This window comes from Arachis hypogaea, chromosome 4, assembly GCF_003086295.3.
Source record: "Arachis hypogaea cultivar Tifrunner chromosome 4, arahy.Tifrunner.gnm2.J5K5, whole genome shotgun sequence".
NCBI lineage: Eukaryota > Viridiplantae > Streptophyta > Magnoliopsida > Fabales > Fabaceae > Arachis > Arachis hypogaea.
Window position 1 is genome coordinate 118,512,937 of NC_092039.1, and position 56,592 is coordinate 118,569,528.

Below are 56,592 nucleotides of genomic sequence, written 5' to 3' on the forward strand. Positions count from 1 at the left end.
TTGCAGTTTCCAAATCATGGTTTGGAGGACGGAAAACCAAACATGCAGTTAGACTTATGGAATCACACCTGATTATAAGTTTCCAGCTTTTTATGATAGACAGTCTTGAAGTCTTTATTGTTACTAAGTCTTTGAACTCTGACTCCATAGAATCTTCATTTATTAAAGTATAATCTTGTAAGATTGTACTTCTTACCAGTTGAAATACATAGTACTTCATGCACTTTTCAGGCTTGGCTTTGGTTGCAAGCTTCTTGCTCTTTCCAATGACAATTATTATGGGAAGGAATTAAAAAAAAATATGGGATTTGTTTATATATATTTATATTTTAAAGAAAGTGAATATTTCTGTTATTGAATTCTTATCTTTTTGTTATTATTACTTTTAACATGGCCTAATTAAATGTTGAAGTAGTATAACTATATAATCAGGTTATGTGTAACTAGGAAACCTGCATCATTAAGACAGTAAAAGTAAATGACAGAAAGCTCAAATAAATTATTTATAATCATTCATTTTACTTGATAATATTTGGCAATAAGTTTTGTCAATTCTACACACGCATGCGCACGCACGCACTCATATATAAAACACTACTTTTTAAAGAAAATTCATGTAGAAGTATCATAGGAAAAAGATAATCATATTTTTAATACATTTATGCATTAATTTCATCATAAAACTTTTGTTGTTTTGAAAAGGGAACATTGTACTTTGTCCATTCCCTTTGTCAAGTACGGTGATCAATCTTAACATGTATAATATATAAGATAGTTAAACAGTTCCTTGCTTCTTCCGTCATCTATCTTATACATTTCTTTCCAAATATCAAATTCAGCATAACAAACCAGAAAGTTTGTGTGCTATTATAGTAGCGTAGATATCAACAGTATCAGAAGATGATGATGATGGAGGCATTTGGAAGAGGAATGCACGTGGCTGCTGCTAGCACCATGGTTTTCAGATCAGAGCTACAACCAATGATGACACCAGAACCAGTTGGTTCTTCATCCTTTTCTTCTTCTTCTCGTCAAAGGGACCTTGTTTTCATCGTCAATCCTCGAGGTAATGATTTTCTCTTCTTAGAAAACTCTGAAGAAGAAGGAAAAATCTTGTTGAGTTCCTGCACTTAATGATAGGGTGCTGGAATTAGATTAGAGCTACCCATTATTTGTTTTGAGGTAAAGTTTACATTTTTGGGGAAAAGATTGCAATGTTTATCATATTCTTAGGTTCACAAATCATATGTTCTTGTGTAATAAATATAGAGCTATATGATTTGATTTGACAAGTTTTGAAACCTAAATCTTGGGTTTTAGGTTGTAATGGGAAGACTGGTAGACAATGGAGGAAGATACTGCCATATCTACAGTCTCGCCTCGGTAAAGAATGCAATGTGAGTTAGTAATTGTAAGATGAGCTTTTTGAAGATCAAATCTGCAAATTCAGTTGCTTTTTGTTAATTTGTAAATCCATGATATGTTGTTTCTATTTTTCGTTATTTTTATATGCTGTGTTGATTCTGTAAGGTTAAATTATTCTGTTAGTCCCTATGGTTTCATTGAATTTGTAATTAAGTTCTTATAGTTTAAAAGCAATTGGGTCCTTTCACTATTTTGAATTTTGTAATTAGGTTCTTTTTGCACAAAAAACATTAGTGCTAACAGAATATTCCTCCCAAAATTAAAAATACCTACAGTTAAAAGGCTAAATTCCTAAACCTGAACATCTTATTTTTTCAGAATATTCTATTAACTATTAACGTTTTTGGCTTAGAAAGAACCTAATTACAAAATTCAAAACAGTGTAAGAACCTAATTGAAAGCTTTTAAACAATAGGAACTTAATTACAAATTTGGTGAAATTATAGGGACTAACAGATAAATTTAACCATTCTATAAATGAATAGATATTGGAGTCCATAACTTCAGGTCCTTGTCATGCTATTGACATAACAAGAGAGGTTAGCACAAAGAACTTCAAATCGCACGATTGGTATTTACTACTCCCCCTGTTTCAAAATAAGCTTGGCGAAGTTTATTTCGAAATGGAGGTAGTAGTAACTCTATTGCTTCCAATGATTCTGAGTTGTTATATGCAATCATGCTATGCAGGCCATAAGAGAAGGTGCTGATGCTGTTGTTGCCGTTGGTGGTGATGGAACTCTTCATGAGGTGCAAATAGCTTTGATTTTTTTTTTTAGAATTCCACCTTATTTAACATTATTAGTTGTTAGTTGATATTAATTGTTGAAGAATTTCAACATTATAACTTAATTGCTCTCCTGATCCAGCTCAGTTTATTACTAGCAGGTTGTCAATGGATTTTTTTGGGCTGGAAAACCTGTTACTAGTCAAATGAAAGACTCAACACATTCAACTGCTCTTGGTGTGAGTCATATAATTGGAATTAGAATGCAATATTATTAGTTTTTACTCAATTCAAGTTTATCTAAATACCTCTAGCGAAAAGTCCTGAATCGAATCCTCAGTATGTTTTGGCTTTATGCAGCTTATACCCTTGGGAACTGGTTCTGACTTTGCAAGAACACTTCATTGGTTAGTTTCTGTTTGTGTGTTCATTCTTCTTGCGCTTCTTATTTATATGCAGTAAATGGAAACATCTGTTGGATCTTTTCCAGGAAAGATGATCCTCGAGAGGCCATTGAACGTGTTGCTAGAGGTTTCTTCTTCTTCTTGTTCTTGTTTTTGCAATTGCAATATTGTTTGCTGTGTTACTTATTATTGTAGGCATTCTTACAGGGTTGAGATCAAGGATAGACATTGGTGTAATCGGCGGAGAAAGTTGCGAAAACCATTACTTCATAAATGTTGCTGACATCCATTTGTAAGGCAAACTTAGAAAATTTCAATTAGTATAATTCATAGACTGTATCCAATCGCATATCGCAAAATTTTGCAGGAGTGCAAAGGCTGGTTTTTATGCTTCTAGATACAAGAGCTTTGGTAAACTGTGCTATGTACTTGGTGCATTGCATGCTTTCATGGGGCATCAAAACCAGGATTTGAGAATCAAGGTCAGTGTTAGTTAGTTCCTTTTTTTCATGTAAAGCTTCATATCTCACCAAATGTTTCTAGGTCCTGCATATTTTTCATATAAGGTCCTATAATACTTAAAGAAATGCAGTTCAATGAAGGTGAGTGGGAGACATGGCCTCAAGTAACAACCGTTTGCATTGGAAATGCAAAGTATTTTGGTGGCGGCATGAAGATTACACCGAATGCTACTCCTTACAGTGGAAATTTAGAGGTGAAATATGTTTCTCTAAAATCTCTTGGATGAATATCATCATATATTTTGAATCAAGTAAAAGTTGTGTTATATTCTTCAGGTTGTGATTGTTCAAAACTTTAAGTGGCATGATTTCATACTGAAATTACAAAAGCTGTATAATGGAACACATCTCTCACTTGAAAATATATCAGCAAGAAGGTATGATCTTGGCTCGAAACACTATTGTTAAGCTTTAATTCAAAAATGTGACTCAGCATTCGCCTTCTAATCCATGTAGCTGACCTACCTAGCAGAACAAGACTTAGTTCATGCTGTTAATTAGGCTTGCTTAGGTTTTTGTTGGTGCTAATTCAGATTGTTCTTTGTATCATAGCGCACTTTCAATCGAGTTGGAGGACATCTCAGGCAACGGCGGCATTCATATTCAATCGGACGGGGAACATTTGGGGTTCCTTCCGAAAAAGATTAGTGTTCTACCTGGTGCTATTGAGATGATATGCTGATTCATCTGGAGAATAACTGTGTCAATGAAATAGTGAAGATGATGATGCTATTTGCCAGATGAATGTGTCTTCAGATTCTGATTCTGAATTGTTACTTAGATCAAGAAATGAGTAATTTCCTTAACATCACTGCTATAACCTATAACATGCAATTCCTGCACCTAAATTCTACAATGTTTATGAAAATTATAACACTGAACCTGTGATTGTTACTTTAGCACTCTTCTGTTAATTTCAGCATAGTAACAGATAATTGTGTTCCAACATATGAAAAGTGTTCCCTACTGCATGAAACCATACTCATTCAGAGAGAGAATGCTAAGGAGTTTGACTCTGCAACTGACTTCTTAATTAGATATTGATAATTGAAGGAATTAGCATCTATATATCATAATTGCAATTTACAAGCTCTAGTGCTTAATTATACTAGATAATGTTAAGACACCCAAAAAAAAAAAAATACTAGATAGTGTTAATCTCCATATTGATCAAAATTCTCACTTTGCTTGATCTACTTCTATAGAAGAGTATTATAAAAGTCCGATTTTTTTATTTGTAGCCCAGAGTATCCTCCAACCCAATAAGTCAAGAATTAATTTGTCGCGAATTTGAGTTCCATTTAAGGGTTTGTTGCTGACTAATGAGTTGATGCATATACAAGGCGAGATTCGGACCCCACACTTACTTAAACAGACGAGTGTACTGACCACTCGACCAACTCAAGTTGATTTAAAAAGTCCGAAATTATTTAAGGATATGAACATAATAATAACTCTATAAATGCAATTCTAATAGTACATCACTAACAGGTCCATTGATTATTAAATTTATTATTAAAACCATTTCAATCAATTAATTTAGTACATAGAACGACAATGCATATAGGCTATAGCAATAGCATATAGGATCTTGAAGATCAGGCTAACACATTTTTTATGAGTTCAAAAGAAAATGTTGATTTCTTTTTTATAACCGAGGCAAGCAAATTGCCGAGGGTTTAATAACTCAACTTTTTCTTATTTAATTCTCTGTATTTACTTGGTGGTTGTGAAGCTTAGAGTATAAGTTGCCCTATTTCATGTTACATATAGTCAGTGTTTGGGTATCTATCCTTTAGTGAAGTTCAACAACTAGTCTTGTTTTGGGGTCTCAAATAGCCACTTTTTTCCCCACCTCTTTTCTTGCTAGTTTTCTCTTGTCACAACCAATCAAATTTGTTCAATCCACAAATCTATTGTTTGGATTCCTTACTTTTGTTTTGTAACAATAACATAATAACATTACTCTATCACATTCTGCTAATTAATTATCCATAACACGTTAATAGCATATATAGGGTATCAGCATCAGCGGTTTAATGTAAGCTATATGTTAAGCAAATGCCCTTATTTGAAACAAATAAATACTAAAAGAAAAAAACAAGGTTTCTTTTGAGGCCTTGAGAATTTTAGGTGTTTAACTGTTACACTTTCTGTTTCTACAAGCTATCCCTTTTGTTATTTCTGCAAGTTTTCTCAAAATCTGGTTTCTCTTGTGTTTATCTTCATTTTCAATAATAATAATAATAATAATAATAATAATAATAAATAACTTAAAAATAAAGGATTATTTTTATCTTTACATTATGCAACATGGTACACAATAAATTTCTTTGTTTAATTGGCAGAAAGAATACATTAACTTAATTATCTTGACTTGAGAGTATATATTTTGTAAGGAAAAGTATAGGTAAACAATGAAAATATTAAATAATGTAAACAGTAGATATATTGGATGTTTATTTCACTAGTGTACAGATGGTTATTTTAATATTAAAATTTAGATGGTTAATTTGGAGGTGTAGTGTGTTTTTATTTAATTGGTGGTTATTCAGGTTGTTCAAAATAGTCATTGTTTACCTAGCATTTCCCATTTTGTAAACATAGATAGCGGCTCAACCGGAAATGGATCCTCTCCATTTTTTTTGTCATTGGAGAGAATAAAGTGTAATCTCCTACCTTTAATTCTACAAGTGGGACCAAAAATAAATGAGAGAGAGAATGCAATGAAGGGTGAGATCTTCTACTGGATACCATCCAGTTTTTTTCCACTAAAGAGGATCCACTCCCCGACTCAACCTTATCTATAAAGTATTACCTTAACAATTAATGCGAAATTAGAGTACCTATCATTATAAACCAAGAATTATGAGTAAATCATCACCTAACCTCATAATATGTTAATAGAATGATTTGTGCAAACAAAAAATCGACAATCACCTCATTTACAACTCTGTTTAATTAAAAAAAATGAAAAAAGTAATCTTTTGAGTTGGGCCATCACCAATAATTTTGGTTCCGGATAAATTAATCTTTAATAAAATATTAACAAATTAGTCTCTAATATTTAAGAAAATTAAACATATTACTCCTTATTTGTAAAATAACAAAATAAATTAGTGCTTTATTTTTAAAAGAAATTCAAACAAAATAATATTCTCCAAACCATAATATTTTTCAGAAAAGTTAAGAATAAATTTATTATGTTTTTAAAAATGTTAGGACTAATTAATATTTTATTAGAGACTAATTTATTTAATATTTTAAAATATTATAGACCAATTTATTAATTTTTTTATTAGAGTCTAATTTCCTTGAAATAAAAATTCTTAGGAATTACTTAAAAAAATAGTTTAATATTTGCAATGATAGATGCATTAATAAGTATATAGGCCTTTCCTAAGAAGCTATGAATATAATTAAGGGGAGTGCTAGGTAAATAATAACCATGTTAAATAAAAATGTTATTAGTTATTTATACTTTTTTAATAATTAATAATTAATATATTTAATTTGATGGTAAACTAATGGGAACTTGGCACAACTTCTATTGGTTGGTGAACAGTACTTTTTATTTGAACATGTGTGGTATATAGATAAGCGGGTGAAGAGAATGTTATCCTAATGGATTATGTTTGTTCTGATCACATAATAAAAACCGTACATGAGATGAAATAATTATTATTAGAGATAAAAAAAAAAAGAAAGTAGGGAATTAATAGGCATATGTACATTGTTCTAATTCTCTAGGAATATATATATATATATATATATATGAGAGCTTGATGACTTGCACCCAAATGTTAACTCAACTATATTCTAACTACTTTTACAGTTCAACTGCCATTCAAGATCATATTATTGTGACACAAATAGAGGAGACGTGCCCCATAATAATACTTCAATTCTCTCGTTATCTTCAATGCGTGTGTGTATTTACTATTTAACTATTTATATGTAATGTAATAATAATGTACATGAAGCATATATTTATCGTCATCACATACCTACAATTATTTATCATTAAAATGATCATTTTGTTGTGATACCAATTCATAAAAGAATTATACTTACATTATATATAAGTCGTAAGTGTTTAAAGAGCCTACTAATTAATTAGCTTGTAATACTAATTTGTGGTGGGTTTTATTGTTTTTAATTTTTTCCTTTCTCCCTTAACTTTCAAAATATATAATAATTTTAAAAATTTAAAACTGTCAGTATAAAATTATTTTAAATATATATCTAATTATATAACATCGTATTAATAAAAATAATTATAATTATATAATTGTATATGATTATATTAAAATTAAACTCTATTTAAGTAGTCTTCATATTCTAGTATATATACATCTATATTATACGTAATTTTTTTTACCAAAGATAGGAGATTCGAATCCGTAACCTTTTAATTGAGTATGGAAAGATTATGCCATTTGAGTTATAACTCATTGGTATATTATACGTAATTAGTTTAGAAGACAATATATAATAATATATATATATAATCCCCTTAATAATTAATTAGCTTCAATAATAATATATTTTCCTTGTTGTAATTAAGTGTGAGGGCTGCCAAATGTTTTCTACCATCTACTACCATATCTTCTTCAGTAGCCTCTATAAAATTCAACCCTAATACATATTCTCAATCTCTCTTTCAATCTTCATTACTATTCCATTATTCTCAATCACAAACACAACAATAATGGAAAACCATGACCCGCCAAATCCTCCACCACCACCATTATTACTATTGCCAACACCCCAAGATAACCACCACAACAACAACAACAACAACAATATTCCATTTGTACCCTTCACATTACCTTCCATGCTTCATCAAAACCCTTTGCAAATGGAACCTCAATCTCATCCTAATGATAATAACAATAATAATAATAGCCTTGGTTGTGACATCAATGATGACTATTATTGGAGCAACATTAGTTATGTTTTCTCCGGCAACGGCGGCGCTGACCACAACAACGTTAGTGATGCCAAGGAAACAATAACGACCGCAATGGAATGCGGTTCTTCTTCTCTTCATCCTTCTTTCAATATGGCCGAAAATGTCATAGAAGAAAAGGAGAAGAAAGAGAAAAAGAATATAGTTGGAAGAGTGAAGAAGGCAAAAAGAGTGGCAAGGTTTGCATTCCAAACAAGAAGTGTTGATGATATATTGGATGATGGTTACCGCTGGAGGAAGTATGGCCAGAAAGCAGTGAAGAATACCACATATCCTAGGTATGTATAATATTTTGGCAACTACTTTAAAGAAGATACTAAAAATATTTTTTCATCATGATTTTTGTTTAGAAAATGTCACTTATTTGTTTAGTAATATTTTAAATAAAAATAGTATTTTTATTTTAAATAAAAATCAAATCCTACAACTTATCATCTAATAATTAAAATGAAGTATTTTTACATGATGACAATTATAAAATCTTTTTTAGAATAGTTATTTATTATTTTTATTTAATCTTGTTAGGTGAAAACTTGATTATTTTAGTATGAATTTAATAGTTAAAAAATTATTATTATTTAATAATTTTTAATTATTAATTTTATATGGATATATATAATTACACATGAGTCTCTATACATAGAAAAACACTTGACTATAAAGTATTTATTTGAATTATGAGGTAAAGTTACTAGGATTGAGATTCTTTAGGAATTTGACAGAAACAATTTAAACAGAACGTTTTAAAGAATATATCGTTAAAAGAAAGTTTACGAAGTAAGCATTTTTATTAAAATTTGGTTAATATTTAATCAATAAAAAAATAAAAATGAATAATTTTATATTATTAAATATAATTTTATATTATTAAAAATACTAATAATAATTCATTAATAATTATAAATCACAAAATTTGTTAGTTTCTAGCACTCTTCTATTATTAATTATTAAAGATGATGTTTTTGAATGAAAAAATTGACTGAACTCAAATATAAGTTATATTATCTAGTGAAGTGTCTTTTTTTAATAAAAAACAATTAAAATTCAATAACAAACAAATCTAAAAATACAATAAATTCACAAAATGCATTTATATTTAAATTTTAATGAATGATATTTTCTCTCACAATTATATTTAAAACTAGGAAGCAATATTAACTTTGTCATGAAATCATCATTTTTTACAAAATTTTAAACTAATAAAAAAAGACATATACATAATTATTTTAACACATACAGTCAGGAGTTTTTTTGTTTTTTGTGAAATTTGTATGTATAGTTTCTTTTTCTTTTCAAATCTAATTTGGGATTAATTACTAATTTGGTATCCGAAAAATTTAATCACTGACAAAAAGATTTTTGAAAGATGTTATCGACAAAAACAGCTTTTTAATGATTTGAAAATGTGACAAAAATAACCAATAAATATTATATTTTTTGCAAGTGACAAAAAATTTATATTTAACAAACGACGTATTCATTTGATTCAAATTTTTATACCAACATTTGAATAAATATTTAGAAGGTGCACAACAAAATTCGAAGCAAAATTTAATCTTGATTTTTTTATTTTTCAAAAAAATGTGGTCATTCATACTAAAACTTTTTTTAAAAAAATTCACTTCACAAAAAAATTTCAAATTTTATTAAGAATAAAAAAATATTTTTTTAATAATAATTACAAAAATTTACATTAAAATTTGATCTTTAAAATTTATTTTTAGAATATATATTTAATATCTAATTCTTTTTGTCTCATTTTTAACTTTTTGTGAGTTTATTTATTATTAATTAACATCTTTTGAGAATTTTTTTATTAACGATGTAAATTTTTGAATTCCATTTTATTAACAGTTTACTTTTTTTTTAATTTGTGGGTAGCTTATTGGTTCTATATATGATGTTTAAATCGAATGAAGGGTTTATTTAGTTTGTGTTTGAATGAATTGATTGTGATGGATACAAAATGAAGAAGCTACTACCGTTGCACGCATCACACATGCAATGTGAAGAAACAAGTGCAGAGGCTGTCGAAAGACACAAGCATTGTGGTGACAACGTACGAGGGAATTCATAACCATCCTTGCGAGAAGCTTATGGAAACTTTGACCCCTCTTCTCAAACAGATTCAGTTTCTCGCTACCATCTAATTAATTCTACTATCTGTAACATATATATTTGCTATGCTTGCATTGTGAGTTGTGATGATTTCTGAACTTAATAATATTTTGTGTGTATATATGAATCCAGATCGGTGATCCTGATTGCTTGCTTCTGTAATAAAATTAACGTAAATTATATTTTATATATACCTTAAATCTAGGCTTAAACTTATGTTAAAATTAAATTATTTATTTGTGTTAAAGGTATAATAATTTATATGTCATCTTTTATCAACTTATATTAAGTTTTGAAAAGAGTGGTATAATTAATGAGAATTTGTTACATTTTTTTCCGGTGGAAACTCACCTGCAGTCGACTGCAGGTGAAGTTGCTTCTGGATCGTTGACACGTGTTACGTTTAAAAAAATCAATTTATTTTATATAAATGGTTTATTTAAAAAAATCGGTTTGAATAGATCAAATAACTACTTTTAGAATAATTTAAATTCTTACTGTATGTTATTCCTAAATTCCTAACAGATGAATTTGATATGTTCTTTTTCTTCATTCATATTGACCAATTTTTTCTTTAAATTTATCTGAAATTTTTTTTATTTAATTTTTGTCAAATATATGTATACAAATTGTTTGAAAAAGTAAAATTTAGTATTCTGAAAAAGAAACAAATTTCACGGTTTTTTTATAGGAATGACATAAATGATATCATCTGGCTTTTTTTGTGTCTCTATTTCTATTTTCTTGATGAGTTTTGTTTTGTTTCTCATAACTTACATTTTCAGCTGCTTTTAAATTAAGCTGTAAATAGATTTTAAATTAAGCTGTAAAAATATGTTCAATTGCAAATTTATCGTTAAATTAAATTTTATGGTAATCAATCAATTAACTTTTATTTTACTAATAAACTATTTTCATGCAAATTATTGTTGATTTTTCAATATTATTCTATAAATAAATTATTTTTTTAAGATAATAAAACTATAATTTACTTGTCTAGAAATTATGATTTCACTGTCATGCACGTTTTTGTGTTTTTATTTATCAACTAGAATTTATTTTTTAATGAAATTAGAATTTATTTTCAATAAAACAAAAGTATCTAATCAAAATATTAATTTGGTCTCCTTAAATAATTGAACATAATATTATTAATTTTGTCTACAACAAAAAATTTTAATAAATTTTTTCAAAATAAAATTGATTCAAAAATAGAGAAAAAAAAAGAGCAACTAATGAAAATATTTATTTTGACATTGCCATCAAGAATAGGATAGCCATAGAAAAAATTCAACCAAATAAAAAGGACCTAACTCATACAATTAAATTACCATCGTATCATCACAATAAACTATAACATCACCAACTAAAGAGACATATAACAAATATGAAAGAGATCATGCCAAAATTTCAACAATGCTCATGCTATCAACTAGTCTACGTTATACCATAATTACATTTTTATCTTCCATCACATGAAATTGCCATGAATTATCTTGGCATTTATGATCCTAAACATCAAAATGGTATGATGACATAAATATGTACGTATTTATTAAATAATTTTCATCATTCATGGAGGAATGAATAAAAACATAAATTAAGAAATACATTTAAAACAATAATTTTGATTAAAAAATATAAATAAAAGGAACATATCTAATTGAAAGTTTCATATTAGTTCTGAAAAGGGATTGAAAGAGAACGAATTTTACATGCGAAACGAAGAAGAAGAGAATAAAAGTAACTGCTTGGTCCAATTCAAATCGGTTTTTTTAAATAAACCATTTATATAAAATAAATCGATTTTTTTTAAACCATATAATAACAAGCCATCCAGAAGCAACGACTATAGGTGAATTTCTGCCTTTTTTTTTTTTCCCTCCTGTACATTTTTCATCATCTAATATTCTCTTCTTCATATGACATTTTAATTTCCTTTTGTGCACATGCTGTATTTTGGAGTATATAAAAGAAGAGTGATTAATCTTAGCTTCTCGTGCTAATTAGTAGTAGTTCATATATACTAATATACATTATTCCCACTATTACAAACCATCAGAGGAGACTAGTATAGACCGAAGTCCCCCCAAAAATTTTCAACAACTTAATATACATACCCAATAATATATATCCAAAAAATTTTGTCTGTGGCAATAAAATATATATAACAACGCAATAATTTTTATAATTATATTTTATTATTATAAAACATAATTAATCTTAAAATTATCCAATAATAAATTAAAATATTAAAATAATAATTTAAATAATAACATATAACTTTAAATTTTATTTTTTTAAAGTTTTATATTTTAGAAAGATTGAATACTTTTTTTATCAATTCAAAAAAATGTTTCTCTTTTTATATATGTTCTTGTAACTCTATGTCCATAATTTATTATAAGACTCTTTATTTTAAATTTAAAAATTTTTTTTATTAAAAGATGTCGCATGAATTGTTTTGAGATTTAAGCTCCAATAATAATGTTCTTTTAAAATATTTTTTTATTACTAAAAATATAAATTTATAAACCTAAATTAGTTTATTAATAAATATAATATTGTTATAGAAATATAATTCACAATTCCACAAAAATCTAAAAATACAATATGAATAAAAACTACTTAGCAAACCAAACATAAAAACACATTAATAAAATTTTACTATACAATAACCATTAGCTAAATAATAACAAAATACTAATAAAATTTTAAAGCAATGCTAGGAAACCAAAAGGGTATTAGCCAAAAATCAGCCAAATACTTTTGGGTGAATCCAAAATCTCTACGAGTTAATATATATGGATGTTTCTTATGCTAAGTATCAGAATGTTTCTTTTTCATACTAAATGGATGTTCTTTTATATATTTTTCGATTTTTTTTTTGTATTGCAAATGTGAATATCTCTGTTTCTTTAAGAATTTCATATTTTTTTAAATTTTATACATATTTAATTATTTTTGCTAAAATATAATTAAATGTTTCTTTTATTAAGTATTAAGATATTTTTTTATATTAAATAAATGTATTTTTATAATTCCTCTCATGGCTATTCTGATGAGAAGCACGGGAATATGAATGCGCCACCGTGGAAGAATACCAGTAACGGAAGTTTGGAGTTCTGATCCAGTGTGCGGGGTAGGTAGATCCTCGCCCACGTGCCCTTTGATTTGTTGATGGAGAGGTCTTTGGAGAGAACCTTGGTGGGGAGGTTGGGATCTGGTGCGGGAGGGCTCTCTGGGGGCACGGATCCGCGCCTGACGCTGTCGTTTCTATTCAATACGAGGTTGAGTTGTCTGTATGGATTTTTATTGTGCTTGTTGAGGACGTCCCGGAGAGCATGGAAGTCGCTGGCGCTTCCAGCAGCATTGGTGAGAGAGAGGTGTGTGTGTGATTGTTGTAGGTGGGTAGGTTAATGTGAGAGAGAAAAGGAAGGCTTTTATAGGTTTTAATTAGGTTTACTTAATTAATTTTAAATTTTTTAAATTTTGAATTCTATAAATTTAAAATTAATTATTAATATAAATTAATGTGATTTTGTTTAGTTTTTGGCTGATAACCTTTTGGTTCCATATACTTTTCCAAAATTTTGTCGTACAACAACCATTAACAGACCGAAGCAATGAGCAATGCAAAGTGAAAACCAAAGCAGACGAGCAGTGATGCGAAGCGAAGTCCGGATCAGCAATGACGGTGATAGCAACGCCAACAACAGTGACGCTCGCGTGCCATAGTGGTCAGTAGTAGACCTAGAGAACAGAGAAGGAAAGTATAAAACTTGAAAAGAGCAGAGAAAGGTAGGAACAGGGAGTTAGTTTTGGAGTAATTAGGAATTTAGGGTTAGGATACTTCTCATTTTCTTTATTGTTATTTATTTAATTAATTTTTATTAAATAATTAAAATCAAATTTTATATATTTATAAAATCAAATCTAATTAAATGTCCTTCAACAACATTGTGGTAGTGAGAAATGGAGTCAAATTTATTTGTATAATGGAGGTAAAAAATATTTGGTTTGGCTAGGTAGATGATAAAGAATTTAAACAATACAAACAATCGATTGAAAATTTAGTCCAATAAAGTTAAAAAAAATATTCTACTTAAATTATTTAACAAAAAAATTTCATTCAGTAATTTAAAAATTTTAATCATTCATTATATCCTAATTTACTAAAATACCAGCTTTTTCTCCAAATTTTTTATTGTCGTTGCTGTCGTTTGGTCGTCAACAAAGACTCTCATCGACGTTGCTCTTCTTCAAACCGAAAACGAACGGTGCCGTTGGGCTCCTCCTCATCGTCACTGCTTGGCTTACCACACACCATCACTGACGTCACTCCCCTAGTTAAAATAACCATTTACTTAAAAACAAAAATAATCATCCGCATACTTAATGAATTGAACATCCAGTATATTTTAATTATATATAACTAAACCCAATACAATCAAAATAATCATCCACATAAGAATTAAAATAATCATCTGCATACTTACTAAAATGACCATCATGAACTGGCCATTGAAGTAGCTTTACTGAAAGGCCGTGTCAAAAACGACGCAACGACCTCCTCCTTCAACGGTTCGATAACTACTGGCGACGGCCACCAGCGAGGATGATGGTAGGCGGTTCCCTTGCGTGGTAGCAAAAAATCGATGCACTCCAGTGGTCACATGCTTGCACTGGATATCTGTATATTAGATACACTGATGGAACTTCTTCACGGTTCAAATACATGACCAGGTGAGGAGGCGGATCGATCTCCATGCAGAGCTCAACGTCCTTTGCTACGGAGGGAAAGCGGCGCCAAGTGAGATTTCAACGGTGTCGACGGAAGGCTACGACAGCATCGGTACGGCTGGTGGGGGTGTAACGGCACAAGATAAAGATCAGAAAACAATGACAATGAAGATGTGTATTAGAGATTATAGTAAAATTATAAATAACTATACGTAGTGTAAATACATTTAAATGTTAATCCTAATTTTTAAAATTTTAAATATTAAAATTAAATAATTAATTAATAATTTAATTTTTTATTTTAATTTTATATAATTTTTAATTTATTATTCATATTGTTCGCAATTATTATCGTTTCTCTATACTTTTTCAATAAGATTCACTGTTATGTATTACTTGGAAATTTTATAAAATCTAATAGAGAACTTACTCCTACACATTTGCGAATATATTTATTCCGTATACTTTTTTGGTTTTTCACAAAATCACTCAATTTAATAAATAAAGAATTAATTCGTCTTGTATATTTTTATATGTTTCGACATATTTTTTCACTTGGGGCGTCCAATCTTCTTACGAATGGGGAGCTATGACTATGAGTATGCTCTCCAAGTTAGGTCAGATTAGGGGTGTGCATGGTTTGATCCGGTTTGAAGATCTAGTCCGGGCTCGAGCACTTTATGATCTAATTTTGTGTGATTTCATCGGGGTTAGAGTCGGGTAAGGGTCTTAAAAATAGACCCGGTCATTATTTCGGGTCGGATCCGAGCCATAGCTCGGGTCATCCGAAGTCAGCCCGGTGGCCCGGTCATCATACACAATTAATATTTTGTTTTATTAGTGATGGATGATGGTTATTTTTATGTAGAATTTAAATATTGTAAAACTTAATATTTTGTGTTATTAGTTATTATAAGACTATAAGTTAATTTTTTTGTTTAAAATATATAAGATTTTAGACTAATGCATAATATTGTGTTATTTGTATATATTTAAATATTTGGTGTTATTATATAATATTAGTATTGATTATGGTTATGCTTTAATTTTAGAAAAGAGTTGGTCCTTGTTATATTTTTTTAAGTGAATCTTACCATGTCAAATAATAGTTAGAGTCTTGAAAATTTGGATATTTTCACATGTTAACTTATAAGAAGGTACAAAGATAATGTAATATTAACGGTCCGGTTTTCACCTAATTTTTATCCGGTATAATCGTAGCCCGAAAGTGTATAGGTTTCATTGGGTTTAGGGTCGAGTTCGAATCTAATAAATAGGCCCGATATATATTTTGGATCAGATTTAGGTCACATCAAACCCGGTTTCACCCGACCCATACACATTCCTAGGTCAGATAATGGATCGGAAGATCTAGGTTTGGACCCAATCGTGTTACAGCGACCCAACTTAATTAACTTCTTCGGCCGAGTCGGGCATGTACGACTTTGGGTCTTTAACTTTGGGCCATTGATTTATGGTCCTGATGGAAATAATATTCATATAATTTTAAATAATTATAATAATAGGAAACAAAAAAAATAATTATAATAATATGATGGCTGTTTTTTTGTTGAGGAATTTTTATTTTTATAAATTAAATAAATGTAATAATTATTAAAATAAGTAATTTTAAAAATATTTATCGAAATAAATATATTTTTTATCTCGTTTACACTATATAAAATTATCTCGTTTACAGTGTAAACGAAATAAGAGAGTGATATTTATTACTATAAATATTTTTAAAATTTTTATATTTTGATAATTATTATATTTATTTAATTTATAAAAATAAAAAATCCTCTTGTTGATTGCATTATAAAAAATAGAAGTTAAAATTAAATCTTTTTTTTTTCTTTCGTTAAGACATTATATAATTATAAAATTAACACTTCGAAAGTGTGATCGATTATAAGATGTGTAAGCATCTATTCCTACTTTTTTTGTCGGGCTCTAAGTCTCTAACATCTCTCTCTATTTATATTAAGTGAATTTGATTGTTATATATATATATATATATATATATATATATAATTTTAAAGTCAAAATATATCACATGTCAATTTTTTATTACAATTAAAATTAATTTTTTTTTAAATTAAAGAATTTTTCTTTCTTTTTTACTAATTTTATAACCAAAATGTGTCACATGTTATTCTCTCATTGTAATTGAAATTAAATTCTTCCTTCAAAATTAAAAAATTCTTCCATCTTCTTTACTAATTTTACAACCAAAATGTGCCACATATCACTCCCTCATTGCAAACTAAATTAAATCTTTCTGTCTAAAATTAAAGAATTCTTCCCTCCTCCCTTTTCCTTTCTCTATTTTTCTCATTTCTTCAACCACTCTATCTATTTTATATATCATTATCAATATCAATGATTATTACTAATTTGACAATCAAAATGTGCAACATGACATTCTTTAATTGCATTAAAATTAAAATTAAAATATTAAAATTGAAATATTAAAATACCTATATTATGTATCATATATTACTATCTAATTTAATAATCAAATGTGTCACACGACATTCTCTTATTAAAATTGAGTGAAAACATTTTTTTCAAAATTAATAAACTCCCTTCCTAAATTCTCTCATTTACCTCTCTCCATTTTTCTATTTCTCTCTACATTTTTACTCTATATATAATTTATATTTTATATTAATAGTTTGACAAATCAAAATATGTTATCTAATAATTTTTTATAATTAAAATAAAAAATTTTCTTTCAAAATTAACAAACTGTCACTCTCACTCTCACTCTCACTCTCACTCTCACTCTCACTCTCATTCTTCATCTTTATCTTTCTCTCTCTTTTCTCTCATTCTCTATTTTTCTATCTTTTCCTTCTACAGAAAATAAAATTAATAAAATAATATAATTTAAATAAAAAGTATTATTAATATTGTTATTATATACATAGGTTTTTAATTTATTATTTAGTTTTAAATTTTCACCGCTTATCTTTCTAATTTATATTTTCATTTCTCTTTTTTCAAATATTTATTACATATAATTTTGAGAGAATACTAATGTTATAATTAAAAGTTAGAATCAAGATTTAATTATTTAAAAAAAATAATTTTGGGTTAATTTTATAACTATCAGTATAATTTTTTTATGCTAATATTTAATTATATTTTTATATACATAGAGAAAAAAAATATTATTTTTAAATAGCAAGTATAAAAAATAATTATTTCTATTTATAAAATAAACTTAATAGTTAGCACCTAATTAAATATAAAAGTATACATGTTAAATTGTTTTAAATTTTAGATAACGAAGGTTAAAATTAATTATTAATAAAAAATTAGATTTTTTCATATAAAAATAATAAATAAAAATCTAATTTTTTTTTATCTGCAGATACTTAACTTTTTTTAGTTAAAGATTTTTGTTAATTTATAATTTTTTTTGTAAAAGTAATTTTATTTTATAAATTTTTTATGCTATACATAATTTATACTATCAAAATAAAATAGACCATAATTTTAAAAAATTTATATTCCCATAATGTTATTACGAGTAAAAATACTAATATACATATATATATATATATAAAAAAAATCAATCTCTAAAAGAATTTGTTGTTGTTAATAACAAAATTTTCTCTAAAATATCTTTGTCAATACTAAGTAAATGATTGAAAAAAAGTTAAAAAATAGAATTAAAATATATTTAACCAATAAATTTGTTGTAAGAAATATATTAATTATTAAAACATATTTCTGCTATGAATAGCTCCCTGCAAACCATAATATATTTGCAATATTTACAAGTTCAAAAATATCCAGTACGTACCACCAACCAATCATAAAGTAGTTAGAATATTCATAGCAAAAAATCATAATATTATTCTTATCTTTTGTTTCTTCTCCAACTTTTTTGTCAATTTTCTTTTTGAAAACTTTTTTGTCAATTATTTCATCAACACTCACTAGTCACTACTACTACTACTGCAGCATTTTTATATCCACTCCCACCGGCCAGTCAGATTCTTCCACTTTTTTTTTTCACCACATTTTTTTTTCTAATTAAACTAAACTTGCACATATTTTCAAATTTAGAGTAAAAAAAAAAAAATTATATTGCTTTTAAGGATGACTTTGTTTTCCAGCATATATAGGGAGTAAAATTACACGTGCTTTAATTTGTTCATTGATATCAACATATTAACTAAAAAGGATATTTGATTTAATTTATTGCAGATCAAAATCAGTTTAATTTGCCAACTCAGCGACTTGAAAGTTGAAAATGAACTAATGAAGGGCCACTATAATAATGAATAAATTCATTATTATCAAATAAATCTTTCTGTAATCTTCTCTAAGTTTCTCCCTGTAGTCCCCACCATCCTTTATCATTTGAGGTTAATATATTACCAAAAAAATAAAAGGAAGCTATATTGCTGCTGTTGCACCTTAACATAAGGGTTGACACGTTAAGACTTAAGAATAAGATTCGTAAAGCAATTATAAATATACACATTCCTATTTTCGTTTAGAAGGCTACTCAATCACTTTCTTCTCTCTATACTCATCAACGTGGATCACCTTTATATATTCCATCATCGAAACGGAAGCTATTCTCTCTAGATATTTTTTTTAAGATAATATTTATTTATATTAATATGAGCTACAATTTGTTTTTTTAATATGTAGGGTTAATTAAATTGTATGTAAGTGCTAATTATGGATATTCAACTTACTAATTCATGATAAAAAAAAAGTGAATGCTACCTAACTCCTTTTAAAATAATATGTAAATTATCTTTTATGATCTGTCATATTTTAATTGGTTATTATCTTAACCATAATTAAGTTATTTTGTAATTTATTATTTAAGATAAGTAATAGGTATAATTTTTAAAAATATCAAAATTTCACTTCCGTTAATTGAAATACCTTTTTCACTCCTTAATTATTTCTTCATCGCGTATCTTCGATCCTTCTAAGTGTCGCGTTGCCGTCGTGACAAGAAGCGGCGACGTCGTCGTCATCTACTGCACTCTTTCACGCAATCTCTCTTTTTTAGTGCATTATTCTTTAACTACGTTGTTAAATTCCTGTCTTTTTTAGTATAGAAACGCCGATGTCATTACTATCTCCTAGTAAACAGCTCTTTTTGCTGTGGATCACTCCTTACTAACATAATAATAGTTAGTTTGGTTATTAAATTTTTTTATTAAAAAAATATATCTTTATTTAATATAACAAAGTAAATCTATTTAGAGTACTTAAAATATAATTAAAATCATGAACATATAAATATAATAGTAAAATTTGTACTCTAAACAAATAAATATATGCTTTATCATACATAAATTATTTAAAAAAATTGAATAAATTATTAAAATTAATAACAAAAATTTAAAATGATAAAATTTAACTTTTTTACCGTATTTTTTATAATATTTTATTCTTTTAATTTTTAATTTATTAGTACTTTATTATTTAATTAATAATTAAATAAATTATTTTTATGATAAAATATTTTTTGTATTATCTTAAAAAAGAGACTAATATAAAAGTTTAAAAAATAACGTAAAAATAATATTTTAAATAAAAAATATTTAATATTAAAATTTTTAAATACAAAAATAAATTATATAAATATTTAACAGATAAATATAAAATACATGTCTAAAACAAATAAAATATATAAATAGAAGTATTCTTGAGAAATAGAGAATGATTTTTGTCTGTTTTATTTATTTTAAGCATGTATTTTTTATTTATCTTTTAAATATCTATACAATTTATTTTTGCATTTAAAAATTTTAATATTAACTATTTTTTATTTAAAATATTATTTTTACGTTATTTTTTAAACTGTTATATTGGTCTCTTCTTTAAAATAATACAAAAATAATTTTTCATGAAAATAATTTGTTTAATTATTAAGTAAATAATAAAGTACTAATAAATTAAAATTTAAAAGAATAAAAATACTATAAAAGATACTTGTAAAAAAGTTGAATTTTATCATTTTAAACTTGTGTTATTAATTTTAACCATTTATTCATTTTTATAAATAATTTATGTATGATAAAAGGTATATTTATTTGTTTAAAATACAAATTTTATTATTATATTTGTATGTTTCTAATTTTAATTATACTTTTTGTTACGGTGGGTAACCGGAGATTGATGGGTTGGATGGAGTTGGTGGCCTAAATGTGTGAAGAAGGAGGATTCCGAATAGATCTGCAACTCGGGAGGCTCCGTCCGACTTGTTTGTGCGAGGAGATGGGGGTGGTACCTGCAAAGACACTCCGATGCCTAAGTTAGCAAGGGTGTGAGCAGGTCTAGAGAGTATTGGGTTTAGAGATACCTGAGGGTGTCAGTGTATTTATAGTGGTGAACCAATAACCACCGTTGGAGTAGTGCCATATTTTTAGGGCGTTAACCGTCCCATTATCTTAGGGAGGTTAAGATATGGCTCGCGGAAGTGGTTAGAGAGATTCTAGGGATAGTTATTCATTTAAATGAGTGTTTATCCGCCAGCTAATCTCGTGCCCGACTTCTTTAGAACAGGTCGTGGTGAGTACCGACTTCATAGGATGAAGATTGGTACTGGTGAGACCCAACCCTTTGGATTAGGTCCTTTGCTTGATCCTGGGCCTTTATTATTGGGTCAGGGTATGAACAGTGCCCCTACTCGAGCCCAATTTTTTCAAGATTTGGATTCGAGTATTCTACTCGGGGTCGTAGCCGACTTATTGGAGGACCGACGTGATTTTCTAAAACCGACGTGACTTTCCATGTCCTTTTGGTTCTGACAGTTACGTCTAATCAAGCGTCGTGTCCGTTAGGGATGTGCGTAGGTCTTGGTAACGGTGCATTTCTCATTAATGACTGCCCCGCTTTTACCATTATGCCCCTTAGCATGTTTATAAATACTTTCCCTCTCTTTCATTTTTTCGTTTCTGCAATTTTTCAAATTTCTTCTTTCTTCGTTCGTGCTGCGTTCTTGCGTTTGGGGACTTCTGCTTCTTCCAACCTTCACTTTTGGATAAAGGTTAGCTTTTCTTCTTTCATGACATGCTTTGTGTTTGCATGCTTTTATCTTGTAGGTAGATAGGTTGGTTTGTAGATTTTGGCTCCGTATCTCCTCCCTTTAGAGACCGTGTTTTTGATTTTCCTTTTCTTTTTCTTTTGTAGGTTTTTGTCACCCTTTATAAGAAAAAAGAAATGGCTTCCGTAGATGTTCTTTCTCAATGGGTTGATGTCACGGTCCTAGGGGAGGAACCCTTGGTCGATGCTGAGTTTATTACTCATCTTCGTACTCACCACAGGATTTGTACTTCTGAGGAGGACGAGCCAAAGTATGAGTTGGTAGTCCCGGGCCAGAAGACCGGGTTTGTTTTGGAAGGGCCAATGAGGCAGCCCCTCATTTTTTCTTTATGTATGAATGTATGATCACCCGTTTGGGTGTTTTTCTTCCTTTTTCGCATTTTGAGATGTCTGTTTTACACTACTGTCGAGTTGCCCCTACCCAACTTCACCCCAATTCTTGGGGTTTTCTGAAATTTTACCAATTTATTAGTCACGCTTTGGACTTTCCGACCTCTTTGAGGATTTTCTTCTATCTTTTCCACATGACTAAGCCCTTTAGTGGGCTAAATAACAAGCAGCAATGGGTGTCTTTCCGAGCCATACAAGGTCGGAGAATTTTTACCCTTTTTGACGAATCCTTCCACGACTTCAAAAATTATTTTTTCAAAGTGCAAGCTGTAGAGGGTCACCACCCCTTTTTCTTGGATGAGAATTCTTCCCCTCGCTTTCCCCTCTATTGGTTGGAGGCCTCCCCTTGTGAGAAGTACGGTCTGGACGACCTGGATGAGGTGGAGGCGGCCATTGTGGGGTTTTTCCTAGAAGTGTGGGGGAGGGCCCCATACTTGGATACTAGGAAATTCCTCCAGGGATCGCCGACCTTTGTTCAGTCGCAACTAGGTAGTTTTTATATATTTCTTATTTCCGACTTGTGTCTGCCGACTTGAGGTTTGCCGACTTGTAATTTTTGCTAATTGTTTCTTTTGCAGACATGGCAAGGAAGAATGCTCAGGAATCTTACCAAAGAGTTCAGGAGGCTAAGGCAAGATCTCGGGCTAGGACTGGTGGTACCAGGGCAATCGTCTCTCCTCCTCCTCTTCCTCCTCCTCCTCAGACTATGGGGACTCAGCCCATTGTGATTTCTTCTTCAACTTTGTCTCGGCCACTCCCCTCCGCCCGACTTCTTTCTGAACCAGAGAAGAAGAAGCGCAAGACTTTAGAGTCTGGCTCTTCTTTTGATGGTGGGGTTAAGGCGGATGCTCTTGCATTCGTTCGAAAGAACATCTATCCTCATATCAGTATGGATGATGTTTCTGTTCGAAACCACCTCACCACTCTGGCTGAGGAGAGTTTTAGGGCGGCGGGTGTTTGTGGCAAGCTTTTGGATATTTTTGAGAAGACTACTCTCAGCTCTTTGGGGTTAACCTCGAAGGTTGAAGAGCTGGAGGGGAGGCTTCTTTCTTATTAGGAGCATGAGAGGGAGTTGAAGGAGGAGGTCGCCAAGCTGAGGGCGGAGAGAGATAGCCTTCGGGAGAAGGAGAGTAAGTTGCGGGCCCAATGCAACATGGAGGCGAGTTTGAGGAAGACAGCACAGGAGAGTTATCAGAGTTTATTTCAAGATCTTGTGTTTGTGAAGAAGGATTTTCTGAACTCTCGAAATGCGTATGCCGAGTTGGAGGATTCTATCGCTGATGGTGCCGAGGAGGCTTGGAGGATTTTCAAGGAGCAGGTCGGAGTTATTGCTCCTGATTTGGATCTTTCTCCTTTAGATCCGGACAAGGTCGTCATTGACGATGCTATTGTGGATCCTCCTGCCCCCGTAATTGTTTCCGAATCAGAATTGAAGACTCGGGGGCAGAGGATTATTGAGTCCCCTCCTCGTTCCAAGGACGCTTCAAGTTCTTCTGTTGTTCCTCCGACTTCCTCTTCATCTCCTGTGGATGCCTCTCTTCCCGGCCCTGGTAGCGCTCCTCCTGACTCTGGTGGTGGTGATCCGTCTACTCCTCTGCAGAAATAACTTTTTTATGGCTATATGGGGGCTCGGCCTGTGAGCCTCCCCTTTTTTAAACTCTTTGTTTGTTGGTGGTGTTTGGACAATTTCTTTTGGCCTTTCAAGGCCGTAAACAAAATATTAAAAAATACTCTTTTTTAATAAGGGTTTTAAATTAACAAAATAAATACCCTTTTTTGGATAAGGGTTTAAGTTACCTTATGCGTGTATGCTTTTCTGATTTTGATTTTCCGAAATCCCCTTGATCTTTTTCTGAAAAACCTTTCCCTTTGGCTTGTCTGTTTTTCTGAGCCTTTTTGTTTAAGGACTTTTGGACAGCTTTTAAACTTTTTCCTAGGTTTTTTCAGTCTCTTTTTGTTATTCCCTATACTCAACTTTGTTTTATTGAGTTCTTATGACTTAGGTTATTTTTGCGATGCGTTTTTCTTCTACTCGGTTCTTCATTCGAAGTGTTTCCGAGCTTCTCTACTCGGGTTTTCATTTCGACTTATGAGTCGGATCGTTTCCGAGTTTTTTACGATCAACTTATATAACCTCTTTACACCGACTTGTACCTCGTCGTTTTATCCAACGACCATTTAGGTCGGTTCATGGGATTTTTACGTTTTGTCGAGCTTAAGTCGGCGCGTTTCGTAGAAAGACTTGGAAAATAGAAAGAAGTTTATAAGAGATATTGTAAATGAAAAAAGATCTTTTATTGATTGGGGAGGTACCTTCTTGCTACTAAGGGTTTTTAATAGCCTATTTTCCCTTAGCCTCTACTATGATGCCTCGTTAAAAATCCTTCTCCAGAAAAAACCCTTTGATTTTCGGAAAAAATCATGAAGTTGGGAAAAGATTACATCAGGGAGTAGAGTTCGCTTTTAACTGTAGTACCTTTTCATATTATAAGCATGCCACGACCTTGGGAACTCAGTGCCGTTCAGGTCGGTTACTTTATAATAACCTTTTCCTAAAACTTCGTTGACTTTGTATGGTCCCTTCCAATTAGCAGCAAGCTTTCCTTCCCCTGGTTTGTTAACTCCAATGTCGTTTCTGATTAAGACCAAGTCATTCGGGGCAAATGTTCTTCGTATGACTTTCTTGTTGTACCTTGCAGTCATCCTTTGCTTCAATGCTGCTTCTCTTATCTGGGCATCTTCTCGGACTTCGGGGAGCAAGTCGAGCTCCTCTTTGTGCCCCTGTATGTTTCCAATCCCGTCATGCAGAATTACCCTTGGGCTTTGCTCATTGATTTCTATTGGTATCATTGCTTCTACGCCATAGACTAGTCGGAAGGGCGTTTCTCCAGTGGCGGATTGGGGCGTTGTCCTGTAAGCCCATAGCACTTGGGGGAGCTCTTCAGCCCAAGCTCCTTTTGCTTCTTGCAATCTTTTCTTTAGCCCTGCCAGTATGACTTTGTTGGCTGCCTCGGCTTGCCCATTGGCTTGCGGGTGCTCCACCGAGGTGAACTGGTGTTTGATTTTCATATTGGCTTCTAGGCTTCTGAAGGTAGAATCGGTGAATTGGGTTCCATTATCTGTAGTAATGGAATAAGGTATCCCATATCTTGTGATGATATTTTTGTAGAGGAACCTCCGACTTCTTTGAGCGGTGATGGTGGCCAATGGTTCTGCTTCTATCCACTTTGTGAAGTAATCTATTCTCACGATCAGGTATTTGACTTGTCCTGGCGCTTGGGGAAAAAGACCTAACAAATCCATTCCCCATTTTGCAAAGGGTCATGGAGAAGTGATACTGATGAGCTCTTCTGGTGGAGCCACGTGGAAATTTGCATGCATCTGACATGGTTGACACTTTTTCACAAATTCCGTGGCATCTTTCTGCAAGGTCGGCCAGTAGAATCCAGCTCGGATTACTTTCCTGGCTAGTGACCTTGATCCGAGATGATTTCCGCAGATCCCACTATGTACTTCCTCCAATACCTCGGCAGTTCTTGAGGTCGGAGTTATCTCTTAGGAGTTTAGTCAATTCTTGTTTTAGGGTTTCCCCTAGGTTGACTCCTATATGAGTATTTTTCCCTTCCTCTTTGCCGACCTGTATCTCCTCGGTTTTTCCTCCCGGTTGTGGTCGCAGCTCTTCTCTGGCCCTTGCACCGCCGAGCTCTATTGTGTGAACTTCTCTGCCCTTTCCTCTCAGATTTAGGCTTTCATTGTAGCATTTCCTTGCCAACTTTTGATCCCCTCTTACCGTTGCTATCCTTGCTGAGGTTGGAAATTTCATGCAAAGGTGGGGAGTGGATACCACGGCTCCGAGTCGATTAAGGGTAGCTCTGCCGATTAAAGCATTATATGCTGACCCCACATCAATGACTATGAAGTCTATACTCAGAGTCTTTGATTTTTTCCCTTTTCCATAGGTGGTGTGGAGGGGCAAAAATCCCAGTGGTTTTATTGGCGTGTCCCCTAATCTGTATAGGGTGTCGGGGTAGGCTCTTAATTCTTTCTCATCCAACCCTAGCTTGTCAAAAGCGGACTTAAAAAGGATATCTGCCGAGCTTCCTTGGTCTACTAGGGTTCTGTGGAGATGGGCATTCGCCAGGATCATAGTTATTACTACTGGATCATCGTGTCCAGGGATTATTCCTTGCCCATCTTCTTTTGTGAATGAAATAGTGGGGAGGTCAGATGACTCTTCTCCGACCTGGTAGACTCTTTTGAGATGTCTTTTGCGAGAGGATTTGGTGAGTCCCCCTCCCGCGAACCCTCCTGAGATCATATGGATATGTCTCTCTGGAGTCTGCAGCGGTGGGTTTCTTCTATCCATATCGTCTCGCTTTCTCTTTCCATGACCGTCCGACCTTTCTATGAGATATCTATCAAGCCGACCTTCTCTAGCCAGCTTTTCTATCACATTTTTAAGGTCGTAACAGTCGTTTGTGGAGTGACCATATATTTTATGGTACTCACAGTAATCGCTGCGGCTCCCCCCTTTTTTATTTTTAATGGGTCTAGGGGGTGGCAATCTTTCAGTGTTACAAATCTCTCTGTATACATCCACTATAGAAACTTTCAGAGGAGTATAAGAGTGATATTTTCTTGGTCTCTCGAGACCGAGTTCTTCCTTTTTCTTGGTTTCCCTTTCCCTCTCTTTTGTTGAGGGAGGGGGCCCAGGTCGCCAACTCAGGTCTCTCAACTTAGCATTTTCCTCCATATTGATGTACTTTTCAGCTCTCTCCTGTACATCACTTAGAGAAACGGAGTGTCTTTTAGATATGGATTGTGAGAAGGGACCTTCTCTGAGTCCATTGACTAACCCCATTATGACTGCCTCTGTGGGCAGGTCTTGAATCTCTAAACATGCTTTATTGAACTTTTCCATATAGGCTCGTAAAGATTCTCCGACCTCCTGTTTTATTCCCAAGAGGCTCGGTGCATGTTTCACTTTGTCTTTCTGGATAGAGAACCTCATTAAAAACTTCCTTGAGAGGTCTTCAAAGCTAGTAATCGACCTCGGGGGGAGGCTATCGAACCACTTCATCGCTGCTTTCGATAGAGTGGTCGGGAAGGCTTTGCATCGCGTAGCGTCGGAAGCATCAGCTAGGTACATCCGACTTTTGAAGTTGCTCAGGTGATGCTTTGGATCTGTGGTTCCGTCATAGAGGTCCATATCAGGGCTTTTGAAGTTCCTCGGAACTTTTGCCCTCATTATGTCCTCGCTAAAAGGATCCTCCCCACCTAAGGGCGGCTCTTCTTGTTCGTCACGGGAGTTGCGACCTTTGAGGGAGGATTCTAACTTTAAGAGTTTTCTTTCTAACTCTTTTCGTCGTTCCATCTCCTCTTTTAGGTTCTTTTCAGTTTCCTTTTGTCGCTCCCGTTCTTGTTCTAACTGTTCCAGGCGACTGTGGACTAATCCCATGAGTTCAGTTACATGGGATAGTCCCTCTTTCTCTGATTCGCGTCCTTCTGAAGAGTTTACCTTCGGGTTTTTTACTCCGGAGGTACCTTCCCTGTGTTGATTATCAATTTCCTGGTGGAGGGTGAAGTCCGCATCGTTATTGCCTGTGTCCAGATTCTCTTGCTCAGAATCTGTCTCCGCATGACCTTCTTTGTGGGATCTGTCCGCCATCAGTGGTTGATCTCTCGAGTCCCCGGCAACGGCGCCAATGTTACGGTGGGTAACCGGAGATTGATGGGCTGGATGGAGTTGGTGGCCCAAATGTGTGAAGAAGGAGGATTCCGAATGGATCTGCAACTCGGGAGGCTCCGTCCGACTTGTTTGTGCGAGGAGATGGGGGTGGTACCTGCAAAGACACTCCGATGCCTAAGTTAGCAAGGGTGTGAGCATGTCTAGAGAGTATTGGGCTTAGAGATACTTGAGGGGTGTCAGTGTATTTATAGTGGTGAACCAATAACCACCGTTGGAGTAGTGCTATATTTTTAGGGCATTAACCGTCCCATTATCTTAGGGAGGTTAAGATATGGCTCGTGGAAGTGGTTAGAGAGATTCTAGGGATAGTTATTCATTTAAATGAGTGTTTATCCGCCAGCTAATCTCGTGCTCGACTTCTTTAGAACAGGTCGTGGTGAGTACCGACTTCATAGGATGAAGATTGGTACTGGTGAGACCCAACCCTTTGGATTAGGTCCTTTACTTGATCCTGGGCCTTTATTATTGGGCCAGGGTATGAACACTTTTAATTACTCTGAATAAATTTATTTTATTATATTATATTTTACATACGAGTATATATTCTATCATGTAATTAAATAAAGATATATTTTTAATAAAAAATTTTAATAACCAAACTAACCATTAATTATGTTGATAAGGAGTGATCGATTGCAAAAAGAGAGATCGAATGAGAGGATAGGAGATAGCGATAAGGTCAGCATTAACTATATTGGGAAGGACGATAAAGTTATGGATCACGAGAATTTAACGACGTCGTTAAGAGATGATGATTACGACGTTGGCACTTCTTGGGACGATCGCGATGTTTAGAAGGACTGAAGTTAAAGAATGGAGGAGTGGAAACTGAAAAAGTGCTTCAATTAATAGAAGTGAAGTTTTGATATTTGAAGAAATTACCCATCTCAAATAATAAATTACAAGATAATCTAATTATAATTAAGATGGTAAACAATTAAAATTTGACACATCATAAAAAATAACTTATATATTATTTTAGAAATAGTTGAGTAGAATTCACCTAAAAAAATTCTTGAAAATAATTTCTCAATTAAGTATATGTCTCGGTTTTTTGCCTCACTCAAGCATCTCTCTACATATATTTGGGGGAAAGAAAAGAAAGTAATTACTCGTTTACACACCACTTTAATTTGTTCTTCTCTGGCTAAAAGAATAAAGAAGTGAAATTGGAAAAGAATAAACTTTTGGGTCATTGTTTGATGAATACATTAAGAAAAATCTAAAAGGATGGTTTAGAATAAATATTAATTAATAATATTCTTATAAATTATTTTTTTTAAATTTAAATTAATAAAAAAACATAAAAATATTTAATGAATTCTATCCAATTTCTCTTAATAATTAAAGGATAAATTAACCTTTATAATATGTCTAATGAAATAGATTGACTTATTATAGTTAATATTAACTTTTAATTTAATTTATGTTATAGTATAATCTTTGTTGCAATTTATAAGAATTATTAGAGAAGTTCCATTTTATAATTTATTGTATTTTCTCAAATCACACATCTATTGATCATTTCCAACTAAAAAAAAATCTTAATTTAACCTATCTTATGGTATAATCTTTGTTGCAGTTTATAAGAATTATTAGAAAAGTTTTATTTAATTTTATAATTTATTATCTTTTCTCAAATCACACATCTATTGATCATTTCCAACTAAAAAAAATCTCAAAGATAAAAAGAACTAAAATAAAAAACAAAATTGTATACTTGAATTTTTTAAAAAAATTTTAGATTATTTTTGTTATATTTAAATAAAGGAAAAAAACCTAAATAATATGTCTATTATATGTGATCTGCGAATAAATTAGGTTAGATTTATTTCTGATAACAAGATAAAATAACACACTGAAAATAAAACATAAAAAATAAAAACATAAAATTTTATATTCTTGTATGTCTGTGTTTCTATCTTAGTATCTTATTCTTGTAAACATACGTCTTAAATCTTAGAGATGCAAAAGATAACTAACCAAAAAAAAAAAAAATACTTAACCTCCATTTCATCTAATAATCTTAACCCTAATTTCTTATTTTTCACCTCAACGTGAATATGTGACTAAACTCTTCGTTTCATGTCACATCCACCACCATTTTGTTATAAATCCATTTTTAACCGAATGCCATATATCCAATTATAACTACCTTGCAACAATTGAGAGATCAAATACATGTGTGAATAATTAAATACCATACTTACATTAGTTTTTTTTAAGTATTTTTAATTTAATGAGTTAAAAATTAATTCGTCAAGATCTAAATTTTATTTAAAAATTTATTGTTAGTCAATAAATTATTACATATATAAAATAAAATTTAAATTTCTAATACTTAAATAAATAAATAAACCCTCCACTCCACCAACTTAAATACATTAGGTTTATTTGATTTTCAAATCTAGCAATACTCATTCGTGATGTCCTCCACCAACAAGCCCATCCATATATACAATTAATCACACGAAAAAATTAACGAAAATTACGAGGAACTAATAGAATATTTGTATAATGTGTATAATAAAGGTTTAAAAAGTATTAGAGATATAATTATTAGTGTTATCTTTTTCTATCAGTTGAAGCTTTTGGGATGAGTGATATCATGACATTGTATTAGAGCGTTAGATCCGAAAAGTTAAGAGTTCGAAGATGTTTATTATCCATAGTACTCTGATGGTTTGTCTAAATAGTATAAGGATGTTCATTTTGTAACTTAATAGCCTATTGTACATATTGTACAAATAGTCTATTGTCTCCGAGACTCAAAAAATTAATTATATATGTCCCATCACCAAAATATACCAAACATACACTTGTGAAAGTTTTATTAATTAAAAGAAAATCTTACAAAAAAAAATCCTAAATAGTGGTATGGGACAGGAGCATGGCCGTCCATACACTTGAGCTACACGGGATCAAAGCGAGAGGAATAAGGAAAGAAAAAAAACGCCGACAGCGTCATTCTCATTTAATTACTTTCATTTATTTATTTATGATCACAATCATCGTCGCCATAATCGGATCTCATTCCAGTGATCACGTGCCACGCACACCCATTGTTTTTATTGAGTGGTGGTGTCGTTTGGAATCGTTTTGGAGTGAGTATAAATAGGAGAATATGAAAGATGGGATGGGATTGGGAACGAAGGTGTCGTTTGGTGTGATCGGAGTGAGTTTTGTGATATTGGTTGTGGTGAAGATGTCGGAGTTGTTGAATAAGGCGAAGAACTATGTGAACGATAAAGTGGCCAACATGCCGAAGCCCGAGGCCAGTGTGGCTGACGTGGATTTCATGCGCGTCGGGAAGGATGGCGTCGAGTACCTTGCCAAGGTTAATGTTTCCAATCCCTATTCTACCCCTCTTCCCATTTGTGAGATCAAGTACTCTCTCAAGAGTGATGGCAGGTAATTTTTATTATTATTAATTGGATACACTCAAAAATCTTTTACTCTATTATCTCATCAGATTTATGTATTCACATCATTCTTTACATAATAAATTTAAAAATGAATTATTTTTACCGATATAATGATACATCATTGATTATCTGTCTAAATAACCGTGTGAAAATTAAATTGTTATTATTATTGATTTTGCTGGAGACTTTGAGTGAATTTTCAATCGGTATGTTAATCAATCCATTATATTAATCAGATGAAACATGAAATACTGGGTTTGATTTATGATCAAGTGAATGGATGGTGGAGGTTGGAGTATCTTGCTAGTTTGCTGGATCTATTTTTGTATATCATCACCAGTGAATTAGTTCATATGCTGGGTTCACATGGGAATTAATAGCTAAGAGATAATTTAATATATTTGACTAAATTATTATTTAATAATTTTTTGTTATCAATTTTATGTATAAATAATTTATTATTTTTTATAATTAAATTTTGATACATTATCAATATAAAGGTAACTTGTATGATTATTTAAAAGATCGAACACTTTAAATATATAATAGTAACGAATATAAAATAGGAAATTTGATTAAATTAGTTATTGAAATTGAACTCGTGTTTAGAAATGAAAAAATATTTTATGATTTTTGTAGTATGTCTGTTTAAACGACTGTTTCTGGTTTGAAAAACAGTGTCCGTTTGCCTTGGAGAATTCATGAATTTGTCATTTTGTTTGAACAACTTTGTTGAATTTAGAATATCCTCAAGTTTATTTCCTTCCTTTTTCTTGTCATGATTAATTTTCTGTGGTTATAAAATATTGGTGAGAGAGGACATTTTCTAATGGAGAAGGCAATCATTATCATGTTCTCTCTCTACCCTCTAGTAAAGAAAATACACAAGTTTTTGATAAATTTTTCTTTTAAAAGATAAGAATTTCATTCATAAATAAAATGATTAAACTATTAAATTAGTAATTTAAAATTTGAGAGTTTATATTGCTGACAAGAATGTGAGAAAAATATCTACGAAAAATAATAAAATATTAGACATATATTCTAAAAAGATTTTTAAAAATCGAATAGATATGATTAAAAAATGAAACTTTTTCACATACTAAGTGAATTTTTTTATTATTTTTTATAGACATATCCAATTTTTTTTCAAAAGTTTGAATGAAATACACGAATTATTTATCAAATATAAAGTTTTTATTTATAACAATAAAAAATAATTTTTAGTTATTTTTATTATATTTTAAAATTATTTGAAAGTTAATTTATCATTAGTAAATTTAAAACTTATTTTTGTCAGTTATATGAATTTTTTTCATATGTGAATATTGCTTCTTCTTTTTTTTTTGATGATGTGAATATTGCTTTTTTAGTCTCTTTATTTTGGGAGGGCCTAGTGTCGCAAACTTATTCTTACAAATATCTATTATATCTTAAATAATAATCCATATACGATGTATCTAATATCTGTTTTTTTTTTTTTGGGCTGGCTTACAAAGAGAGATAGCATCAGGTGTAATACCAGACCCTGGTTCATTGAAGGCAAATGGGACAACATTGCTTGATGTCCCAGTTAAGGTTGCTCACAGCATATTAGTGAACTTGATTAGGGACATTGGTAGGGATTGGGACATTGATTACCAATTGGACCTTGGCTTAGTCATTGATATTCCTTGTGTTGGTAACATCACCATTCCTGTTTCTCAGAAGGGAGAGATTAAGCTTCCAACCCTCAAGGACATGTTTACTGGTGGCTCTAAGAATACTGATCCTGCTCCTGCTCCTGCTACTACCTAATAACCTACCCTTTAATTATTGTTATTATTAAAATTAGAATAAGCAAAGAAGAAACTAAATATATATAGTCTCCTTTATATTATATATCATATTTTCTGTTTATATCAATTTCAATAATCCTGTATTTTTCTTTCTACACTTTGTTGGTTGTATAAGAAATGTTGTAGTTCATAAACTATATATATGTATGGTTATTTAGTATTTCAAAGCATAAATTTGAAATTGAAACCAAGTGTGTTTACTGGGAAGCTTGGTTTATGTCAATTATGTATTGCTAAAAGTAGTAGAGTAGTACTACTCTTCTCATATTAAATTTTACGTTTTTCTTTTTATTTTGGGACGAAGTTTAGCTTATCTCTATCTATCTATTTATCTATCTATCTATATTACTTTGTTGTTGTATTAAAGAAGGATTTTTACTTTTTAGTTTTTAACGTCAAATTCTAATTTGGTTTCTAACATTTTAAATATTCTGTTTCTATCCGAAAATATTTCAAACGAGTTTAATTTTGTTTTACTATTAAATTTGACATGAATAGTTAATAAAGTGAGTGACCTAAACTTTAACAATGTTATTGTTAAATTATATTTTCTTTCGAATGTTAGAAAAATATAGTTAAAACATTTTTATAATATTTCTTTCTCTTAATCCTTTTCTTATAAAAAGAAAAAAAATTCTAAATTCTAATCATCAATCATCAACACTCTAAAATCAAAAAAAAAAATTTATATTAGTAATTCTTATTGATCGATTTGATGTATATATTAAAAATTTGAAATCAAATATTATTAGCCTTTTATAATATGTTAATTGTTTATATCACATTTAATGTTAGGATAATATTAAATCATTTTAAAAAATTTTGGAACTAAAATAAGATATTTAAAATTTATTAAGATTGAAAAAAAATTAAAATATTAAAGATCAAATTAAAATTTAATCTAAATTTTGATAAAATAATATTTATAAAAAAATGCGTAGAAAATTTAGGATTTATAAGAGTTTTACAGAATTATATGGTAATATACAATTACATGTCTAAAACATTAAGTTCAATTAGCACGGACCAGGATAATATGTTAAAAGGATCTAACTATAAAATTTCACATTCAAAATGGATATAAAAGTAAATTTCAAAGGTCGAGTTGACAGAGACTAATCAGTCCCATAAAAGTAAATTTCAAAGGTCGAGTTGATATTTTTTTTGTCAATGACTTCGTTGTCTTTTAAAGTATTTTAGATTTTTCTCTTATTTTTTATTAAAATTTAGCTAGTATTTAACTAACAAAGAAAAATAAGTAATCTCATATTATTGAATAAAATTTTATACTATTAAAAATACCTAGCACTCCTCATGAAATAATACGGTTAATAATTCCGTCAACAAAGAAATTTCATCAAATATTATTTTGACTTGCATTTTAAGTAACAAATAAATGTTGCCCTGCTTGGAATTATATGAATTACAGTAGTAATTGGAAATAATGATCGTAGACGGTTGACTGCCTTAATTGTTCATAAAGCCTACATTTATGCTATGATATGATAAAAATTAAAAAGCATAAAATACATTCAAGTTTAGCATCTGCATCGTGATGAAACTTTGATATTGACTACTGTACAGTGAACATATAATCTCATACATGTATTAATAGTTTAATACGATGAAAATGAATTGTATTGTTAGACTAACCGTGTAATAATAAAATTAATAGTAAAGTGTTTTTTTTCTGCAATTTTTTTTTAAAAAACGCTCCTAATATTTAATTGTATTTAATTTTATCTTAACGTTTTCAATTTATATTAAAATTATTTTTAGATATTAATTCCATATAAAATATTAAAAATAAAATTTAAAACTTTTAGAAATAATTTTGACACAAATCTAAAATTTTAATGATAAAATTAAATAAATCTAAAATATTAAGGATAACATTAAATAAATTTTAACGTTAAAAATATTTTAAAAAAATTATAAACGTTAGGATAATAACAAATATATTTCACCCTAAAATTAAAACAAGTTTTGCAATGGAGTAATAATAATAATAATGTGGGCATAGTTTCGTCTTATTCTTCTATGTCACTCACTGTGCATCTACACAATACACACAATTGGAAGAACGTAAGGAAACCAGACAGTTTTTCAGGTCAAGGAAAAATATATCAAAATATAGGGGTTAAAGTTAAAATAATAGTGGGTAATTTCTATGTAGTGTGGGAGATTAAAATTTTACATCAGCATCTCTAATTTGATGCTCCATCATAAGTAATAGTGATAATTAAGTTACACAAAAACTGGTTACTAATCTGAATTTTTTTCAATTTTCAGTTAAGCATGTGGGGATGTAGCTCAGATGGTAGAGCGCTCGCTTAGCATGCGAGAGGTACGGGGATTGATACCCCGCATCTCCATTTTCTATTTTTTTTAAAAATTTTTAAAAAAATATTTTTTACATAATAAATATATAAAATTAATTTGATTTTTGTAGATGTATTTAATAAAAATATTTTTTTATGGCTTTTAAAAAATACTTTTTACATAATAAATATATAAAAACAATCTCTAACAAACAAAGATTCTACCAATTTCTGTCAATTCTTATTTATAACTGTGTTAAATAAAATTTTTTTTGTAGATATGTCTAATAAAAATATATTTTTTTATGACTCTGTCTAATAAAAATATCTTTATACATGTCCATGCTAATAATAATTAAAATATAATAATTAATTATTATTAATAATAACTTGATAGATAATATATTAGTATTCTATATTTTTCTATAAAAAATTATTTTTATATTATTATATTCAAATATAATTAATAAATAAAAAAATTTTTAAATATTTTATTCAAAGATAAAATTATTTTTATATTTTATAAAATCTTTAAAAAAAGATAACTAAAAATCTTATTCGATTTTGATTTCTCAACATAAGTTTTTTTTATTTATTATTTAAATAAAATACTCAGATGTATAGAGAGACAACGGAGTTCCGAAAACATTGTGGCAACAAAAACGAAGACCAGAGAGATTCTCACTTCTCAGGCGTGTGAGAAAGAAAGAGATCTACCATAGTTTACAGTGGGTGCGTCTACACCTAATCACAGATTCAACACCAACCAACAACAACAACAATCACCGATTCGAAATCAAAATCTCAATCTGGTAATCTGGTTCTACTCAATTCTGAAATCATGTGGGGAACCATTGCTAATTTGAAGGAAAATCTCAACAAGATTGCCCTCGATGTTCACGACGACGAAGACGAAGACGACAACGCCGTCTTTTTCTCCTCCTACAGATCCCCCGCCGCCGCCGCCGACAACAACAACCACTCTTCCGTCTCCGATCGCCGGAACTCTCACAGCTTCGCGCACTCCAAATCTCCGGTTCCTAGGTCGCCGCTTTCCAATGTAACATCGGATCCTCACTCTGCTTCTGAGGTAAGCTCCTTTTTAATTCTGTGCTTTCTGCGTTTTGCTTTCAACTCTTATTCAATAAATTTAGTTTTAGGATGAGGTTTTGTGATGGTTTTATATAATTACTTGAAATTGTGTGTATTTAGCAGCGTGTGTAAGTGCATAATATGTCTAATCAGTTCAGGAAGTTACTGCATAATAATTCGACCATCGAAAGATGATTGAAAATTACAAATAGTTATATATCGGGTTAATTTTCAATGCTTCAATTTGATTCCTTAAATATACCGTTGGTCCTTCTATTAACTTTTTTTGCTGGCGAGTCACCGTTAAGAACGTGACCTGAGGCAAATTTTCCCTCGCACTACAGCGGTTATCAGTGAGACGTTATCGGGAAGTTAAGGTTAGGACTTAGGACCAACTTGATTCACGTTAGGATCTACCAAATCGATTCGTTGAATTTTTGAAGGATCAAATTGACTTATTCATGATCCTTGCATGTCCTAGGTCATCAGGTGTAGACATCTTTTTGTTGGATTTTTTTTTTCAGTCAGTAGATTTTTTGGTTACATAACAATTTAGGCAGGTTCGGCAGTGTCAGTGCATCTAGATTGTAGGACAGTGTATGCCTTAGGGCTCAGTGAGGGCTTACATAGGGTACTTACGGATCGCCTACATCTTACCAAGAGGGCCATCACAATCAATATTTTACTTGGTGTCTTGATAATAGTTTTATCTATCACAGCTTGTTTGAAGTAGGGAAGAAGTTTGTTATGAGCATGAGATTATTGTGAATTTAGGCATACATGTAATGCAATTTATACATCCTGTGGCTCTTCTATGTTCTTATTTAGAGTTCTATGAGTACCTATAACGATAGGCTTAGTTTTTGTTTGTTTATTGCTTATTAAGGCGGTTTTGATTTTTTATCATTGTAAGGATGGGAATGTTAATGATTATAAGTGATTGCTTATGATATATTGGCTCTGCCACCTTTTCAAAGGTTGTGTATTGATGACTGAGCTAGTATGATTAAATTGCCTATTCTTGGTGCTGGCTTCATGTAGCTTAATATTTAATCTAAAGATTTTCTTTTTAATGAAATTTATATATTACAAGTGTAATGCATTAAGAGTTTGTGCATGACAATTCTCCCATTGAATACTGTAGTTGATTTTGGTAAGTAGTTTGGTCAAAGATGTCATTTTAAAATTTCTTGCAGATAGAACAATACAAAGCAGAAATCAAGAGGCTTCAAGCATCAGAGGCAGAAATTAAAGCGCTATCAGTTAATTATGCAGCTCTATTAAAAGAAAAAGAGGTATAGCTGGCTACTAGTTTTTCATCATCTTTGTACCTGAGTCAATTTTTTCAATTTGTTCAACAATCAAGTGCAGACACATGAGTTTTAACCCTCTAACTATTTTTATGTCTCAGGATCAGATTATTAGGTTGGGTAAAGAAAATACCTCATTAAAACAGAACTCGGAGCCTAAGAGTCCAGCATCTTCAAATGGCACATACATGATCAAGGTTAACTAGTTTTCTAATGAAATTTCTATTAAAGGAAATTTAGTGTCTGTCTTGAAAAATATTTTACCCATGCTGTAAGTACTTCATCACATGAAAGTATGTAAAGTTGTAAACCAAGTATGTAAAGTTGTAAACCCCATATATCCTATTGTGATGTAGTTGATAGAATTTTGCTATATGTCACATTTACGCTGACAGTAACTAAGGATTTATTGACTACTCGCTACTTATAAATATTTGTGCAGGGAAATGGTGACCAATCTTCAAATAGGCAGCATAGATACACACCTCATATTAAAAATCACTATGCTGCAAACAACGGATCCATGTCTGCTTTGGATCCCAATGCCATTCAAAGTAAGATGACTTCGAAAGATTCAAACTTACAAGTAACAGAGAAGGTAATGATGCCTTAGATTATGGGTTTTTTTTTAAAGAATGCCTCAACTGAGGAAGATTCACCATTAGGTGGCATTCATTAATATGTCTTGCCCAAATCTTGATCAAGTATATTTAATCATTCTCTTCAATGAAAATAGCTTTTGATTTTTTCTTTTTTAGAAAAAATATTATTTATTTTATTTTGTTTTTGGGTGCACCCTTCCCAGAATCCTGTATTAACGTAGGATGCTTGTGAACTGGATTGTCCTTTATTTTATTTTGTTTAATGTTTTTGTTGTTAGAAAACTTTTCTTTGTTTGGTTAATTTGATTTATCTTATTTTTTTTTAGGATTCATGATATTGTTATTTTTAGTGATGAATGAACTTGACAACAGATGTATGAATGACTTCTAGGAGCTTGCAGATTTGACAGAGGAAAAACATAGCCCCACAGCAGCTGTTCTACATACTCGTGAGATACAAAAATTGAAGTTGGAATTGGACCAAGAACGCAATAAATTGGCAAACATTCAACTAAAATACCAGGGTCTATATTCAGCACTTCAGTATCTATTAGATTTTGTCACATTTTGGGAGTGTAAACTTAATAATTGCTAACTATCATGTTCTTTCTTTCAATTTCAGAGGAACAGAAACTGAACAAGTCTTTCCAGGATGAGCTTAAATTATCAAAGTTGGAAAGAGAAAAAGTAAGTTTGTAAACAATAGAAAATTTTTTATGATCATGCTGCTAAAACACTACATCTTCTATGTTAAACAAATCATGTATGGTTATAATATTGAGAGAATTTACAAGCTGTAAGAGCTTTTGTCATAATCAATAGGCCTATATTATCAAACTAAAGTATAGTTATACTTCAATTTCTGTGTAGTCTGGTATGTCAATTTCCAATTCTTCAAAATCTCCAAATCATTTTTTCAAACTGGGAAGGAATAATCTGATCATTTTGTTGATAATTTTAATTTTATTATTGGGTAATAGGTTATGTCTTTTCGAGAAATCTAAAAGCTGGTTTTATGGTAGTTTGCAAAATCATGAGCTGAATTATTTTTGTTGCTTGGCAGACAACACAGGAGATGAGCAAATTGCGTGATGAATTGAATGAGAGAGTATCGGAAGTAAAACATCTGCAACTGGAGCTAACTAGACGTGAAGATGAAGAACCAGTTGAAGCTGTGGACACCCTGAAGAGACTAATCCAAACTTTAGAGAAGGAAAACACTGTTCTTCAGGTTGATTGATAATTTTTACTGTATTCTAATACATTCTGTCATAAAGATTTTCCACCATATTACCACTCAAATTGATAATGATTTTTGATATTGCATTTCAGAATGCACTCTAATATACCCTATGTTATTATTATTAGATGGAAAAGAATGAACTTGAAGCTGCACTTAAAACAAGTAGGGCATCTTTCACTGGGAAAATGTCATCTGATGCTTCCCAATTTCAGAACAAGGATGCAGGCATTAGCAGTGATGTCAGTATTTAATAGCAATACTTAGTTTTTCAGTTGTGAATTAATAATCATGTCAATAATCATTATCTTCTCTATTTTTGTTTTTTTGTCTCCCTTCTGTTTACAGACATCAGACCCGTCCAAAAGTTTTCCAGAGAAAGAAGACATGGAAAGGTCCATAGAAAAGCTAAGTAAAGATTTGAAGGAAACACAAAAGCAGAGGGATAAAGCAGTACACGAATTAACCCGCCTTAAACAACATTTGTTAGAAAAGGTTTCATTTTTTTGCCCATTAATTTTGGAACAAAGGATGATTGAGCATGATGTCATTCAAGAACCAAATGATCTGCTCATTATTTTTTATCTTTGTGTTTGATCTCATAAATTGTCAGTCACAATATATTTCTCCCTTAACTGTCCAAGAGAATGAACTAAAATTGCATACATCCAGATAAATTTCACATATCACTTGTTGTGTGGTTGAATCAAAGATGTTAACATTGCTGTGTTGTCTAGGAATCGGAAGAATCAGAAAAAATGGATGAGGATAGCAAAATCATTGAAGATTTACGTGATAGCAACAATTATTTAAGGGCACAAATATCAAATCTTGAGAGAACTCTGAAGGAAGCAACTTCAAGCCAGGAGAAACTGAAGATGGAAAACAACAATGAAATTCTAAAGTCCAGGGAAATCATCGATGACCTGAACAAAAAGCTTACCAACTGTATGAGCACAATAGATGCTAAGAATATGGAACTTTTAAATCTACAGACAGCCCTTGGACAGTATTATGCTGAAATTGAAGCTAAGGTTGTCTCTATTCACATAACAAACATAATTTGAGTTGTTAATGTTCCCTTTAACTTCCTCTTTCTGAGTATCTTTATTATCTGTATGTCTATTGTTGCATCGGGTAAGCTTATATCCACTGTCAATTTGTTTTTTCAGGAACATTTAGAGGAAGTGTTGGCTCATGCAAGAGAAGAAACAGCTAGGCTTTCTCAGCTGTTGAAAGTACAGATCTCTCTCTCTCTCTCTCTCTCTCTCTCTAAACATGTTTCACTTTAGATGGAAACACTAACTTCTTACAATGTGTTTCACTTTAGAATAGGTTGTAAAAAATTTTTGAGGGACTACTCTGTTTAATCTTATTCAAATTTTGTTTTCTTTTATTTTTCTCTTTAACTACTTGCTGTCTCTAATTGGCCATATTGACAGGATGCAAATTCGAAAGCCAATGTATTGAGGGGTGAAAAAGAAGAAATTTTAGCCAAGCTTTCTCAATCTGAGAAGGTACAATCAGAATGGAGAAGTAGAGTAAGTAAACTAGAGGAAGACAATGCCAAATTGAGACGAGCTCTTGAGCAGAGTATGACACGGCTAAATAGAATGTCAGTGGATTCTGATTTTCTCGTTGACAGGTTAGTACGCTTCTTTAAAGTATTGTTTGGATAAGCAGGGATTTGTTCTTTTGAAGACACTCTTGGCTATGTTTTCTTGTATCTATTCTTAGTTTTGCAAAATTTCCTTATTGAAAAGTTGTAACGGGTTTCAATTTAGACTTGTGTAGTAGGATTGGCCTGCTTCCTTTTGAGACAGTAAATCAACATACTAATCTAAGTTTTATTCATACAGGCGCATTGTTATAAAGTTACTTGTAACATATTTTCAAAGAAATCACAGCAAAGAGGTATGGAAATCTTCAAATTATACTTCCATCAGTTAGATTCATCATGCAAATTAGTATTTAGTTTATTAATTTTATTTAGGAGATATCTATGAAAAAATGAATACCATGCAAGTATTAGGGTTTTGAAGAATTGAATACGAGTTTGTTTTAAGTTGTTGTAAGGCTCAATTCAGTGCACAAGGATATCATGTACTCCACTTAAAATTTGACATTGGGGCAGGTATTGGATCTAATGGTTCGCATGCTGGGATTCTCTGAAGAGGACAAGCAAAGGATAGGCAGTGCTCAGCAACGTCCAGGAAAAGGTGTTGTCCGGGGAGTTCTTGGGCTGCCTGGCCGCCTGGTTGGAGGTATATTGGGAGGAGTTTCGGCTGAATCAGCTGCGAATGTGGGTTCTGATAACCAGGTAACTTCTTAATCTTGTACCAGAAAAGAACTATTCACTGTCACTTCTAACCGGACTTCTATATTTTGATGATTTGTTTTTATTACTAATAAGTGCTTTTACTCTCCCCTTTTCAGTCCTTTGCGGATTTGTGGGTTGATTTTCTTCTCAAGGAGACTGAACAAAGAGAGATGAGGGAGTCAGCTGGAACTACAGGTACATCCATGGAAGATTCACAAGATACAAGTTCAAATACTAATTCTGCTACTTCACCATTTTCTAATCAGAGGTTCAGCACTGATACATCGCCATATAATTCATCCATTAATAACAAGACAAGTCCTCTGCCTCGTGGATATTTTCATCAATCTGACGAAAATGGTTCCGAGTTCTCCACTGTTCCTCTTACATCATCAGATAGCAAAACTCCTAGTTCAAAACCGTTCACTAGATACTAAATATACATTCGTTTTGTCAAAATGTAATCAGTCACAGGTATAGAGGTCATTATTAAATTTTAGGCATGCCTTGTTCAATTAATTCTTTCATTATAATCAATGTATTTTATTTTATTCACAAAAAAGTTACATAGATTGGATTCTCTTGCGTAATGTGGAACCTGGGAAAATTGATGTAAATTCTATGTAGTACACAGCTTATTACTACCAGCTATCTTATTTGGCCTGGCTTGTAAAGTTGCAATTACTAGAGAATTAGAATCTTTCCACCATTTTTGTGGCTAAGGTATAAAGTATAAACAACAGCTAACATCACACACTATATTTCTGGTAAACCAAGAAATAAAAAGGAGCATACTATTACTTTTTACCTTACAGTGGAAATTATTGAAATTTTACAAGTGAAGACACATAGTAGAAGCCAGCAAGACCCCTATGCTTGCACTGTTAGGAACTACTTGAAGTTAAGATAACCCTTTACACTTTATTACAACCACCTAAAACCCATCCCGGACATGATAAAGGGTGGTATCTGATACATAGAAACGAGGCTCTGGCAACCTATAAACAAGTAGAGCCCTTTTTATCTTTCTGATGTTTCGATTTACTAATCTAATTTCTTACCCTTAAAAGGACCCCTAGGGATCTTACTCAAGACCTTGGCATCAAACACAGAGTACTGCTTTTTAATCTCAATGGTTGCCTTCTCAGCAAATGGGTCTATCTTATCCTCGTACTTCTCATACAAGACCGGCACCGTGTGCAAAAAAACAAAGGCTGTTCAACAAGAGAAAATAAGCAAATTAAAATGAGATTTCTTACTAGAAAGAAGAAATTGATGTAATTAACTGAAGTACTAATTGCTCTTACTTATGTAGAATAATGTGAGGAAATTGCCCCAGCTCCCCACGATTGATAGAATCCATAAGCCAGCAATAACCTAACATAGTATCCACAATGGAATCCTCAACGTACTAAATTTAGGCATCCATTTAATTATTAAAGCAAAGCAGCATGTATTAGATGCTAAGCAACATACAACGAGAAATTTCTTCAAATTTCTTCCAGAAGCAATATCTCGCAGACTGGTAAGTCCCCGGTTGATTTCGATTCGCAATGCAGACACAACTTGCAGAAACGGCTCCTCAGGAAGATGAACTTGAGGGATGCGAGGCGGAGCTCTACAATATATCATCATTTGATATTCCATCATCAAATCCAAATTGCTAAGTTAAAAACAACATAGACTAAAAGAACATGAACTTACTTGTGGATAAAAGTGTGGACATTGGACCACAAGAACAGAATTGCTAGCACTAGTATTGATATGTGACACACTAGAGTAAGGAGGTGGCACTCGAGCAACTCGAAAAGGACCCAAACGGCAGTGGCTCCGCCGAGTAAACCGGCAGATATCTTCTTGTTCCTCCACAACAACACATCAGCAGCTGCAACCAATAATTAACAACAAAGAGTCATAAGAACATAGCAGCATAAAAATACAAAGGCAGCTTCTTTTCTTGGTCCCTCTAGAACCCATAAATGTATACAAGTTCTCCATTTTGATTATCTTCTCTTTAACAACTCACTCAAATTCTTACTCTCTAGCATCCGTATATATAAATTAAACATAGTTCTCAATTTCAAAATATGCAGATATTAACGTGACATGATCAAATAAAATAAAAAAAAAAGACAGTAAAAGCTCACAGGTCACAACTGGAAAAAGAAAATAGTGTCATGAAAGTAACATAATTATAATTTAAAAAAAAAAAAGACAATTTTGACAACATCCCACTATTTTCAGGGGGCCACAAAAAGAAACAAGAGCAATAAAAATATTTTGTTTTTAACAAAAATTAGTAGCATTCAAGAGAGAGAAATAGCTACGTTTTCCAGCGCCGAAAACGGAATGAAGAGGCTTCTCTCTTCCGAAAAGGCGGAAAACACGGGCGTCCTTGACGGGTGAAGAAGCACGTTTTTCGGAATCGGAATCCGAAGAAGAAGAAGAGGAGGAATGGTGAGAGTGAAGCTTCTCGGATATCTCTTCCGTCAGCGAATCTCCTCCTCCGCCGGCGGCGGCGGCAACAGCAGGATTGGTGAGTGTGTTGTTGGATTCCTCCGCCATTGAGCTCGCTGAAATTTTTGAACCCTAACCCCTAATGCTTCGATTTCGGAATTCGGCACTCGGATTGTGCAAACTGCAAATGTAAGTGATTGATTGTGTGCCAAGTGTGACTTTGAGATGTGAAAATATTTTCATTTACCCAATAAAGATTAAAATGAAAATACGCACAAATAGCCACTCTTCACTACTTTGAGTGGGTTGCATCACTTAATAAGTTAATAAATAATAATATTGGGTAAACAAAAAACAATGTTCCGAATTATTTTAATATTGGCAAAAGTATTTTTAAATTATTAAAAACATAAAAAAATATTTTTATTTTTGTTAATATAAAATATCTTACTTATAAGGGTATATTTTTTTAATAATAAAATTTAAAAATATTTTTAATAATAACAAAATAATTCGAATACATTTTCTATGATTTACCCTAATATAATCAAAAGTTTATAACACACAAATGTAGAAATAGTCGAAGTTGATAAAGAAATTGTTTAGGGTTAAAAATAGAGTTAATGCTCGCTGAAATTGAGTTTTTTAATTTTGATATGGGGAAGAAGCTGGTGTTTGGCAGCGTTATGGGGTTTTATGGTGCTTGACGGATTTGTGACGGCGTTGTAGAAAAAATCGGTGGCACTGATGGGGGAGACAGAAATTGGTGGGACCGATTTCAGGGAAGGGTAGGGGCGCAAATCGGTGGTACCGATTGGTGACCCACTTGCCACGCGTCGCACCATGCAGCTGGCCCGTGACTCCTTATGCGTTGTTACCCATTCAAATCCGAATACCCCTATCTCTTTCATCCTCCAACACTTTCTCTTTCACTCTCAACAAACACTTTCCCTTTCTGCTTCCTCTCAACCCCTCTCAACAAACACTTTCCCTTTCTGCTTCCTCTCAACCCCACTCAATCCCACCATTTTACCATTGTTGGACCACAATTACTTCAGTTGAAAATTTTGAAGAAAAATGCCAAAAAAAAGGAAAACCAAGGAAGTAAATCAATCGGAGCTTCACATTGTTAATTATCTTGGAGATCTAAATTATGTAAGTTTTTATTTTTTAATAATCTTATTTAATGATAATAATAATGATAATTTTAGATTTTGAAGAAAATCTCATGCCCTAAGCTGTTCAAGCTGTGATGTTGATGGTTTGATGAATCAGAAAGGATTAAGAGAGGGAGAGAGATAGGTTCTTCTCATTATTGGAGAGAATGAAAAATTCCCTTAGAAAATATTTGTTGAGTTATTACACCTTATATACTATGTACTTTTTTTTTATGTACTCTCACTAAAAAATAATTACAATGGTAAACCTATTATTGATAAAGAAATAATCTAGGTAACACCCTCCCGCAAGCTAGAATTGTGTAAATCTAACAATCCTAGCTTGGAAACATTGGCAAGAAAAGGACCCGGTGGCAGAGCTTTGGTAAGAAAATCAGCAAGTTGATCATTGGAACGAACTGGCATAAGATGAATGAGACCAGACAAATGCTTTTCACGAACAATGTGGCAGTCCACTTCAATGTGTTTAGTTCTTTCATGAAAAATGGGATTATTGGCAATGTGAATGGCTGACTGGTTGTCACAGAATAGAGTGATAGACTTTTGAAGCGGCAAGCCAATGAAATCCATTAAGAAAGATAACCAACTAGCTTCACAAGTGGCAACAGCAAGAGACCTATATTCAGCTTCTGCAGAGGACTTGGCAACTGTGGTTTGCTTTTTACTCTTCCAGCTAATGAGCGAGTTCCCAAGCATGAAGCAATAACCGGAAATGGAGCGACGAGTATCGGCACAGGTAGCCCAGTCAGCATCGGCAAATCCAGTGAGATGCAGATTAGAAGTAGAGGAGAAGAAGAGACCAGTTGCAGGTCGGCCTTTTAAATATCGGAGTACACGAAAAGCAGCCTGTAGGTGAGAAGTTGTTGCACAGTCCAAAAATTGGCTCAAACGTCCCACAGCATAAGAGATATCGGGTCTAGTATTTGTGAGGTAAAGGAGTCGGCCGATGAGCTGTCTATAAACAGTGTTGTCTGTTAAAATGGTACCTGATTCCTTTGAAAGTTTCTGACTATAATCAAATGGAGTAGAGAGAGGCTTGCAATCTAGATAACCAAAATCTCTGAGAAGGTCCATGGTGTACTTCCGCTGATAAATGTGAATTCCAGAGTTAGAGCGTGCTACTTCCATTCCCAAGAAGTATTTGAGATCACCAAGATCCTTTATTTTGAATTTGTCATCCAAATCTTGCTTGATGGAATTGATTTCACCAATGTCATTCCCGGTTAAAACCAAGTCATCAACATATACTAGAATGGCAGTGAAGCTTTGAGATTGTTTCTTAATGAAGAGGGAATGATCATCAAAAAACTGCTTATAACCAGCATCCACAAGAGTCTGAGTGAGCTTAATGTTCCATTGCCTGCTTGCTTGCTTAAGCCCATATAGAGATTTTTGCAATTTACAAACCAAACCTGGTTGTGACACAGCCAAACCGGGTGGTATCTTCATATAAACTTCTTTGTCCAAATCTCCATGAAGGAAGGCAGTGTTGACATCCAGCTGTTTCAAATGCCATTTCTTTGCCGCTGCTAATGCTAACATTACTCGTAGGGTAGTCATTTTGACAACTGGACTAAAAGTATCACCATAATCTACTCCTTGCACTTGAGTGAATCCTTTTGCAACTAGCCTCGCTTTGTGCCTTTCTATGGTGCCATCGGGATTGAATTTTACCCGAAAAACCCATTTGCAACCCACAGCCTTCTTGTCCTTTGGGAGTTCAGTGAGACACCAAGTTCTGTTCTGATCTAGAGCTGTCAATTCATCTTGTATTGCCTTTCTCCAACATTCATGTGCAGCCGCTTCCTCATAAGTGCTAGGTTCTTGATTTGAGGTGATGGCTAGAGAAAGTGACTTATATTTCGGGGTTAGTTTATCATATGACAAGTGTTGTGAGATAGGATATAAAGAGTTAGAGTTGGAAACATTGCTAGAGTGAGCTGTGTGGGTTGTCATACAATGATAGTCCTTCAAATAAGCAGGCGGTTTCTTGACTCTTTCAGACTTTCTAGAAATGCAGTCATGTGTGATGTCAGAGTGTTGTGATGCAGGTGCATTATCAGTGTGTGGTGTGGTAATGGGTGCAATGGTGTGTGAGGAAATTGGTGAGTGCATTGAGCTTGAGAAATGTTCATTTGAATCTATGAGTGTGGTATGTGTGGGTGATTGCAAATGATGTGTGGATGGTGTATCATATTGAAAAAGATCAATGCATTGTGGAGTACGAATGGGCACTACAGAAATGTCAGTGCTAGTGGAATGTAAAAATGGAAAATGAGTTTCATAAAAAATTACATTTCTGGATATGAAAATTTCCTTTGATTTTAAATCAATAAGTCGAAAACCCTTTGTTCCTAATTTAAAACCAAGAAAAGCTGTTTTTCTGGCTCTTGGGTCTAATTTTGTTCTTGAATTTGTTAATGTGGAGGCATATGCAAGAGAACCAAATACTCTTAAATATGAAAGGTCAGGTAAGTTGCCATACAAAAGCTTATAAGGACTAGCATTATTCAAGTTAGTGCTGGGCAGCCTATTAATTAGGTGAATGGCGTGAGCAACTGCGTATTGCCAAAAACAATGTGGAATTCCTGATTGAAATAGCAGTGCTCTAGCAACACCTAAAATATGCTGGTGTTTTCTCTCTACAATTCCGTTTTGCTCTGGTGTTTCTACACAAGAAGTTTGGTGTAAAATTCCAGTTGATGCAAAAAAGGATTTTAGAGTGAATTCTGGCCCATTGTCGGTCCTTATACACTTAACTTGTTTTTCAAAATGTACTCTGACAAAATTCACAAAATTAATAACCAATTGTGATGCTTCAGATTTGGTTTTCATAAAAAAAATCCAAGTGAATTTGCTCTTACCATCCACCACAGTCAAAAAATACCTATGTCCTTCATTGGAAGGGACAGAAATAGGACCCCAGATATCCATATGAACTAAATCAAAACAATCTTTTATTTTAGTTGTACTAAGATTAAAAGATAATTTCTTTTGTTTTGCAAAATGACATGAATCACAAGGAAAATTTGAAGCAATACTATCTATAAAAGGATAATACTTCTTCAGAAAAATCAATTTATGCATGGGTATGTGTCCTAATCTAAGATGCCAAATGTTGTTGTGCTCACTGTGTGAAGGTGTGGTGGGATGAGTAGTAGTAGTAGTTACCGCCAATGAAGCTTGCTTTGTTGGAAGAGGGGGAAATAAGAGAATTCTGGTTCTCTACTCATTGTATATAACCCTTCTATACACTCAGCAATGCCAATCATTTTTGATGTGGATCTATCTTGTATCTCACAACACTTATCATTGATTAACAATTGACAATGTAAGTTTGAGGTTAACTTTGACACAGATATCAATTTAAAATCAAAAGAAGGAATGTATAAAACATTTTTGAGGAAAAAATTTTTAGAAAATGTGATTGTGCCAATGATGGTGCTAACAGTTTTGGTTCCATTTGGCAATATCACATTGATTGGATCAATATTTTGAAAACTTGCAAAATCTTTTAAGTCAAAAGTCACATGATCTGTTGCACCGGAATCAATGATCCATAGTGCAGATTTTGGAGTGATAATGCTCATAATTCTCGCATTAAAATGTAATTCAATGGTTTTACCTGGAGTGGAAGTGTGAATGGAATTAGTCAAAATTTGATTTGCATTATGAGGTTGTTGCTGCACACTTTTGTCTTTGATCAACTCTAACAAGGCAAATCTTTGCTCTGGAGTGAATCCAGATCTTGATATTCCAAAGTTCTCTTGGAGACAATTGAGCTGGAATTGTTTGTCACTGAGTATATCATCATGTCCCTCAGTGATCACGTGATTGATAGTGGTGTTATGTTGCTGCCATTGGTAGAAGTGGGAGGAGTACCCATGCTTCTTATAGCATACATCTTCTGTGTGGCCTTGCTTGTTGCAATGAGAGCAAGCCAATGTAGCTCCACGACCTCTGCAATGGGAGGATCTGTTTGCCATGTTTGCCATTTTGAGAAATCAATGAATCACAGAGTAATAGGGATTCAGATCTTCTTCCTTCCAACTCGTTGATCGGAACAGCTATGTTCACCAAGAAAGAATCTTGCGAAATAGCCTCTCATCAAACTCTATTGGATGAGTTTGAAGGAAGAGGTAAGAATGGGGGAAAGAAAATGTCGAAAGAAAAATTAGGGATAGAAAGAGAATGGCAAAATTGGATTCGCAACTTTTTCTTTTTTTTTTTGATTCACAGCTTGGTTGCTCTCCACGCTCACCGCACCATGAAGAAAATCTCATGCCCTAAGCTGTTCAAGCTGTGATGTTGATGGTTTGATGAATCAGAAAGGATTAAGAGAGGGAGAGAGATAGGTTCTTCTCATTATTAGAGAGAATGAAAAATCCCCTTAGAAAATATTTGTTGAGTTATTACACCTTATATACTATGTACTTTTTTTTTATGTACTCTCACTAAAAAATAATTACAATGGTAAACCTATTATTGATAAAGAAATAATCTAGGTAACAGATTTTATTAACAGTATATATTATAGTGGCACTAAGTAAAAATTAAAAATTAAGCATGTATGTATGTATAAGTTTATTATTAGGTGGTTAGAAATAGAAATAAAAATAGGAATAAACTTTGTATGTTTGTTCATATGTATGGAGATGATGAGAATGTCTGTACGGTGCTCATGAACTGAACTGGGGTTTTTTTTATGTATATTATTTAAAAAAGAAAAAAAATAAATGTTTGTAAAAAATAATGAATAAAGAAAAAAAATGAGATTTGTATGTATTAAATAATTGAAATAGAAAGATATTAATATATTGTTGTTATTATTAGTATTAGTAATTGAATTTAATTAATTATTATGATTAGTAATAAAAATTTTATTAATTATTTTATTTATGATCATTAACAATTGAATTTTAATTCGGTCAGATTTACACAATATGTTAGTAATAACTAAAATTAGATTTTGTGCTGTGTTACCTACTAATAATAATAATAATAATAATAATAATAATAATAATAATAATAATAATAAAAATTAGTAAACCTGGTATATATGAATAATAATAATAATAACAACAATAATAATAATAATAATATTAGAATGTACGCTGTTTGAATAATAATAATATTAATAATAACAATAATAATAATAATAGAAAAATTAGTATGTAGGCTTAGGCTGTTTGGATAATAATAATAATAATAATAATAATAATAATAATAATTGTAATAAAAAATTAGTACGCCGTGTTTTGTATGAATAATAATAATAATAATAATAATAATAATAGAAAAATTAGTATGTATGCTGTTGTTTGAATAATAATAATAATAATAATAATAATAATAATAATAAATTAGTATGCTGTTTTTTTATATGAATAATAATAATAATAATAATAATAATAATAATAATAATAATAATAATAATAATAATAATAATAATAAATTAGTATGCTATTTTTAATGTGTATGTTTGAATTGCAGCTATGCTGGAAATCAGTTATAATGGACATGTTAAGCATAATTGCGTTTTTGAATAATATAGTTATATTATACTTGTTCTTATACTGGAAAATGTGATATTGTAGGCTTCAAGGATGTTGATGTGCGATCATTTACACCCGTCGGATCCATATAACCAAATTGTTGAGGCACAGTTACGCGAGACTGGATTTTATTATGTATCCCAAATTGGAGTTATTAAAGGCCAGTCAGCAATGATTAATGCTCTGATTGAGAGATGGCGGCTCTTGTATTTTCCATACAAATGAGTCCCGTCCACCTGCACAACTGGCTTGCAGTGTCTGAAGGCCCTTATACAGGGGTAATAACTCCAGAAGACTCTATGTAGAACACGTATATCAGGAACCAAATCATCCCCCTGGTAAGCTGGCATTGTTTCAAAGTGAACCACTGCTGATGGCTCTTTGTGGCACATGACCTCAAACCATATCGGCAAAGCTTCATACGATGCTTCCCAACCTCCGAAAATTGATTCGACCGCTTGCTGTTTTGCTAACCAAGCCTTGCGATAACTGATGGTGTAGTTAAACTTTGACTGGATATCAGCAATTACTGATTTCACCTTTATAGACGGGTCAACCTCTACCAACGGCTTTATTGCTTCTGCAACTGTCTTGGAATCCAGCTTCGAATGGTCTTGAGAAATAGTAGACCTGGTACAAGTATGACTTCCATTGTACCTCCTTATCTCCCAACAGTACTTCTTCTGCATTTTGGTTACCCTGATCAACCAGTCACAACCATTCCCATATTCTGTACATTTTGCATAGAATGTCGTCGGTTCCGACTCATATACCCGATAATCCACACCTCTCCGGATGGTATAATCTTTCATTGCCTTGATTACTGCCTCCCTTGAACTGAATTCCATCCCCACTGTGAACTCACCATCCGCCACAACAGGAGGGGCTGCATACAGCAACAGTAATAAATGCTTCATTAGGGTTTAGGGTTTACTATGTAAGATCGTTATAGTCTTATTTTTCGCTATTCCATTTACCCTAAACAACAACTAAATATCATTCACAACAAAGAACTATTAATTAATAAAAAAATCAAACGCTATGGTCACAAATGCCTGGTCACATATCACATACATTACTCATCTGATTTATCGATCTACTACTTCAGAGATTCACATAGCTACCTAGGTTTACGCACCTGGATTCATATATTGCGGAAACTCCGGTGCGTGCATAGCCTCCAAATCCAACGACCGCATGAAAGAAGGCTCCTGAAACGGATGCGGGCTTGCTAGTGCATTTGCAACTTCCGCCACATCTGCGTTCATGGTGCCGCCAGCTTCTTCTTCGTCCTCACCTAGACCGACGATCTCATAGTTACTTTCAAATTCATCTTCGCTTTCACTATTATAATCTTCCAATTTAATGTTACGGTCTGCTTCAGATTGCTCAAACTCAATATATAACTCGATGCACGACATTCGGTGGCGATTTTCCATGTACATTGAAAACATTTCCTGCATACTCGCTTCGTCCATCACATACTTGGTCTGAAATTGAACAAACCCACCAAACACAGGTAAAGGATACCTGTACAGAATACACGATATTCTCCTACATCTTTGAGAATCTATCTTCTCACAAATCACACCTTTTAACTCCTCAAATGACAATGTGAACGGAATAACAACATCTAACGGATTTTCACACACAAATTGAACTCCCTCATATGTTTGTAATAAGATCTATCCGTAATAATAAATCTTCAATACAACTCTATCATCCATAACACTAACTATTCTCAACCTCACAGGAATTTTTTTACAAAAATGAAGGAGAATAATCAGGGAAGAGAAGAGAGGAGAAGAGGATGAACATTAGCTGACGAGGAAAAAATGGAGCTTCTGTAATATCAGCATCCACTTTTTGTATGGACTAAGGGCAAATCGGAGGGACCAACCGCTGCACCCCCAAATCGGTGGGCCCGATTGGTGCACCCCGATTAAAATAAAATTCTCTGCCTCCAGTAATCGGTGGGACCGATTACTGCACTCTTAGCAAATGTCTTCCACCACCCGCAAATCGGTGGCACCGATTTAAATCCCCTTAGCCTCTCCCTTCCACAAATCGGTGGCACCGATTTCCACCCATGAACCTCTCCCTCACACAAATCGGTAGGACCGATTCCTCCCAACTTCAAATCGGTGCCCCCGATTTCTTCTCCCGAAATTCCAAAAAATCAGCGCCGTCATAACAGTGAAAATCACCCTTAATCATCATATCCCAGCATAACTCACACCCCCAAATCATATCTAAAAAACTCAGCCCGCTCAAATTTGTTCAAGGTTAATCTTCTTCAACCTTAATTTTTCTTCTAGGAATATATTTTAAATTAAACCTGTGATAAAATTTTTAAACTTTACAAATATGTAGAACATTTTTTTTAAAAAAAAAATCAGAGCTATATTGTTTCAATTTTTATAAAGTGTATTTTTTAAATTGTAAAATAGTTAAAAAGAAAACAATACAATTATATATATATATATATATATATATATATATATATATAAAGAGGAGAAATAAATTATTGGTTCTCTTACAAAGTAATTACGAATGTATGATCGTAAAAAAATGAGAAACAAAATAGTAAAAGAATAAAGAAAAAAAACAAAAAATATTTTAAGTAATGTAAAAGGTGAAGTATAATTTTGGTCTCTAAAGTATAGGTTGAAAATTTTTTTTGTTTTTAATTTTTTTTCCATACAAAATCATTTCTAAGATTTAACTTCATTTTAAAATCGTCATTCGGACTAAAATATCATTCTACTTCTTCATCAAAATACTCATATTCTATTCTTCTTTTTCTTCTTTATCACGGCAGTATTCCTTCTTCTTTTTCTGCTTCTTTAATTAGAATTTCAACGACAACAACAACAGAATTTCAACTAGCAAATATCAAAAAATCAAAACACAATTCATTTCAACTAGCAGCAACATCAAAAAAAAGAAAAAAAGAGAAACAATCACCATCTCTTTCAACTTCGAAGAATAACAACAATGATAGACAACAGGAGCAGAAAAATCAACAACAACAATTGAATAAAAAATAGAAAAACGGGATGATGCAGCAAGTTGTGTTTTAGATTGGAGATACTTGTCCCACCCACTAAACCTTGCAAGAAAACAAAAAAGTTGCTTACAGATATGAAACAGAAAAATAAATTTGGAGCATTTTTATTAAACTTTGGGGTTGGCATTGCAAAGCATACCCTGAGACAACGATCTCAAGTTCCTCGAATCAACACCGAGGTAAGACGTCAAGCGCGCCAAAGCCACCGCCGAATGAAGCGGAAGTAGGGACTACACGCACTTCAACTGAGAAATCGACCTGTAAAATAATTTAAAAATATACAAAAAATAGAAAAGATTGAGCACTGAATCGAAATGAGAAACAATAATTCTAAAAAGTGGTTCCTTTATTAATTGAATTAGGGAAAATACGAGACTTTGCCTTTAAAGTATGGCGGAGGAAGAAGAAGTAGAAGTGTTGAGAAGGGAAGGTGAGGGCTTTGGCGTGGCAATGAATTTAATGAATGTGGATTTGATGAGGGTAAATGCGGTGAGCGGCAAGCTTGCGAGGAGGAGCAGAACGGCGATGCGGCAAATGACCTCCCCGCAGTTTTGCTGGCGTTGTCGCTGTTGCCACCTTTCTTTTTCTCTTTTTCTTCTTCTCTTCCTCCTCTCCCGTGATTTCCTTTTTCTCTCTTGTCTGTTCTCTTTTTCTTTTTTTTTCTTTTTTATAATTTTTTTGTTAGAAGTGATTTGATAATAAAATTTAAAATTTAAGCAAAAATGATAATTTTAAAATTAAGTTAAATTGTAGTGACGATTTTGTATATAAAAAAAGATTGGAGAGGAAAAATTTTTCGGCCTATACCTTAAGATCAAAATCGATTTTAACTCTAATGTAAATCATAAAAAAGTTAATCAACTTGAATTCGTCTAGTGAATAATTTACTAATTTACTTAAAAAATATAGAAATTTAAATTCAGTTTTATGTATATCATAATTCATTGATGAAGGATAAATTCTTAAAGTCATATATTATTAAAATAATACACAATATATGAAAAAAATGTAATAATTAATGTTGGTAAAAAAAGACATCCACCATCATATAACAACTTTCAAACAATACGCTGGTAAATAATTGGTGTTGAGTTACTACCAAATTTTTTACATTAGACTTTATATTAGAGAGTTGTGGATACAAATACAATTCACAAGTAAATAATTTGGCGTGTCGAGTTGGCCTAACTGGATTTTAGGGTTATCTATAACATCTGCGCTCTTATATTTAAATACATTAATCTTTTGAAGTTTTCTAATCGTTTATATCTAATTCTAGAAGGTTTCCTTCTATGTCATTCCATTGAGAGTTGAGACATAGCTTAGAATAGGATGATAATAATTAATAAAGTTCTTAAGCACAGCGCTTGAAAACTATTCATGTTATTGCTTTTTCCTTTGTGTTCTATTTTTATTTGTTGCAACCATATTAAGGAAATTGCATCATGATCATATTATTGTCTTTGTTCGCATAGTCGTCCTCACTCAATAAGATAGATTTAATTTGAATCCTGAAGAACATAGATTTAATTTGAATCCTGAAGAACACTATTATTCTTTCATAATTCAAATTTCCCTATTTGCTAAGATTAACCTCAGCAATTTAACTAACATAAAGATGAAAAGGTAAATTAAACTAGTAATTAAAAAAAATGAACAGCTGAATTACTATGACAAAAAACACTTTTAGTAACTATTAAAATTTTTTTTTACCAGAAATTATATAATTACTATTAAAATCTTTTAATGATAAAATATAAAATAGTTAATATATAATTATCAATAAATATATTAATAGTTATTTTTATTATCGTTAAAAATTAAATTAATAATCTCTAAATAAATTTGAGAGAGAGAGAGAGAGCATGTACAACTGTACAAGTACAACCGTTCATGTCTTCTACTAACTCCGGAAGACAAGAACTTAGAAAAAAGTAAATAAAATTAAAAACCAACAACAGCAGAAATGTTACAAATTTGATATGTTGTTAAGGTAAATTATATGATACAGATATAAATTTATAGATATTTTTTTTAATAGAATGA

At 31.9% G+C, this 56,592-nt stretch overlaps 6 protein-coding genes and 1 non-coding gene across 9 annotated transcripts in view; 6 read left to right on the plus strand and 1 right to left on the minus strand.

Annotated features, from left to right (window-relative positions):
- LOC112797529 (uncharacterized) overlaps nucleotides 1–359 on the plus strand; it is a 4,773-nt gene extending 4,414 nt beyond the window's left edge. For both annotated transcript variants that reach the window (XM_025840517.2, XM_029297985.2), the window contains exon 10: nucleotides 1–359. This exon is cut by the window's left edge. The gene's annotated coding sequence lies outside the window, so the exon portion shown is untranslated.
- A 397-nt stretch (nucleotides 360–756) lies between these two features.
- Nucleotides 757–4,098, plus strand: LOC112797530 (sphingoid long-chain bases kinase 2, mitochondrial). The gene is made up of 12 exons (XM_025840518.3): nucleotides 757–1,066; nucleotides 1,321–1,397; nucleotides 1,911–1,964; nucleotides 2,116–2,175; nucleotides 2,314–2,391; nucleotides 2,513–2,559; nucleotides 2,643–2,683; nucleotides 2,764–2,848; nucleotides 2,924–3,038; nucleotides 3,149–3,271; nucleotides 3,354–3,454; nucleotides 3,630–4,098. Exons 1-12 carry the CDS (start codon nucleotides 901–903, stop codon nucleotides 3,757–3,759), a joined length of 1,077 nt encoding a protein of 358 aa, XP_025696303.1. The 5' UTR covers nucleotides 757–900; the 3' UTR covers nucleotides 3,760–4,098.
- A 3,608-nt stretch (nucleotides 4,099–7,706) lies between these two features.
- Nucleotides 7,707–10,358, plus strand: LOC112797531 (WRKY transcription factor 28). 2 transcript variants are annotated; one of them, XM_072234700.1, is made up of 2 exons: nucleotides 7,707–8,327; nucleotides 9,931–10,060. In XM_072234700.1, exons 1-2 carry the CDS (start codon nucleotides 7,789–7,791, stop codon nucleotides 9,977–9,979), a joined length of 588 nt encoding a protein of 195 aa, XP_072090801.1. In that variant the 5' UTR covers nucleotides 7,707–7,788; the 3' UTR covers nucleotides 9,980–10,060. The 2 variants fall into 2 exon arrangements, with proteins under 2 accessions (XP_072090801.1, XP_025696304.1); XM_025840519.3 differs by having other exon boundaries at nucleotides 7,711–8,327; nucleotides 10,022–10,358.
- Nucleotides 10,359–30,947: 20,589 nt separating this feature from the next.
- LOC112797532 (desiccation protectant protein Lea14 homolog) lies at nucleotides 30,948–33,624 on the plus strand. Its single transcript, XM_025840520.2, has 2 exons — nucleotides 30,948–31,549; nucleotides 33,063–33,624. The coding sequence occupies exons 1-2, from the start codon at nucleotides 31,263–31,265 to the stop codon at nucleotides 33,358–33,360; spliced, it is 585 nt and encodes a 194-aa protein (XP_025696305.1). The 5' UTR covers nucleotides 30,948–31,262; the 3' UTR covers nucleotides 33,361–33,624.
- Nucleotides 33,625–35,703: 2,079 nt separating this feature from the next.
- TRNAA-AGC (transfer RNA alanine (anticodon AGC)) lies at nucleotides 35,704–35,776 on the plus strand. The gene has a single exon. It is a non-coding gene; the product is annotated as a tRNA-Ala (tRNA).
- Nucleotides 35,777–36,293: 517 nt separating this feature from the next.
- LOC112797533 (golgin candidate 3) lies at nucleotides 36,294–42,995 on the plus strand. The gene is made up of 15 exons (XM_025840521.3): nucleotides 36,294–36,812; nucleotides 38,011–38,109; nucleotides 38,226–38,321; nucleotides 38,567–38,722; nucleotides 39,118–39,250; nucleotides 39,349–39,413; nucleotides 39,790–39,957; nucleotides 40,095–40,208; nucleotides 40,315–40,461; nucleotides 40,704–41,000; nucleotides 41,139–41,204; nucleotides 41,409–41,611; nucleotides 41,826–41,880; nucleotides 42,101–42,286; nucleotides 42,403–42,995. The coding sequence occupies exons 1-15, from the start codon at nucleotides 36,564–36,566 to the stop codon at nucleotides 42,721–42,723; spliced, it is 2,355 nt and encodes a 784-aa protein (XP_025696306.1). The 5' UTR covers nucleotides 36,294–36,563; the 3' UTR covers nucleotides 42,724–42,995.
- A 52-nt stretch (nucleotides 42,996–43,047) lies between these two features.
- LOC112797534 (reticulon-like protein B1) lies at nucleotides 43,048–45,085 on the minus strand. The gene is made up of 5 exons (XM_025840522.3): nucleotides 44,614–45,085; nucleotides 43,991–44,171; nucleotides 43,763–43,904; nucleotides 43,594–43,663; nucleotides 43,048–43,500 (listed from the first exon to the last, which is right to left on the minus strand). Exons 1-5 carry the CDS (start codon nucleotides 44,849–44,851, stop codon nucleotides 43,331–43,333), a joined length of 801 nt encoding a protein of 266 aa, XP_025696307.1. The 5' UTR covers nucleotides 44,852–45,085; the 3' UTR covers nucleotides 43,048–43,330.
- Between the last annotated feature and the right edge of the window lie 11,507 nt (nucleotides 45,086–56,592).

Bases quoted from the DNA above. Each gene is read 5' to 3' on its own strand.
- LOC112797534 (XM_025840522.3), bottom strand. From the start codon at position 44,851: ATGGCGGAGGAATCCAACAACACACTCACCAATCCTGCTGTTGCCGCC. The intron at 43,905-43,990 runs GTAAGTTCATGT...GATATATTGTAG, and splicing joins GTCCACACTTTTATCCACAA to AGCTCCGCCTCGCATCCCTC. The intron at 43,501-43,593 runs GTAAGAGCAATT...CTTGTTGAACAG, and splicing joins CCTCACATTATTCTACATAA to CCTTTGTTTTTTTGCACACG.
- LOC112797533 (XM_025840521.3), top strand. From the start codon at position 36,564: ATGTGGGGAACCATTGCTAATTTGAAGGAAAATCTCAACAAGATTGCC. The intron at 39,958-40,094 runs GTTGATTGATAA...TATTATTATTAG, and splicing joins AGGAAAACACTGTTCTTCAG to ATGGAAAAGAATGAACTTGA. The intron at 41,881-42,100 runs GTATGGAAATCT...ACATTGGGGCAG, and splicing joins AAAGAAATCACAGCAAAGAG to GTATTGGATCTAATGGTTCG.
- LOC112797531 (XM_025840519.3), top strand. From the start codon at position 7,789: ATGGAAAACCATGACCCGCCAAATCCTCCACCACCACCATTATTACTA. The intron at 8,328-10,021 runs GTATGTATAATA...TACAAAATGAAG, and splicing joins AAGAATACCACATATCCTAG to AAGCTACTACCGTTGCACGC.
- LOC112797530 (XM_025840518.3), top strand. From the start codon at position 901: ATGATGATGATGGAGGCATTTGGAAGAGGAATGCACGTGGCTGCTGCT. The intron at 2,176-2,313 runs GTGCAAATAGCT...TATTACTAGCAG, and splicing joins GTGATGGAACTCTTCATGAG to GTTGTCAATGGATTTTTTTG. The intron at 2,392-2,512 runs GTGAGTCATATA...GGCTTTATGCAG, and splicing joins CACATTCAACTGCTCTTGGT to CTTATACCCTTGGGAACTGG.
- LOC112797532 (XM_025840520.2), top strand. From the start codon at position 31,263: ATGAAAGATGGGATGGGATTGGGAACGAAGGTGTCGTTTGGTGTGATC. The intron at 31,550-33,062 runs GTAATTTTTATT...TGGCTTACAAAG, and splicing joins TCTCTCAAGAGTGATGGCAG to AGAGATAGCATCAGGTGTAA.